This window comes from Camellia sinensis, chromosome 6 (assembly GCF_055761805.1).
Source record: "Camellia sinensis isolate YWXY chromosome 6, ASM5576180v1, whole genome shotgun sequence".
In the NCBI taxonomy this organism is placed as follows: Eukaryota; Viridiplantae; Streptophyta; class Magnoliopsida; order Ericales; family Theaceae; genus Camellia; species Camellia sinensis.
Window position 1 is genome coordinate 83117245 of NC_138966.1, and position 72089 is coordinate 83189333.

At 36.0% G+C, this 72089-nt stretch overlaps 2 long non-coding RNA genes and 1 other non-coding gene across 3 annotated transcripts; 1 reads left to right on the forward strand and 2 right to left on the reverse strand.

The window, feature by feature from the left end:
* Nucleotides 1-23305: 23305 nt before the first annotated feature.
* On the reverse strand, nucleotides 23306-34004 carry LOC114257479 (uncharacterized). Its single transcript, XR_014332528.1, has 16 exons — nucleotides 31569-34004; nucleotides 31271-31346; nucleotides 31097-31189; nucleotides 30647-30745; nucleotides 30199-30411; nucleotides 29958-30097; nucleotides 28947-29010; nucleotides 28169-28341; nucleotides 26897-27876; nucleotides 26753-26810; nucleotides 26628-26653; nucleotides 26292-26527; nucleotides 25957-26215; nucleotides 24134-24311; nucleotides 23893-24048; nucleotides 23306-23780 (listed from the first exon to the last, which is right to left on the reverse strand). It is a non-coding gene; the product is annotated as an uncharacterized LOC114257479 (transcript).
* Nucleotides 34005-51628: 17624 nt separating this feature from the next.
* On the reverse strand, nucleotides 51629-52499 carry LOC145792315 (uncharacterized). The gene is made up of 2 exons (XR_014331700.1): nucleotides 52421-52499; nucleotides 51629-51896 (listed from the first exon to the last, which is right to left on the reverse strand). It is a non-coding gene; the product is annotated as an uncharacterized LOC145792315 (long non-coding RNA).
* Nucleotides 52500-58318: 5819 nt separating this feature from the next.
* LOC145792316 (uncharacterized) lies at nucleotides 58319-58995 on the forward strand. Its single transcript, XR_014331701.1, has 2 exons — nucleotides 58319-58613; nucleotides 58752-58995. It is a non-coding gene; the product is annotated as an uncharacterized LOC145792316 (long non-coding RNA).
* The last annotated feature ends 13094 nt before the right edge of the window (nucleotides 58996-72089 follow it).

Here is a 72089-nt window from a genome sequence, read left to right on the forward strand (position 1 = left end):
TTTCAACCATTTCGAACATGGAAAAGGATGGAAACATTCTTATTCCATAACATGAAGCGGAGCCTTCAATAAATTTGATGAATCCCTTGCTTTCAAAGCAAAGCTTTCACTAAGAAATGATGTGCACTAATCTACACTCTCCAATTAATAGTATGGATTTCAGTATTAATTTGCCTTTATTCACAAAGATATTGATGTAGGTTCCTATATATTTCTTAGGCTTGAATTTATTCTTGTTTTAATTTTTTTAATTTGAAAAATTATTATAAATATCGTGTTGTATATAATTTTTTGTGAGTTGAGGAGGTTGTTGGTTTTCATCTTGTTGATATTTTGTTTTTGGAAGTAAAGTAAGAGATTTTTGGTCAAAGATATTGAACATTCTCTTCTCAACCATTATTAACATGGAAAGGGATAGAAACATTCTTATTCCGTGAGATGAAGAGGAATCTTTAATAAATTTGAAGAATCTCTTACTTTTGTAGCAAAGCTTCCACTAAGAAATAATGTGTACTAATCTACGCTCTCCAATTAATAGAATGGGGTTAGGTATTAATTTGCCTTTATTCACAAAGAGATTGATGTAGGTTCCATCTATTTCTTAGGCTTGAATTTATTCTTGAGTTTCCTTTTATTTGATAAATTGTAATAAACATCATGTTGAGTTTCCTTTTATTTCTTTGATTTGATGTTTCCTAACTTTAATTCCCATATTTGTTAGCTTTTCCATTTAGTAGCTTTTTGTACATATGATGTAGCATCTCTTGGAAAGGTTTTGTTTATTTGTTTTGGTTTTGCTACATAAAAAAATAGGAATTCCGAGATAAACAAAACAGAGTAGTTTTCAAGCAACAAACAAGGCAATTTCCGGCAGACGATAATCATTTCTATATATTCTTATGATTTTGTTGTAATAATTTCTAACCCCTTGTCTTTTATTTGGCTTCGGTGTTGTAATAATTTCCCCTCCCTACTTCTTGCTATCCCTTTCTATGTATATCTTCCAACCCCACTTCTTTCTATCCTTTTTATTTACTTGCTTTCTATATCTATAAATAAGCATCATATTTTATTTTTCATCATATCCATGTTGTACATCTATATTTCATGCATTAAAATTCAACTCATTTGCATTTGTGGATTTAATTAATTTTTTTGTGATTATGTGCGCTATTCCATATTCTTGAGATGATTCACATGTCATGTATTAGTAGCCGAATTTTTAGTTGCATTTCTGTGAATGTGTTGCTTTAGATTATTACATCTAGGATCATGCATATTTTCTAACTTTGTTTTGCAGTTTTCTATGGGATGCCAGTAAAAATTATGTAAATGTTTATGCTTTAGCATCTTGCTTGTGTGTGTTATTTTTTCTTACTATGTCTAGCATCCTACCATGTGGCTACATGCTTAATTGATATATCTCTACGATTGCCAGTGGATAGAGGTTATGTTGTTTAATTTGAAACAATGTTGATTATCATGTTTGTGGGCTCAATTTAATTGTGAGCTATTCAAAACCCTTTCAAAATACATGAACTCAAATCATTCCAAAATGAATGACACGGTCTATATTTTTTTATTATTATTTCACATAGTAATTTCTAGATTTATTTAATAAGTCAGAATAAATAAAGTAAATAAAATTCATATCATGGTTTAGTAGAGGCCGATCTTTTGATCGGGTGAGTAGGGGTGCTCAATTAATGACATTCCCCCCTCATACCTAAGGTTCTGAGCCAAGTATCCTTGGTTATGACGAGCAGTAGCCTTGGCACGAGTCATGGGTTTTCTAATTTTCCCAAAATATTAGGTGGCGACTCTAAGATATGATGACGCAGTCCATTTCTGGCAAATGATGTGTAATAAAATGGATTTCCTATAAAAGTTGTCAAATCTAGACTCTCATCTATGTTCCACATTGCACTTGTGAGGCTAGATCAAAGAAATCGAGAGTCTGAACTGTTTAGCACACGGGTAACCCTCAAGCATGCAACATTTTCTAGCGACACTACTGGGGATATTAAGAAACCTTGACTCGAGTTCCATGATATGATTTTTGTTTACATTTATATGTTCATTGAATTTCATGCATTGGTGTGCTTAAGGTCCCTGTGTTGCCCAGTTATTGGTGGGAACACTAGCAATCTTTTTGTGATACTATATCAATTTCTGTGTTACTTTTGAGACCTTGTGTTAATACCATCACAAATAATATATAATATAATATATAATTTATACCAATTTATATAAAAACACCCAAAATATGTACAAACACATAGAATTATGTAAAATAATAAAATATTATGAATTAACAAACTGATAAAATATATTTTACCGGTCTAAATTAATTTGGCCAAAACGGGTGAGAGTTGGGATTAAAGTTTAAATCTAATTTTTCTGTTGAGAAATTCATAAAATAACATATTTCAATTTTCATCATTGGGTGTTCAGAAGAAAGCGCCCAAGTCTAAGGGGCTGTCAAAATGGGGTGTCTACAGGGACATGATGCAAAGATGGCATAAATAGTGAAAAAATGTAGAAAATGGGACAAAAAGCTCATGTGTTTGTGTATTTATGGACTATACAAAGCAATGATGGCAATGGGATGACATGGGTAAACATTCATATACACAAAGGAAACCTGTGGAAAAACTCTTGGTGTAGCTCGACTTTCTTCGCGCTCCCTTTCGGAGAGCTCGAATTGGTCCTACAATTCGGACTCCTGTCACGGTTCTGAATCTAATCTCACAAAGTACAATGTGAGATTGATAAACACCAAAGAGTCCAATCCGGCAAATCATTTTAGAAATTCGATTTTAAATCAAATAATGCCAAAATTAGACTACTTTGACAGATTACAGAGTTGCCACCTAAATATTTTATTTTGAAAAATTTAGGAAACCCTGACTCGTGCCAAAGGTCACGTATCCGTCATCACCAAAGTTGCCTCAGCTCGGGAACTTGGGTACGAGAGGGAAAGGTCCTGAAATGAGCACCCCCGCTCGCCCGATCAAAGATCGGCCTCTACTAGTGATGATATGTTGTTTTATGAACCTCATGTGTTCTTGTTTCGGTTTATTAGCTAACATTACTATGTGACGCACACAAGCAAGTATAGACTAAGTCACAAGACTTGGAATGGATTTAACTCATGTTTGCTTTTGAAAATGGTTTGAATTTGCCACCCTCAAGTGGGCTAAAACGCGAATTTGCCATCAAACATGATGGGCTTAAAAATATGATTTGCCACTTCGCAAAGTGGGCTTAAAACACACATTCGTTGAATTATTCGAATTCAAGCAACAAAACCATCATCCACAAGCATTCATGCAATTTATCAAGTAAGCACATAGCCTCATGGCAAGCATGTGAAACATGGCAACACTCACACTTATGAAAGTATGCTAAAGCATAAAACTCACCAAGTACTCCAAGCCAAGACAAAAACTAGTTAGAAATATGCATGATCCTAACTATACAAAATGCCTAATGCAACACATGCAATATGCAATTAATAGGCTCGGCTACTAATATGGAATTTGATACAATTTGATAACATGCTTTGAAACACGTATTCAAATAAGTGTATTGAAATTGTGATGCAGTTTGAATGATGCGTCGAGCCTTGATGCATGCAAGACAAATGAATGGATGCAAACATGCAAGTATAAGGTATGCTAATCAAAACGTGCCATAATCTAACCATCAAAAGCGGATAAATAAAAGGGAGAAAGACGTGGGGTTGGAAGACATGCACACACACACACACACACTTATTACAATATTGCGCCCTCTCGAAGGAGAGTCTGAATAAATAAGCTAAGCTACGCTAAGCTAAGCTAATTATTACAAAACGAAACTAATTAACTATTCTAGCTAATTAATTATTATAACACACTTGAATAACTTGCTATGCTAAGCTAATTAAAATATTACAAAACAGATTAAACTAATTAATTACAACTAGCTAATGAAGCAAAAAAGTGGCCTCGCGAGCGAGGGAGCTATGCATGCTCGGTTGTTTCCTCCCGAAAATCTATCGTCTTGCCACCGGTTGCCTCTGTTTGCACTCGCTTTGATCTCTGAACATTGCACCAACTTCCAGATTGCTTCTGCTCCAACACAGGAACATTTTTGCAAAAAAATTGACTGGTGGCCGGTCGGCCACAAAAGGTGGTTGTCGGCCACCCTAACTGGCCGGCCAGCTAGTTTAGGTGGCCGGTTGACTACCTCAAATGGCCGGTCGGCCACCCCTTTTTTTGGACTTCTATTTTTGCTACAACAGAGGCAAAGCAATACATTTTTCAAGGAATGTGTGTACTGCCACCCTCCTTATCATTTCTTAAGCTCAAAGGAGTATAGCACTTGGCTCTCAAGCCACTAATCAAGCATGTTCAATGCATGATGGCCAAAGAGTCAAGCTTGTACAAGCTTAATGAATGCACAAATAAGACTCAAAGGACCACCACCCTATCATGCATGATCAAGGGTGACGGGGACCAAGAAACATGACACATTTCATCACTTTGAGTATGAAACGTCCAATATTTCTTGTGTTTGGATTAACGTCCGATCTAAACACATGCAATGCAACACAAATATGCTTATCTTGCTCAAGTTTTACTTGGTTCATTTTGTTTACACATTTTACATTACTGATTAATCATTTAACCAATTAAGTCCAATGTGAAAGTCCTTTAATTGGAAAGATGGCCTAAGCCACAAGTGCCTTGAGCATGAAAAAGGTCTCATGTTGTTGGTTAGGAGGAATCCTCAAGAGAGGGTTAAAATCATTAGGCATGAGAGCCTCAAGTTCATACTCAAGCCAACAAGGGGCTCAAGACCCCTTTCAAAGCAAATTAAAAAGTGAAGAATAGAGGGAGGTTGCAGACTTTTCAATGCTGAAATGGCATGAAAAATGGCACTAAATCATGCAAGCAACACATGCAAGACATGTTCAAAAGCCAAAAACATTAAACTAGTGAAGAGCACTATACTAGAGGCATGTAATACCAAGCTCAAATGACTAAACCAGCTCAAAACAGAGTTAAAACATGTCAAAACAGTGGCTAAAACATGCTTTGAAGCACAACACTAAAACAACAACAATTCTAAGCTAAAACCACTCTTAGAAACTCAAACAAGGCCTCAAAGAACCTCAGCTCCAAGATGATGGTGTTTGGTCAAGGGTCTCTTTCCAAAAGTGCAGGGAATTCTCACTTTCAAGCACAATATAAGGAGATAGAGAATTCTAGAGAGAGAGAGAGGAAAATTTTGCTCACAAAATTGTGTAACCTCTCGAATGGGGGAGAGACCTCCCCTTATATAGAAATGCAAGCCAAAATCCCTCCATACACATGTATGGAGATGGCATTCAGTGATCAACAGCTGGCACAGCAAGCAAAGAAAATATCTAAAAAAGGAGAAAAATGGCCGTCGGCCACCTCCCCTAGCCGACTGACCACTTCAAGTAGCCAACAATGAGGAAAAGTGGCCAACAAGGCCCTTCCCCCCTCTGGGCAAGAGGCACCAAGGTTTGGTCCAAAAACAAGCACAAAACAAAGAGAGTTTAGAGGCTCAAAGACAATGCGTTCCGCCGAGAGCTTCATGCACTCAAAACGAGCACAAATATGTACAATCATCGAGCGCACAAACGATGACGTCTAAGTCTTGAGGTCGGTAAAAAATGGAGTGTCTACACTTGGCTTTCGTAGAAATAATCGAAAAGTCACTCGAAAAGCTCGTATAAAGTTGTAAAAACATGCAACAATGGAAGAAAAACCAGAAATAGTGGAGAGGAAAGGGAAATACCTAAAAATTAGCAAGAAGTGACCGGAACTCGGAACTAATTGATAGAAACGGAGATTGCAGTGTGAGGAATTTGAAGGGACATGTGGAAAACCTAACCACAAGATAATCGGGAGGCACTGAAGTGAAAAAAAAAAGAAAAAAAAAAGAAAAAAAAGAGGAAGCTAGAGAGGAAGATGAGGGATTTTTGAACTAGATGGAGTGGGAAATGAAGCCCAAAAGTGAATTTAAACCCTCTAGGTCTTGATAGAACTGCGCACCAAGGCTGTGTGCATGTGCATGTGGTTTGTATGTGCGTACGTCAGATAGATATGCGCATGCACATTTTTATGGTGGCACATATGTGACTCTCATGCATAGCCAACCTATGGCACCCTTTGGACATCCTCAAGGCATATTTATATTCTAAACTCAAACTTAGGCATTGGCACGCCTTTCAAGGAACATCATTTTATCATTTTAGACACCGATACACCTTTCAGGCACATTATTGGCACATTATCTTCTCATCTCAGACCTTGGCATGCTTTACGAAGCACAATCATTTCTATCATCTATGGTAATTAGCACTGGTACACAAATTACTTGGCATGGCACAAATATTCCTCAAAACCACATTTGGCATCATGACAATCAAACTAGCAAATTTTGGTACCCACTTGGCAAACATCTGGTAAACCTTGTCAAATTTTGACACATTTTGGCAAAACACTTGGTACCACTTAATACATCTCGACAAAATTAGAACCATTTGGTATCACTTGGCACCCATTAAATCCCATGTCTTGCTGATGCGAGCATGGAAAAGCACTACTTGGCATTTAAAATTCCCATGTCTTGTTGATGCGAGCATGGAATAGAATTTAAACCCCTATGTCTTGCCGATGCGAGCATAGAAAAGCACTTGGCATTTAAAATTCCCACGTCTTGCCGATGCGAGCGTGGAATAGCATTTAAACCTTCATGTCTTGCCGATACGAACATGGAAAGGCATTACTTGGCATTTAAAATTGCCATGTCTTGCTAGTGCAAACGTGGAATAGCATTTAAACCTTCGTGTTTTACGGATGCGAGCATGAAAAAGGCACTGCTTGGCATTTAAATCCCCATGTCTTGCCGATGTGAGCATAGAAAAGGCACCATGTGGCAATTAAACCACCACGTTTTGCTGATGCGAGCATAGAAATGACATTAAACAAATCTCCATGTCTTGTCGCTGCGGGCATGGAACGACACCTAATAAATTCAGCGTCTTGCTGATTCAAGCGTAGAATGGCATTCATTAAACCCTATGACTCGTTGATACGAGCATGAGATGACACCATTTGGCATTTAAATACCTCCATGACTCGTTGATACAGGCATGAAAAATCATCATTTGACTCTTAATGAAACCATGACTCATCGATACGAGCACGGAATGGAATACAATGACACACGCTTGTGTCACGACCCAAACCTGCCCCTATAGGTTTAGCTTCATGACCGACCAGTAATTGTAGATTACCTACGGCCTCCATACAGATAAACTTCTTATTTGTTGAGTATAGGGCTTAGCGGAAGTCTAAAATGACATAGAAATTATCTATTGAGCCGTGCATATATGAAAAGAACTAGTATAATACGCAAAAATTCGTTCCAAAAGTACATTCATCACAGTTGTACAAATTCTTGCCTTGTAATATACAAACCCCAACTATACACAAATACAAAACCTTTGAACAAACAAAAAGAAGGGGTTTCAACAAACATGGCTCCACCTGAGCCTGATTACTTTACTTGGAAGCCTCTCAAAAGGCTGACCCGGGGTAGACTCAAGGCTTTCTTAACTCTGATGTTTAGCTTGCCCACCTACATATATATAAATAAGTAGTGAGCTAGGGCCCAATGAGTAATAACAGAATAAAAAGGTTATATGAATGAAGTTCAATAACATAGGTCAATCAAATTTCAATAATCATCTCTCATTAATCAATAAATTTCATCATCGATATCTTTCAATATTAAATTGAGTGGCACATCCAAGAAGTAATCATATTTCAATAACTATGGACCACGGAGGATCAAGCCAATGGACCACGAAGGGTCAAACCAATGGACCACAGAATGTCAAACCAATAGATCACGGAGGGTCAAACCAATAGACCACAGAGGGTCAAACATTAAAGATCTCTGTGTTTCAACCAATCCAATAGCCATGGTATTGTCGCCCCCAGGCAAGGGTCTATGCTCAATGGATGCCACATTACAGTTTCATAAGTGAACTTCATTCATCGAAGGAAAGTGACATTATAATCAATCAATCAATCAAACAAGTAACAATTTTGGAAACAGTAATCATTCAAAAATAAATATACTTTGCACATATCTTTATAAGGTTACTATTCACAGTGGCTTGTGTTGTCACTAAACCTCGGACGTCCACCTAAACAAAACACATGAAAGAAGCAAAATTGAAACACCAATTCATTTTAATTCAACTCTCCTCATGCATTTCTAACTCATTCTATGATTATATGAGTCCATTTGGTATTTAAGGATGCTAGAAATGATATAAGAATGCAATTATGAACTTAAAAGAGTTAGTCAAACTTTGTTAAAAACAGGGTCTCCACTCGAGTGCATCTTCCTTCGCTTGAGCGGGCATCCAAAATATAGGTAGTCGCTTGAGCTCAACTTCTGTTGCTCGAGCGGTCTGCAAACTTGACAAAAGTACTGGTTGCATGAAACTTTCGCTCGACGATCGCTCGAGCGGAAGACTGAGTAAAAGTGGTCCTCGCTCGAGCGCCACTTTGGTCGCTCGAGCCGTTTGTAAAATTTTGTAAAACTTTTAGAAGCTCGATTTTCACGCTCAAGTAACACTTTCTTCGTTCGAGCGGACTGTGCGAATTCTAGAATTTCCAGAACTGTGTTTGAACTTCAAATTTGGTATTCAAAGGTTCCAAACTCATGTTTTAGGTACAAAATCATGGGAAAAACATTTGAAAACATAGAAACATAGTTAATTTGAAATCAAGTGCTCAAAACCATGATCCTTTTGACAACCCAAAGCTTGAAACTCTATATTATGAACCATGCATGCCTCACGTTGAATTTTATTTTTCCAAAACTTGATCAACCTTCATGATAAGTATGAAACCATGGAAAAACCCTCAAATTAAGTTACAAAAGTGCCATGCAAGAAAGAACTTCATGGTTCTAACTCAATTTGTGCATGCATGTACATAGTTTAACCCAATTCTTCCAATTCAAGCTAATTCATGCCTCTATTATATAGGCGTTGTTTGAGAAGCATAGGTTGGGGCTATTATAGCCTCAAAATGGAAATAAGCCAAAAAGGCTACTGTAGCAACCCTTTTGATTAAAAAAAAAAAAAATAGCCTCAGCTGCCGTGACAGTGTAGGGCCAGCCTACATTGTCAAAGTGTCAAATTTCTACATCACTTAGGAAATTACATTTTTGCCCCTTCACGTCAATTTAAAAAATTATAATTTTAGGGACAAATTTGTCATTTTAACTTCAAACATCATTTCAACACACTTTTCAATACAACAACTCAAATAAAAATCCATCTCATCTTCCCAAACACAAAAACTAAAATAGCCTACTAAAATAGCCAAAAAGCCTCTAAAATAGTCACTTCCCAAACGAGACCATAATTTCTTGCAAATAAACTCAAAACTTGGATGAATTCAACTTGTACATGTTTTATTTTCAAAGATTAAGGTTGAAGACCATACCTAAAGCTTGAATTCAAGTGTCTTATAGCTTAATTCTCTAATCTCTACAATTTCCTTTAGGTTCTCCTTCTCTATCTCTAAATGTTGAGTTCCCTCTTGTTCTCTCTCTCTAATCTCAACCAAAGGATGCATATATGAGCATATAAGCTTAATTAGAGCCTTATATAGGGTACAATTGAATTAGCCTAATCAAGGTTAATTATTGTTAACTAAGTAGGTTCAATTCTAATTAATACAACCAGTTTATTCTAATTATTTTGATCCGAATCACTTTTCAATTAAAGTTGCTATAAAATTCTGAATATTCTAATTAGTCCGTTAACCTAATCAATTTCAGTTTCTGAAGCTGTCTAGGCACTCAATTTTCATCTCCAAGTTGTCAGTTCGAATAGATATTCCATGTGATAATAGATAACTAGGAAATTAAGTATGTAATTACACAATTAAGCACACAATCATGCAATTAAACTTATCTATAAAAATATAATATAATATTTTAGAGGTCGGGCCGCCACAACTTGCCTCGTCGATACGTATATAGAATGGCATACCTTGGCATCATTGGCATCATAATGGTATCACTCTAACCACATTGCGGTGCGTTTTATTATTTGGAATAGTTTTCTTTGGAAAAATTTACAAGGTTGGCACAAACTTGGAAAAGAATGGAAAGGAACTTGGCATAGGAATGGTAAAGTGAGTATGGCAGGTATCGTCCGCTCTCTTTCCTTTTGATGCATGGTTGGATGAATGCTTGAGTGCTTGTTACACACACCCATCCATGTGTGGATTGTTGCACAATCACTTTCAAACTACACTAATCTAATTCCTTGCAATCAAGGATATGTAGGCAGCCTGTGGGTTTGATCACTTGCATGAATGTATGGCACTACTTTAAGCCTTAGGGTCATGTCAATTGGGATGGTCTCTGATCTTTGTCATTCGTTTCTCATCATTTCATGATTGTTTGAGCTCTATCAAAGAAAGGCAACTGTAGGCACCCCATTTTGATTAACCCTAAGATTTTGTGTGCTTGCAAGCCTCCTGATGATAAAATGGTTCTTACTTCATCCTTAGAAAGTTTAAAGCTGTTTAAAGATGCTATAATAAACCTGTTTTGGCAAAAATTCAACTTTTTACAAAAATGACCATTTTACCCCTAGACCCGTTTTTAGCCAAAACCAACTTCTTAACCCTAGAAAGCCCAATTGTGCTTTGATTGATCATATTTTTTAAAATTAGTGACTCATTTTATCAAAAAAAAAACATTGATCAGAATGCAATTCGGGCTTACTTGTGTCGTAAGCAAGCTAAGAGCATAGGACCTTGTACCTGTGCATGTATGCATGGCACATGTACCAAGGCAAAATGAATGTGTGCATGTTAGATGTGAGTGCGCTCATTGTTTGTACATGTGCACAATCGTTGTGCTTGCGCACTTGGTCTGTACGTGTGCACATTGAAGCATCGCAGAGTTATTTTTGATAGCTCAATTTTGGTGCATTTTTTGTGGGAACAGCGGAGGGGGAAGTAATGAAAGCTTAGAAGGGTTCCAGAATCTTCCCTCAGCTCTAAAAATAGAGCTCCTCCACCTCTCTTTGAAAGGGTTAAGGAATTGAACCATTTTTAGAGTTTTTGAGAGCAAAACACTATTCTTTTCTCTCTTTTTGCCTTAGCTCCAAAATACACACCACCTATAGCATCTCTAAACCTCTAAGAGCCTCTAAGGAATAAAGAACTTCAACCCTAACTTGGAACCCAAGCTTGAGGGAGACTTGCAAATATGGAACTCGGTTTTTCTTGCTCTTTTTTGCGTTTGCTTTTCGATTTCTCAAAACCAATAGGTAAATCTTTGTTTCTTCTTATTTTAGTACCTCTTCTTTTCCATTTTTCAGTATATAATCATGTAGGGGTGTTAGAATGGCATGATCATCATGTAGTTAACAATCTTTACAAAGTTTTTCACTTATTCTCGCATGCTTTCTCTCTTTCAATCAAAATATCATGTTTTTAGGCTTTATTGAATCATATAATCAGCACACATGGCTTGGTTTAAGCATCATGTAGATTAGTTTTGCATTCTTTTATGTGTTACTTGTCATTTATGCATCAAATCATGTTAGAGCCCTTAAACCGAGCCTAGGGACATATTTTGTATGATTAGTTGCATGTCTAAGTGTCATAACCCAAACCCGGCCCTATAGGTTTAGCACCGTAACCGGCCAGTAATCCGAGATTACCGAAGGCCTGCTTAACAGTAGTACAGTAAAACAGAGTACAGGGCTTGGCGGAAGCCAATACAGTAATTAAACAATGCCCAATGAGCTGTGACAGTCTGCATGCAAAAAGACTTTCCAAACATATTTACATTCCGTGGAAAGGTATATACAATATATACAATCATTCAGAATAGGGACTCAATCCCTATGTAACAGTACAGAAAACATTCAGTCTATGCAATCCACTCGGTTATTACAAAACAGCAAGACAATACAGAAGGGGGAGTCCTAAAACACCCCTAAGCCTTAGCACGATAGGCTTGGAACCTCGCAGTGAGGCACGATAGTTGGCTTGACAAAACTGGAGTAACCCTGACGCTCCTAGCTGCGGTCTGGTGCCTGTACACCTACATATATATATGAGCAGTGAGCTAAAGCCCAGTGAATAACATAATGCGTAAAGAGGTTAAGAATGAATGTCCTTACAGTATGAAAACAGTTCATTTAAACAGTATTTCAGTTGTTCAGTGTCAGTACAGTCATATGTGGTACACCAATTAGCATAACAATACAGTAAACAGTAGGTCTTAAAAGACCGAGCAGTAATGATGGCCATCAGTCAGTAAATAGTAGTGGTTCCAACAAGGGAACCGACAGAGATTTCTGTCATAGTAACAGTAAACAGTAGGTGCTAAGGATGCCACAATACAGTTCAGAATATAGGACATACATTCAATCAGTTAACAGTAATCAGTTTAGAACAGTACAGTTCAGTTGTTCAGAAAATAATCATTTGTGAATATATCTTTACACAATCGTTACTCACAGAGTTCGGGCTACAGTAAGCTAGAGCGTGCCTCCCCAGTCGCCAACCCTACACAGTTAACAGATTGAACACACACTAAGCTACACAGTTGGGGAAGATAATAACTTAATCCCTAATTTGCCTCGGTGTGTTCTTCATCTAAGCCCTCAATAAGATGTCTTAAACTAGGCCTAAGAATGCCTAGGATGAGATGAGGATGCAAAGATGTGATCAGAAAACAGTTTCAGGAGTTTCAGAAAAACAGACTCCTGCTTGAGCTCAGGTTTCCCCGCTCGAGCGGTCATGCAACAAAGGTACACGCTCGAGCGTCAAATATCCCGCTCGAGCGTACTGTAAAAGTACTGGATGGGTGAAATCTCCGCTCGACGGACGCTCGATACCCGCTCGAGCTTGAGACACATGACTCCGCTCGAGCGCCCAATCCTCTGCTCGAGCGGACTGTGAAACAGTGTAGAGATACTGGATGCTCGGATTCCACGCTCGAGCGTTACTTCCCCCGCTCGAGCGGGAGTGCAAAATCTGGAAAACCCAGATTGCACCTCCAAGCCAAAAACCAAGTTTTAACAACTCAAAACTCGACCTCTTGGGCTGAATTTCCAGAAAACATTTGTAAACACATAGGATAACATGGTTGAAAGCTCAATTTTGAGAAATCAAAGCCCAAGGGTGTTTAATTCAAACCCAATTTCAAACCATTTTCAAGAACAATCCTCAAACATGACATGCATGATCTTCAAATAACTTTCAAGCTTCAAAACATGCTCTAAAGAGTCAATTGATTCACAAATATGATGAAAACATGGCCTACACTCAAAACATGGACATGCATGTGACAATTTGCCATGAACTCAACTCAAAATCCAACAATACTAACATGCATGCATGAATTATGTTCTATTTCAACATATAAAGCTATTTCATGACTCAACCCACTAAATTTGACATGAATCATGTAAGAACAAGCTCAATTCATAAACAAGAGGGTAATTACTCTACCTTAGGTCTCCAATGCAAGACGAGAAGCTCACTTAAGCAATCTACCCTTCAATTCTCCAAGTTGTCTAAGCCAAACCCTCAAAGACAAATCAATTCTCTCCCTCTCACCTTCTAAGTCAGCAAAGCAATGCAAGAGCTGGTGAAATGTTTTGATTTAAGTGTATACAAGGCTCAACATGTGTGAAGTAGTGGCCACTAAGTGGTCTAATGGTAATTAAGTCCAAAACTTGCAATTAACCCAATATTTAATCTAATTTAATCACACTAAATCAAATTTCAGATAAATACACCATAAAATCACATTAATTATGAGGGTCGAGAAACATTAATCAATTCCCGGTTCGGCCGCCGATAAGGCCTTCAATTAGCAGTTTAAACATAAAACATGAACAGATCAAATAAACAATCAAACAGATAGAATACAGATTAATATACATACTCAGTCAATTCAGTTCCAGTTTTCAGTCAGTCAGTTCAATACTTTAATCAGTTCAATTATCAGTCATGATCAGTTCAATTTGACGGTAATCAATGTTTATCGGTAAGCAGTGGTGAGGGTTATTACACTAAGTCATATTTATTTTATGCATGCAAGATGCTGAAAGTGACAGTCAGGTAAGTCTTCTTAATTTCCTTAGCATGTGTGTATTTCTTGCATTGTCTTTTAAGTAATGCAAGTTTATATATTTTTATGCAAAATTGTTTGTCTTGAATGTTTTTTTGAATATTGTGTATTTTAGTTTATGTTTAAGGCTATGGATTATCAAAGATCCACTATTTCTAACATAAAGAAAAAAATCAATTTTATGTAAATATGGTTTTATTCATTTAATCCAAAATAAATGATATTTACTTTACTTCAAATCACGTAGTTTTAGGTTAATTAAGGGATTTAGGTCTAAAATGAATTTTTGTGAACAATTAACCACTAAAATCATAAAATAGAGAGTGCGTAGAGGCCAATCTTTAGATTGGGCATAAGGGGGGTGCTTCTATGTAAATAGCCTTCCCTTTTTGTACATAAACTCCTGAACCTGGAATATTCTTGGTTATGACGGACTAGGCCTTAACTTAGTTTTCATTTTTAAAGGTTTCTTAATTCCCCTTTAAAAATTAAGTGGTGACTTTATGTCAATAAAGCAAGTCGGTGTGGGATGCTTGCCTTAGGCTTGAAAAAGGCACGACACCCACATAACCTCTCTTAGACCTTGAATTTAAAGTCTAGCACATCTCAGATTTCTTTTGCAGTCTTAACTTCTTTATAAAAATTGTAGAAATGATCTAATAGTGCATTCATAATATATTCTCGACAGAGCAAAGCATCTTCAACGCGCTTCATCTTTTTTTCTTTAAACCCTATAACCTCTCCATTCTTAGGTTTTGGAATTGATTTGAGATTTGGATCTAGAAGGTAGTACACCTTCATTACAGTAAGTAGGAAAATCATTTATCTTTCCAGCGGGTGAAATTACTTCCATCGAATCGATCAAGGTGAACCAGATCTTGGTTCACCATTTTGGTTGAAGTTAAATTCTTTTCGGTCTCCACTGTTCAGTACAGATCAAATTATGTTCTAAAACTGTTGATATAGAAGAACAAGAAAACAAAATTGGTTCGCTTAAGGCGTATCTAAATACACTTTCTTTAGAACGTAATTTGCCCCCACTCGATTGAGTTTGCTGATGGGTTGCAGGCAAAGTCGTTCCTACGATACAACAAGCCTTGGATGAAAAACGACAACCAGCAAAGTTGGTGAATTTCCTATGAAATCTAATTAAACAGTTCTATTATGAGAGAGAGATTGAGATTGAGAGTTTCAAAGTGAATAAAAGTTGTTGCTTGCAAAAGTTTATATAGACACAGAGGTGTCTGGTCAAATGGCTACAAACATTCCAATAGGTGCCTTTGCATTCTAATAGGTACCTTTTAGTTTGTTGTCTATTCAAATAGATACAAACATTCCAATAGGTACCTTTTAGTTTGTAACTAACAGATCTATTGGCAACTTTAATCTAGACCCTCCATTTATAATATTTAATCTAGATAGTTGATTAGGTGTTCCAAATTCAAAAAATTAATCAAACTCAAAATAGGCACAAAAACTATTATGCTATTAAACATGTCTCAACAATCCTCCACTTTGATAGTATAATAAAATTAAATAAATAAATAAAACATCTTACATTCAGAATAGAAAAAATATCATTATGATTACAAGAAGGTGTTGCACAACCTAAACCTCCAATTAGCACAAATGCATCAAAGTTCTGAAACATCATTGATGTGCTAAGCAGTTAAACCAAGTAGTCGTTAAAGAATAAACGGGACATACAGTACACATAACAAAATTATATTTACAAGGATTTCAAAAAATTTAGCTCTAGCACGTAAATGGCCATCACTACACGAAATTACACTTTTAACTACCAAATTTTTAGCCTCCGAAGACTCTCTTTTAGTCGTCGAAAGTGAATGGTGACTAAATTTTTTTGTCGCACACTTTGTCGTTGTAGCCTTGTCGGCGATAGTTAATGGCGACTAAATTTACGTTGGTCGCTAATTATCTTATCTTCGGCTACCAAAACAAACTTAGTCGCCAATGTTCACTTTTTGGTGATTAAACGGTTTAGTCACAACAATAATACATTTAGCGACTAAATATTTTAGTCACCGTTTTATGTCACCATTAGCCACCAGATAGTTTAGTCGCTGTTGTTTTTCATGGCTAAACATTTTAGTCGCTAAAAGACTGCATATTTTCATTGCATTGTATTTTACGACCAAACATTTTAGTCGCCGAAGGTGTATTGTTCTTTCGTGACTAAAATATTTAGTTGGCAATATTGTTTTGGGTACTAACTATTTGGTCACCAAAAGTTTTTTATTTTTTGTTTAATAAATAATCCATATACTAATTATATTATTAATCATTCCACAACGTGCACATATTTCACTTTTAACCATCTAAAAAATTCATATTTAACGTTAAATTCCAATAAAAATTCCATACAAACCAAATGTAATAAAAATTTCACACATTTCACTTTCAACCATTCAAAAAAATTCATATTTAACGTTAAAAAATTCACATTTCACTAACTCCTGGTTTCATGAATGATCCGAAGGGCAAATCCAGACTCTCGTGAGAAGGACACCACTTCTATTTTCACAGAGGTGAAGTTCCAGTTGCGCCTCCATTACTAAATACTTAAAACTTTAAGAATGTAATTCAATCCTCTTTTACGTAACGACACTAATCCTCAGTATTTACCGCAACATCTATTCTATTACAACAATGATTCATCCCACTAAAAACACCACCACTAATAGCACTAATGCATTAAAAAAGTAAAAAAAAAAAAAAAAATACAACTCCAAGACCAAAACATCACATCATTAATGGCGGGACCCACTGCCACCTAATTAGTGGGAGCACTAATTAGTGCTCCCAAGCATTTTTCATTCTATTATGATAGAATTTGGTAATTGCTTAGTTTTCTTATTTTTATAGAATCTAAAAAATCTCAAATGTTTGGTAATTATTAAAAAAAAAAATTACTAGTGAAAAATTAGTTTTTTTAAAGATTTTTTTTTCAGTCGAAATTAGTTTAGATTTGTATTTTTTTGATTTAGCCAAAAGAAACTTTTTTAGCTCAATATAAAACACACAACTTAAAACATTTTTGTTTTTAAAATTTTCATATATTGTCTATATATATAATTCGTATAGAATTACTATCTAAATAAATAAATATGTTACATATAAATATTAATCAAATTTTCAAGTATTTAGATGTAAAATTAAGGGTAAATTACACTCACATTTCCTAAATTTTTTTTAAAAATACAATTAACTTCACACTTTTGATATAATTATATTGATTTTTGTTATAGTAAAATAAAAAAAGGAATAAAACTAATGGTGATATGGGTAAACTCTAAAATATACAAAGATAAATATATATATTAGTTAAAAATATATGACAACATTATTTTTTTCACTTCATACAACTAATAAATTACTAATAAAAATTAATCAAATGACCCAATTATTATGTAAGTTAAAACCTTAAAGAAAATCATTATAATTATATTAAAAGTGTATGAATAATTGTATCTTTTTAAACCTCAAGAAGAGGTGATATAATTTTTCATAAAATTAAGCATAACTTTATAATATCCATAAAATGTTAGAGAATTCAATTGAAAAAGAAAATTTAAAATTTTACACAATACTCAGATGGATGTGAGTTTATGTGATATAGGCTTGACACTTGTGAGCATTATGCAAAACTTTTGATAATTTTTTTGAGATCTGTAATATTGCTATAATAGATGAGATGGCATATAAATTTAGGAAGAAATTGCAAATAAGGAGAAATTATTTGGTGGTCCAGGAGATAACCAAGCGGTGTCTTAGGAGCATTATGATTAATGGAAAGAATGAAGTTCACAATTTGATGTTTTGTGATAAGAAAACATAAGGGTACATGGCATCTGGTGTTTGAAGGAAAGATTGCTACATAGTATCCCAAGGACTTGTTTGTTTTGAGAAATGAAGGAGATGATTGGATTAGTACTAAGGTTTGTTTTGAAAAATTACTATGAAATGAATAATCTTATGAAACTTCTTCAAAGAAGGGACTGTCAATCGCAAAAGGGCGGTGGGTCTATGCAGGGGCAGAGCTATCACGCGGGGGGGGGGGGGTGGGGACATAAAGAAAATACTTTAAATAAAAAAAATTATAAAAATATTATTATAAATGTTAATGATATTTTTAAAATAACAAAAATAATAATAGTTATTTTGATTGAAAATAAAGTGATTACGATATTATTATCTACGAAAATTTTAATATAATGGTGATGTCTATCACTATTAACATGCAAACATAATTAATCTCAATGAAAATATGAAATTTATTGAATTATTAGTTACATTTGACATGTAGCGTTCATTCTATGTATTTCTTTACTATTGGTTGGTGATATCACATGTTAATGATGACGTAGTATAACTATTATATTGAATTTTTACGCATATTTTGTATAAAAAAATTAGTTTATCATTATATAATTTATTTTAAAACTTTATATCCATGATTTTTTTTAATATTATCCATGATACACTAATTACAAATAATATTTTGCTTATTTGGTTCTAGTTTTCAGAAACAGTTTTCAAAAAATTATATATTTTTATTTTTCGTATTTTAATGTTTTCAATAATTTTTTTTTAATATTTTAAGCAATTTTTTAAAAAAACTTTTAGACACACCTAACATAAATATACAAAAAAGTATAATATTTGTGAAAAAAATCTTTAAAAAATACACTATACCAAAAAATATAAAAATAATATGAAAATTCAGTACATTTTTCATATTTTTGTGTATTTATTAATTTTTTAAAATATTTTTTATAAATATTTTACTATTTGGATACATATCTAAGTAATGTGTATCTAAAAAAGTAAAAAAAAAATTAAAATTTTAAAAATATTCACCAAAACCAAAAAAATACGAAAAATAAAAAACTTAGTTTTCATAAAACTAAATTCAAAAAACTAAAACCAAACACACTGATTAATTTTTTTTTTTATCTTTCTTGAAATTAATGGTAAAAATTTATGTTAAATATTTTTATAAAAAAATTTAATATTATAATTAATAAGTACTCCCTCTAATTTAATTTCTTGGCTCTGCCACTGAATCTAAAGAGATGGTATTAAAATGTAATCTCATGGAATTAGAGTTGAAAAAATGACGTTACCCATTACTTTACAAAAATAATAAAATCACTTGGTCTAGAATACAAGTTTTATGTAATTTCAAAATTTAATTACAACAAATTAATATTACTATATAAGACAAAAATAAATACAATTTATCTTATCAACAATATTACATCTACACAATTTTTTCTCCCAAAATTCTCCCAAATGATTACCGATAAGAGTCTCACTCTAGAGGATTCCGGGAGAAAAAATTATGTGAATAAATCATTACTCCTATCTTATGTCTTCAATTTAATATTACTACATTAGTAATTCCCCCACTCAATTCATTCAACCCCACAATACTTATTTGGTTGAATCTTCTCTTCTGAAAATCAATTTTTTTGTTTTTTATATTTTTTGTTTTTACTGAATTTTTTTAATATTTTAATTTTTAATATAAATATTTTTAAAAAATATTATATTTGTGAATTAATATAAAAAATACAAAAACAAAAAACAAAAAACAAAAACAAAAACTTAGCATATTTTTTATTTTATTTTTGTGTATTTATTAATTTTCTAAATATTCTTTTTATAAAATATTTTAATTTTTAGGCACATTTAGGTGAGGTACATCTAACAAGCAAAATAATTACTTGAAATATTAATAAAAATTCACTAAAATTATAAAAAAAAAAATTGTTTTTAAAAAAAATTTGAATTCAAAAATTGAAATCAAACAAGATGAATTTCCTTGGTTAGGCTCGGTTTGGGAACATAATATTTTAGTTAATTTTGTTTTTGACTGTTTTAAGTTACTTTTTGAATGAAAATTAACTTTATTTTGTAATTAATTTAATAATTATGATAAAAAAATAAAATAATTAGAATTTAAATATAATTTTTTATTTTACTAATTATTTTAATTTAATTTATTTTTATTAACTATTTTAACATAAACCAACTTTGGAAACACCTCCTACAACAAATGAGACCCAAGACCACTTCATCGAAAATTAGAGAGAGAGAGAGAGAGAGAGAGAGAGAGAGGCGGTGGTGATGGGGAACTGTAGTTTTGAGAGGAAAGACAGAGGGAGACAGAAGGTGGGACCCTAATAACACTCCCGGAAGTCCCGCGCTCCTCCGCAGAGTGGGGTTTACAGTTACAAAACAAATGCACACAGAGAACAGTGGGCCTTCCTTTTTCTTTTTGAATTATTTAAACAACAATGTTAGAGGGTCATAATTTTTGTGATCACAATGATTCAAAACTGTCAAAATAACGTCGTTTTGAGTGCAAAACATACTAAAACGACGTCGTTTTGACAGTTTTGAGCTATTGTGGCCCTCAAACATTTTCTTTATTTAAATTATTAAGTTATAGTATTTAGGTATTGTTTGGAAAGTGAATTTGAGTGGATTTGGAGTTAAAATAATTACAAAAAATAAAATAAAATTTTTAGTTCTAATAAGATAAAATATTACATTTAGTTCATAATCATTACATTCTTTCTCTCACAAAAAAAATAAAAAAATAAAAAATCCTTTCCATATTTTTTAGCCACACGCTAAAATAACAAAAAAAAAACTAAAAATTTAAAAAATCAATCCACTTCTTAGACGGTGTTTAGGATAAACTAAAAAAGTATATATTTTTTATTTACATATATTTATTTAAGTCACATCAATTAATATGTTCTCTTTACTTTTTTAACATTTTTTTTTTATTTTTTTACATATTTTTTTTATAAAAAATTAAAAAATATATTTATTTAAAATATTCTAAACTATTTTTAGTATTATTTTAGAGCTGAGAAGAGATTGGACGTGTCCGGGTACTGGGAGTTTCAGGTATTGCCATGTTCATTTGTCCACTCACTGTCTGCCTTTCTTGTGCTTTCTCTCTTCGCTTCTTCCCCATGCAACGGTGTAAATTACTAACACACCCCCTTGAATTTTACTTCAAATATAAATTATTTTTTATAATTTTAAAAATTATATTTTATTTTTTAGGGTAAATTACACTCACACTTGCTAAGATTTATATTTATTATAATTTTTTTCCTTACATTTGAGAAATTACACTGACCCCTTTGTTAATTTAATTTTATGTATGATGATCATTACAGTGAGGAGAGAAATTGTGATGAAACTTTAAACCTCAGGGAGAAATCTGTAATGAAACTTTAAATTTGAGGAAGGAGGATGTAATTTTCCAAAGATGAGGGGGAATCGTAATAAACATAAATCTCAGGGGGTGTCAATGTAATTTATCCTATTTTTTAAAATGATTAATAGTACAACAAATGATTAATTTCATTAATAAATTAGTAAGTCTATTAATTATTTTTAATAAAGTCAGAAATATATTTCAATTTACAATTTTAACAATTTTATTATTGTATAGAAGAATAGTAAGAATTTTTTTTTTAATTCTGTTACATAAATTTTTTTAACAAAAATATATTTATAATTTCTAAAATTACATGGAACAATATGAAGAAAATTAATATTGGCTGCATTAGAATAAGGTTTGAATTCTTTCAAGTTAACTATATCAATGTAAGAAATCACTTTAGAGTTGGTGGATCCATTTTGAGCCAACTTTGGTAATTCGAATTGTTCATTTTTTAAAATTCGTTGAATAGAATATTCATAATAAAATTTTAATAACCGGATATCGATAGCTATATATCTAAATTATATTTATATTACAAAAGATTTGATGACTATTCCTGAAATTATAATTGTAATTCAAATATATAATTATTTATGTTCAATCATATTGATTTTCTTTTTTAATATTAATTCTGTACTCAATAAGCCGTAAAAAGTAAATGCCTCGCATCATCAAGATTAATCTGAAAATAAGTCCACGAAACCTAAATCCTCCAAAATGTGTGATTATTGTTTGTACTTATTATTAAGGAATTTGGATCCTCTCTACCCAAAGCCCCTCCAGCCATCTCCAGCAGTATCAACAAGAAAGCGACACCTAGCGGTATAGAGATCCAATGGACTGGAAAATGCCACGTCGTAGAGAGAGAAAATGAATTGAAAAGAGACCAAGAACAATGTCATGTTGTTTTGTTTGAGTTGCTGTGTTTTTCACATAATTGAAGATCACTACTCGTTTGTAGATCCTAGTGAGTCGCCGACGCTGACGTACAGCGGCTGCAACGACATCTACGTTGCTAGAGTCTCCATCCCTAGCGCGGACGCCGGCATACATTGAGAGTCATTTTGTGACTTTGCTCTCTGTATATTTGGAATTCATTGTCATGTGTTGCAAGTTTCTCTAGTAATTCTTTGTTTTCAATCCCTTTATTTTAATAGCAGTATTGTTGGCCATATATTTTATATCAACTAATCACAATCTGACACGTGGTCTATCAGGGGTAACTTGAGGAATTAGTAAGGGTCTCCAGTCATCAGAGGACACGTAGCAAAATTGCATCAATGACAATGGATCTGTGAAGTATTGGAACAATCGAAAGGAGCAAGGTAACGTGGCTAAACGGTTCTTGGAGAGTTAAATTCAAATTCAGGAGGTAAGCCCAACTGCAACAAATGGTTTAGTGGCACTGCTGGAAAACAGATTTTTAGTGGCGTTTAAGAAACGCCGCTATATCTTTCAAAAACGCCGCTAATTCCTTTTGCGACGTTTAGTACCAAACGTCGAAGCTGCGGCCGTCGCTGTATCTTTACGACGTTTTAAAAACGTCGCGATATTAGAATAGGCGGCGTTTTTAGAAACGCCGTGAAATGTCCCTACCATGACGTCACTATGATTTTAGCGACGTTTTCAAAACGCCGTCATATCTTTTTAAAAAAAATTGGCCGTTGACCTTTTGGAGTTTAGGTGGCGTTTTAAAAACGCCATGAAATCCTCTTTTTTTTTTTTGAAATTATGCTAATTTTATGTGATTAAACTAAAAAAATACCTATAATAAAATTGAATAGCCGTAATATGAAATAATAACTCCCATTCAAATTATAAATGCAGCATTAATTCACTTTCCTATTCAATTTAATATCCAATCATCATTACCCACAAAATAACATATTCAAAAATTAAATTCATAATTCTCAACCAAAAAATCAGCAGTCCTATGGCAGCAAAAATCAACACCAGCCAAAAGTCACACATAGCCTTGTTCTTATCAACTAGACCAACTTGTATTACAAAAGCTTTTGTAAAATAATTTGCTTCCAAAAAATGAAAAAATGGATCATTATCCACATCCATACTAGATCTACCAGGTGTCTCTGGTGTCTCTGGGCGCACGCAAGTTTTACATGTTATAATCTGAATGGAGGAAGCTTTCATATGGCGTTCCGTAGAGTGCTCTCTGGATATCATCCCAGTTCTCAACGTGTTGGGACAATGAACCTTTGTGTATCTTCACTTGCTGACTCTTCAGATCCCTCTGTGGAACCCTCAGAAAATCTTGGACATCCTTCAATTTCTGCAAAATACATGGAAAACAGTACTTTTGTATGGAAACAGAAAGAAAAATAAAAATAAAAATTGGCATCTTTTTAGGATCAACTGTTTTATAAGACGATGAAATGTCTTACGGTGGAATTTTTTATTATGTCCTCGTAGCATAGGATAATGTGTTGGGTGCTCTTGAAGTATTCTAAAGCTTTGGCAGTCATTTCCTCTACTTGCCTCAGATTGCGGATCAGCAGTGTTGTATCGATTGTAGGTTTATAACTTGCAAGTATTTCTGCCTGAAACAGTATCACTTATTCATGACACAGAGAGAAGGAGAGGGAGAGAGAGGGGGAGAGAGAATGACTTGTGAGAGAGAGAGACCTCATGGGATGAATGCACATGAGATTTGTGTTCCGTTCAGTGGCTTAGCATTTTGATCGTAAGAGTTTGAAAGAATTGAAATCATCCTGCGCAGAAGATTTCTTCTGAAGAGAAAAATCAATGAAACGCCCTTGGTATTGAAATATTCTACAATTTCTTCATGATGCTGCATTAAACCCTGCATTTAAAATAAAAAAAATAAGGAAACCGTACTGTGGTTACATCAATTCAACATGCATGCAACAGAGGAAATTAACATTACAAAACTGAATTATAAGTTCATACACATTATTAATAACATCAGTAAGTAATGAGTGTGGTCAAATTGCATAATTTCAAGGTTGTCCGTGTCAGAAAGATGGAAAATTTAGCGGAAAACATGTTTTTTTAACAGGTAAAATTCTGCAAAATGAAAATTACAATGTTATCAATCTTCTGTTTAATCTGTTGCAAAATAACAGTTTAATCATTTGCCAAAAAGAAATTATGAAAGTTTGAAACTCATACTATATTCAGCACATTTAAAAGAAGACCATGGACCTCACAATTGAGTAGTAATAACTTGATCCACAAGAAGGTTTATCAACTCCAAGTCTGATTGCAGCATAAAATCAACACATCTGAAATGGGACAAGTATATGGGGGGTGTTTTAGCTAAATTGAGCTTAGCTTTTTCAATTTGGATGCAATGTATAGACTCCGTCAACCAATCCTAAAGTCAAGGCATTGAACTAACTGTCGCTATAAGTTGCACAAACAATTCTGGGGAGAGATTGTTGACAGCGATGTTTTAATAAGTTTAGAAAATACAGTTTTAGAGGAATAAGTCCACAGAATGATTTAGAACATACGTCATCGAGCAGAATTACAGAAATTTTGACTTTGCCAGAAAAATTAGATTGTATGTTTATTGGAACCAGGATTGGAAAATTTGGGGGCTAATTCTCGGTCAAGACACATGCGATTACTTTATTTTAGTACATCAGGTAAAATTTACTTTGTAATTAGAACATTTGAGAAGTGCCTCTGTTTGTTCATCCAGAGGAAGTCCTTTTCCCCATTACTTTCCTTCCTCCTACACTCTGTAGCTCTTTTATTTAAAACAAAGAAATAAGTAATATTAATAATTTGAAACCTCCCATGTCAATAGATGCGCATTGAATTAATTAGGATTTTATTCGATGGATCTATAACACCACCTCAATCTCTTTGGTCATTACGTTTAGAGTGGTGCAACTCCTGTCTTTCTCCTATTTGTCCTAGTCATTCATCTTGGAGGAAATATTAACCTCCATTATTGTCACAACCCTCTATTCATGTATAAGAGTGCATGAGGATTATATTTGTTTGTTCTCATAAAGAAACACCCTATTTACCAATAGTGTGTGGAATATCTGTGATTATACTCAACATTATGTAATTGTTCTATGCAATAATTAGAAGATTACAGCAGGTTGCCTAACAAACTCACACCTGAAAAGCTTAATTGCTTGTCAAGATAATTCAATCTTCCAATCTAAGCCTAGTTTGACATATATAAAAATATTTATATGATAATTAATCTAGGGTGCTTTTGTCAGTGTAGCGTGGAACAGTTGACAAAACTATAAAATCAAACAATCATCATGTTCAGAGTTTGTATCAACTCTTAAGCAACCCAAGAATGAGGAGAGATCTGATTATTGAGACTTACACACTTCAGCTATGGTAGACATACCTATAATAACTACTAAATTGATGGCAAGTTATCTCATATGGAAAAATTGATAAACTAATTTGTAAGACAGGAAAAAGTTGAATAATTCCACCAAGGCATCACTCACCTGATTAAGCATCCATTTCAAGCCAACTGCAGCGGTGCACTCATTCTTGGAAGCACTGGTCAACCAGTCAAGATTGTAGATTTTATCCAAAGTTTCGACTATTGTTGAGATATTACTCCTCCGGACTTTTACAGAGAAAATCTCTCCGTTGGAGCTTATGTTTATATGACTATTTAATAATGTCTCAAACCATCCACTCCCGGATCTCTGAGTAGAGATTATGGCAAAATATCTCACCGGGTTGCATTTACACTCATCCCTAATTATTCACATCACCATATATCAGTACATTGATATGAAATATAGACTCAGAATGACAATAATTAATGCCTTACCTGCTAAAAGTTTTGGGTTGCGGATAATGCACATAAAGTTTTTCCCATGTTTCTATAATAGGTGGCTCACACGGTCTTTGGATCACTTGAACATTTAGCAATCCAAAATTTGTGCGGGTACTGATTTGCTTTAGACAGATTGAGCAGATATAAAGACCACATAGCATTGCAAATGTCAAGACAATCATTCTCAACACCAACGAGGGTTTCTTTGGAGCCTTCGTAATTATAGTATCCTGAAATTGGATTTTATCTATCAGTTGTTAAACCGTAATTGATGTAGTACTTACAGATATTGTAATACTTCATTCCAATAGATTAACCTCGGTATCTCACCAATAAGCTGGTTACGAGCAAGGTCCCTACAGAATAAATTTACACAAAGACAAGGCATACATATATATTAGCCAAGACTGGAATTGAACTTTTGTGAGCATTCACAAGCTGTTCAAATGTTGTACCGATCATCAACAGTTCTTTATAGCTTCCGGATTGAGTAATTTCTCCACCTTCTATAACCTAGGGAAAAAAAACAATTTATTCTATGCAATGAATTGAAAGCTAGTATGTAAATACAAGAGTGGCAATTCAAAGTATTTCATTACCAGAATTTTGTTAACCTGGGAGAGAAATTCCACTTGATAAGTCACTAAAATGACAGTCTTCTTCTCTAGGGCAGTCATAACACAGTCCTGCAGCTACATCATTCAAAAGTTGGTGACAATGAGAGATCAACTACGTCATACATACCACATGCCTCAAAAGAGATCAACTTTGTCTCTGTTATATTATCTTTGGGTGCATCACCCGTGCTCAATGCACCTCCCATTGTCAATTACCAAAATAAAATGAGACATGAGATAATACCTGAGGTGTATCTGCCCAATTACATAAGTTGTTAGAAATAAGTATATATAAAAGCAATAGCATAGAGCAGATAATGAAGCCTGAGAAGTATTTGGAGATTCTGAGAGACACTCCAGGCAAGAAGTATTTGGAGATTCTGATAAACACATACATTTAACAAATTAGTTAATGAGAGTTCACATATATAATATTATGAGCAACACATAACTAAACAAACAATGGCCCTACCTTCTTCGGAAAGCACTAACATTTTGCACAGCACTAACATCTCACTAGATTTTTTCTATTACTGCTCAACTATCTACTAGAGTCAGATTTTGACATACTAGTGCATGTCAGTGCTCGATTTTACAAGCCATGTCATTAGTGGTGGATATGTAAAATGAAGTGATATGTGATGCACATAGTAATTACTATGATGCAGAAAGAACGACATCAAGCTTGAATTCTAGAAAAGAATTCAGTTGTACTTTCGTGTATCATCTATAATCCCTAGGGTTCTTCAGTTGCAAAAATTGTCAAATTTATTCTATTTAGGCTTAAATTATGACTCCTAAGCAAATGAAAATGAGATTTTCAAAGAAGGCCCAAGTTTCTAAAGTTATGAAGCACCTAGAATATAATCACTTTTGTCAAAATGTAAATTTAAATATAAAAGATACCTGCACTTGAAGTTGATCCTTTGCGCTCTTTAAAGTGGAATCATTTACTGAAGGCTCTTCATTAAAAGGAAGAAGATGATCATTAAGAGCACCCATCTGATGTAAGCAGAAAGTAGTGCAATACATAGAGATTACAGCAAGAGAGTAGATAATCTGGTAACACACTACTCAATGTCCAAAACCAAAGATTCTTTATTACATCTAGTGGAGCAATAATATGCATCATCAAAGCACATATTATATCAACGAGCCTGAATAGGAGGACATAAATTTTTCCAAATAACAAGTGCCTGGAAACATTTTAGTAGATGTGAGAGAAGGAAGATACTATAAAAGAGAGGAACATACTCTGAAGACAAAAAATTTTCGAATATAGCTCTGATGAGGTCGAGACCCTGCCTAACTCTGCGTAGATTACATGAAAGGCTTCCTTGTGTTCTCACTGTGTCATTTTTGACATCAACGTCAAGTACGTTATTTAAAGTGCCATACATATTTGACGCTTCCACAAGATCACGCACCTGGAAGTGTCAATCAAAGCATTAGATCCAACGAGCATTTTTAGATTGGAAATTAACAGGGAGAAGTAACAAACTTTGGATTGAAATACACAAGGAATCCATCTTTGCATTATATTTATGTAAATATGGCATTTCACCTTTAGAAGGCAAGATTTTATCATTGAATCAATGATCACTGCTTATGACTTTAAAAATATAAAAGCAAAAAAGAATATGAAAAAATATAAATTAAATTTTTGCTTAATTTACCTTACTACTTCATTTACAGATTTCTTTGTTCCACATATTATAGTGGTTGAATCATAATTTATATACATAATAAACAAAAAAGAAACATAAATTTTTTTTTTTTTAATAAAATAAGGGAGAAGATGAAGAAGACTGAATTGAAAAGTTGAGAGATATATATAGATCATCAGGGCTGCAATGCATCTCATCATTATTGAAGCAATCAGCTAGCCATCCCTCAGATGACTGATCCAGGCCCTCATGACCAGTTGCAGATGTTTCCTCTATTAAGCACATTATAACAAGCAAGACAAAAAAAAAACATGTATGAATGTTAAGAACCTATTCATCTCAGAACAGAACTTTACAGGACAAACCTTCAAAACCAGACACCCAATGCGACATATCAGATAAAGCCTCTTCAAGCGAATCTTCTCTCTCCTAATCAAAGAACCAAAAAAGAGTGATCCAATGGTTTTGTGCTAAGAAGCACGGACACTTCTAAAAAGGTGACGTATCCTTGTTGTGTCCGTGTCGGACACCGACACTCCTTGGACACTCTTAGGACACGTGTCCGATACTCTTCAAAACATGTCCTATTTTTTAAATATTTTTAAAGACCCGGACACTCTTTGGACACTTGGAGGACACACGTGTCAATTGTTTAAACACATATGTCTATTGATTATACATATGTGAAACTAATTATAAGTTTGAACAAAACAACTTAAGATACAATAATAAAACAAAAACCATATAAATTTATAGGAATTAGTGCTATATTGCATTTTTTATTATCTTTGAATGATATATTCATATATATAGCATATAATAAATATATAAAATTATATATTTCATGCGTGTCCTCTACGTGTCGTGTCCTGCATTTTTTTAAAATTAACGTGTCGGCGTGTCCTTGTCGTATTCGTGTCGTGTCACGTGTCCGTGTCCATGCTTCTTAGGTTTTGTGAAACTTGATTCAATCACACAAATTAATACTAAAACGTAATTTCAACTGAAACTTTGATTATAAATGCAAGTGTTTGAAACTTCCTTAATGAAGTGAGCAAGAACAAATTAATTAGGTGAAACCCAAATCTAAACTAGTTCAGAAGTTGCATTGACCAATAATGATCATTGACCAATAATGATCCCCTGACAAAATGTTGATATCATAAAATAATTTATCTTGATATGTGGTGGATGATAAATTTGTTTCCCTTCCAAAAGATAGAAGTCATATAATTGTCAATATACAACAGAACAGGTATCTCAACAATTATCTTTTGTGTGAAACCAAAATAAGACCACTATGTAGAATTTTTCCCCAAGAACAGCAAAAGATGTATCATGTAACATTTTCCACGAGGAAATAGGCTTGCACAAACCTTCGATTTTAAGAAGACAGATGATATCTCCTCATTGCAAAGAGGGGAACCCAAAATCTCATTGTCAAACTGCAGCATTCGACGTCTCTTTACTTGTGAAGACATCTCCGTGCATTGCTGTAATTCCTTGTCCATGTTTACTGCAATTCATTTTTTTCCAGATAAAAAACAGTGTCCTTCAAATCGAACAAGCATTAAAAGCTAGCAAATGTCGAAACATTTTAGTAAAGTATAAAACTACCATTGTCAGCAACATGGTAAGCCAAATCCCCACAGGCCTTAACAGGTGTTGTTTCGTCAAACATGTAGGACAGATCTTCTTCATTCTGGCTTACTCCATCCCAAAGGCATGGAGATGAATTATTGGATTTTAAGCAGCATAAGGGGTGGGCTCTTCTTCTTCTACAGCAGAATCTTTATCATCTTCTGCCACCATCCAGGGTTGTTTAGGCCCCTGAACTCCATTAACCAATCATCAAATTCAATACAGATGCAAGTGTCATTACATCACAAGAAGTATTGCCTCAATGGCTAAAAACACAATTGCTTCAATATATATATAGAGAGAGAGAGAGAGAACAAACTCATACTACCAAAACCAGCTCACATATAGACAAAAACAGTTACACGTCATATGCAATTAAACCATGCAATGTGAGACAAAATATGAATAGTACAGACTCAATTACCTTTCCTTGACGAATGATTCTTGGGAAACTCCCAATCATATCAACTACAGTGGACGGATCAGCCACTCTAACACCCGCATCAATGACAAAATCAAGACCCTGAGATGGATAAAATAGAGCAAGTCAAGTAAGACATATTAAGAATCTTACAGCTATATTCTCACCATCCTTGTTTTCCACCACATAAACCAAGCAACCAAGTTATTCAACACAAATTGCAGACTGCCATAAAAAAAATGCTAAAAAGGAATTCAATTTCATGACCAATTTGTTTTTCCACCAAATGACCAAATAAAGCTAACTGACGCTGAATTTCTCTTCCCAAAAGATAGCATAAAATAGGAATGATAGGTGCAAAACAGGTAACTCGAACATAAGTTAAAATTAATTCAGAACCTATACATGTAAAAAACAATGGTTAGTCTTTACATCATTGTAAAGAACGCCTACCTGCATTCTCAAGCAAATTGAACCCGCTGTTCCAGTCAGGGGGCAAATTCTGAGCATTAGCTTTCCAAGTCTCTTCAAATCCCGCAAGCTCATCTAAGAAAACACCACAACATCAGCTCTTTCCTTCACTCGTTCATTCAACATAATGCCTCAAATAGTCTCATGGAAACAAACCTTCATTCAAGTTGTGTAAAGTCTGCATTGTGTCCACTTTACCATCTGAAGTACGCTTCATCGTAACTGAATGGCCCTACAGAAGTAATACAACCATCAACTTCTCAATAAAATTGTATCCTCACCCAACCACCAATTACAGATGAGCTTTTAAACTAATCAGAACCAGGAATATTTAGTTGGCTTGTTTGGTTAAATATTGTTTCTCGAAATCACTTCAATACACATCCCAAATAAAATAATAAATGTGTAAAAACAAAGTCATGTGTAAATAAGGCTACAAAGAAGTATATAATACCTTATCGTGGACCCCTCTAGAAATTGTATTCAGCGCTTCCCCTACTGTCTTATCTTCCTCATTGATCTCCATCAGAACCACCTTTTTCACAAACAAATACAGACATAACAACCAATAAAAAAACATTACTAATTTCTGTTAGATAGCTTGATATATACTCTTAGGGCCCATTTACTAACAGTTTAAGCTTCTCAAAAAATTGATGATGCATCCCGGTATCACCAATGACCTAACATGGTATCAGAGCTTAAGTTGGAGGAAGTCCTGGGTTAAAAAATTTCTGTTTACATTTGGTCCCTGTTCAGATTCTTTGTTATCTATATATGAATGTTTGGATTTCCACGTGCAAGATAGGTTGCCCATGAGGGGGTTTTAGACAGCTTGATATACATTCTTTGGCCAATTTATGGGCCCATTTCCAAACAGCTCAAGTTCTTGAGAAAATTGGTGAGCTAATGGCATCTCCAACCCTTACTCAAATGTTGGCTCAAAACTTAAATTTGAGTGAAAACACTTCGAACACTTATTCACTCCTTGACTCAAAAGTCATACCAAATTGAGTTTTATCCATTTCTTTAGGCAAATGAAAGGTAGACTCAAATCTTGGCTCAAATGTTCATAGACTAGATTTGCTTCATTTAAAGTAATATTATGTACCAAACTGCCATTCTTGGGATATGATGGAAATTTTTAAAAATAATCTGAGTAAAAATTGGTGATTTCCATAGTGGTTCATATCAAATAAAGCTTTTACTCGAATTTGAGTCATGATTGGAGATGGCCTAATAATATCAACTTTCTCAACTTGAAAAACATGGACTGTGGCTGTGTTGTGGTGGAGATGTGGCTGTATGGTGGCGGCTAACTTAAAATAGCTTCAGCAGAAACCTTCCTCGCTTTGATGGCTCCACAAAATAGATCAAAACAATCATCCAACTGAAAAAACATTTAATGGGTAAGTTTTCTTGGGGAAAAGTAGTATGTATGTCAAATTGAATTTGTAATTTTCAAGTAAGAAAAGGAGTACTAGTGTATTATTACCAATGAAAAACATTCAATTTTTTATGATTATGATGATAAGTTTCATTGTATAGAAGAGATTTCGTAAGCCCTAACTCAGGCCTTCTATTATCATCTGGCATAATGCATTCTTTTTTCTATTCTTGAAAGGGGGAAAAAAAATTGAAACTGAAACGATATGGAATTTTTTTTTACGAAAACTATTTCTAATCGTTGTCTTTGGAAAAGCTTTTAAAAAACACTCCAGTAATAGGAAACACTTTCATATTGTTTTTAAAAAATTGCAAAATTTGTTCACACAAAAGAAACAAAAAGAAAAAGATATGAATGTTTCTCAACTTTTATTGTTTTTATTCCCAAAAACACGAAGAAAAAAAAAATGAAAATATTTTGAAAACAAGTCAATGCAATCAACTGGTTGAACTTTTTTTTCTCAATTGATCTGAATTTCACAGGACTGATTTCACCGAGAGAGAGAGCAGAGCAGAGCTCACCTCTCGGAATCGCTGAGATTAACTTCGATTTCGATTTCGAGAGAGAACTTCGAAATCACTCTGATGAATAACCGATGTGAATCGTTGAGACTGATCTGAATCTCTGAATCACCGAGCTGAATCTCTGCAATAATTAGGGTTTAGACAGCAGAGAGAGAGAGAGAGAGAGAGAGTGGAGCTCACCGATCTGAATAGCTGAGATGAACTTCGATTTCGATTTTGAGATATGAATCACCGATACCGATCTGAATAGCTGAGATCTGAATCGCGATCTGAATCGAAATCGAAGTGATATGAACTCAGATTTGAATCGAAATCGAAGCGATATGAACTTAGATCTGAATCGCAATATGAAATCGAAGTGATATGAACTTCGATTTCGAGATCTGAATCGCTGAGACAGATCTGAATCGCTGATATGAACTTCGAAATCGCTCTGATGAATCACTTCGATTTCGAGAGAGAACTTCGATTTATGACGATTCCATTGATAAGCAACTGAATCTCTGCGATAATTTGATAAGCTGTGCTCAAAATCGAACTTCGAAATCGCAATCCTGAGATGAATCACCGAACTGAAGAAGAATCGAAGAAGAATCACTGAGTAAAAGACTGAAGAAGAATCGAGAGAGAGAACTCATCTTTTTTTTTCAATCAAACAGATTCAATCCTCTGAGAGAGAGAGAGCAAGAGAGACAGGAGAGACGTGGGTTTTCAAAATAAAGGTTTAGAGAGACAGAAGAGGGTGTGAAGAGTGACAGGATTAGGAGGCGTTTTTCAAAGGTCTTCTATGCACAAAACGGTACCGTTTTGATTATTAACAAATGCGACGTTTAAAAAACGCCACTAATTATTAGAAAAAGTGACGTTTAATAAAACGTCGTTAATTAAACGCCACTAAATCTCTAATTTCCTGTAGTGTGGAGGCGAAATGCTTGAAACTATGTCCTATGATCATGGAGGTTGCTTTGACGGTTATGATTCACTTTGACATTTATCAGCCACTTCGACACTTACTACCAGGGCCAACAAATATAGGAGAAAGCTGATAATGGAGACACCAAAACCAAATTTAGAAACCAATTTATTTTACTTCATTTTCTAGTTCTTTATTTTCCTAGTTGTTTACTTTCTAGTTCTTTACATTCCAGTCCTTTACTTTCCCGCATTTCATTTCAATTTCTTAGGAGTAGTTCTAAGTTAGTCTATTCGTTGCTGTAATTCCCTTCGAAGCTGTGGAAGTGTGAAGGTACTCTTGTAATCATTTGTTTATTTAATGTAATTCAATTTCTGACACTGTTCTCTCCCTCCTTTTATTTTTGTTAATTAATTCTTTTGAATTTTCTCCTAAAACAAGCCACCAGTAAAAGTCCTCTTCATTGAGCTTAAAAGAACTTTGAAGCAATTGTCTGATTAATTGGTTAGCATTTATTATTCCTATAAGGACTTATTGATTTTTGTTGGTACGCTCTAATTACATTTTTAACTTTCAAAAGTCAAAAAAAACAAACATATATTTTTGGTACGCCCAGTGGGACCACTATTATAATGGCTAGACGTAGGAGATAAGGAGAAAATGAACGCCTAGAAGAAGGTGTAGAAAGAGATCTAGAAGCACATAACCCAAAGGATAATATTGTGTCACATCCCATGGATGTGCAGTGATCCTACACAATTGGTCGAAGAGACCAACACTTAAAGATATGCAACGCACGTCCAAAATGTTGGACAGGGCCATGAAACTGGACCTTCAATTGTTCCATGTACCCAATCAGTGAATCCATGGAGAGGATTGGTTGATGTTATGGGACAACAATTAATACATACAATGGAAAGATGGACAACATCCTCTTTGGACCGAATGAACTCCTATCAACCACCTGTCATAAGACAAACTGAGGAAAATACAAACATACTTCAGCAAAGATTGGCTCGAGATAAACAAGCTATGCAAAGACAAAATAATGAGCAAACTAGTGGTCAAACTAATAATCAAAATCATGAGAGACCATCACCTATATACCTCGATAATGGTACGAAGCTCCTCCTAGACCACTGATGAGTCAAAGCATACCTTCTCCTACCAGTGAAACCATACACATTATTGGGTCCGAGCTGACATAAGGAAATTGCATTCAATTGTTTTCAAATCCTGTGTTTGAACCTATGCCTGGCACTTGAGTGTTCACTAATCCTGTGTTCGAACTTACACCCCGGGGATTGGAAGGAATTCCTGCAGTTGGAAGAGAAACAACACATGTTCATCCTCTAATAGTTCTTTTCGCAGCACCTTTTGTGGGACAAATGCCTGCCCCAAGGGGATAGCCATACCTTCAACATCAACCAGCACAACAAGGACAACCCATTCCCCAGGGACAACCAATCCCAAATGTGCTTTTATATGGACCAAGAGGGCCTCAAGTACAAGGAGTTCCTCCAAACCCTGTGTTTGCTCCTTCAATAGTGGCCCAACCAACACAAAATGTTGTACTTAGTAACCAAATTGCTGACATTGTTAAAGAAATTTATAGACCTAAAGCTCGCGGGGTCTAAATCCCTGTCTACAGAAAGCCTTATCCAGAATGGATAGATAGGTTACATGAATACCCAAGGGGGTATAAGATACTAGACTTTGCCCTCTTCTATGGAAATGGAAACCAATCAACTGTTGAACATATTGTCAAATTTACAGGGCAATGTGGTGAGTTCACAAACAATGACTACATGAAGTTGAGGCTTTTACCAAATTCTTTAACTGGGGCAGTCTTTGTATGGTATACAAACTTTACACCTGGTTCGATCCAGACCTAGCAACAAATGGAAGAAGTGTTTTATGCCTAACTTTTCCAAATAGAGCCTGAAGTATCTATGACAGACCTAGCAAGGTTAAGCCAAATGCCTGATGAGAAGGATGCTCAATTCATTACCAGATTCAAAAGAGCATGAAACAAATGTAGGGTCATATTACCTGAACCTGAATTTGTGAAGCTGACCCAAAATGGGCTAAAGATTAGGCTTTGAAAGAAGTTTGACTCAACAGAGTTTCGAGACCCAATAGAACTAACTTATAAGGTCATTAGATACGACTCTCCTTGAAGAAGAACAGGATCATGGTAATGTATCTTATAGGACCTATTACAGGGACCCTAACTTTGAAATTGATGCAACGAAGATCATATGAAAGGAACCTGTGACTTGTGAAGCATTAATTCAAAAAGATACCAATATTGATCATTAATTTAAAAACAAAGACCTACATAGGAAATATTCTTTTGATATATCAAAAGCATATGAAATATTTGACAATTTACTAGCAGTACAGTTTCTAAAATTGCCTAAGGGAGTTAAAATCCCAACTTCAGAAGAAATTAAAGGCAAAGTGTACTATAAATGACATAACTCTTGGTCTCACTCAACTAAAACCTGTATTATTTTTTGAGACATGATTCAAGAGCAAATTCGGAAAGGAAGGTTAAAGTTTCAGGCCAAAGTAGAAAAGGCAATGGAGATTGATGCAGTTCCACTTCCTGAGATTAGAGAAACAGCAGCCAATGTTGGTGTGCCAAACTTCCTTGCCCATGTTGTGGAAATGAGCTGTTCCTTGAATGAGTTGGATGAAGTCGATGTGCAGATGCATGTTGCTAGTCAAACAACCTTCAGGAAGACTACACAAGGCTTACCAGCAAGTGGAAAAAGCTTCGTAGTCCAAAGAGGATGGCTCTAGGGAAGAAACCAACACTCTTGATAATGATTCACTCGAAGCAATAGTGACACAGCGGATGTGCCCAAGGTGCATGTTGAGCTACAAATGGCTGAAAGGGCTTCCAATTGATGAGAAGCAGCATTACAAGGACATACAGGAGAAACATAGAGCAGACGGTACCTACAAAAGGATATACCCAAGTGGTCCTAGGCAACAACCACCTTTGGCTGTGCCACCAGAAGCCAGGAATCAGTCAAGAGGTAAGAGACCTTTATATAAAACAAGGCCACCAAACTACTACAAGATGATCAACAAACTTGTAAGTAAGCTTGAGTTAGGCTCAAGACAGGGCTCCAAGGCCAATGATTGGCCTTTGAAGAGGAGAACAACAGACACAAATACTGGCATGGTGGGTTCATGGGTTCCAGGAGTACTAGACTGGTTTGTCATGCAAAACAAACCTAAACATGATACCAACCCAGGGAAAAACCTTTGCGGGTAAGGACATAATGATCAAGCCTCCTTTGGTGGCTCTAAACAATTGGGTTTTTCTAAAAAAACCCAAAGACAAAAGAGCCAGACATGGTTCCTATGATCTCTAGATCCTAGAGGAGAAAAATCCAAGGAAGGTTTACACGATATCAGAAGGATCGAAAAGAAACTGGTTAATGTATTTCTTTGGTACAACCAGGAAGGCAATTCATAGAAGAGAGATGTTTAAGGCCTACTCCCAAGGCTAACAGGGATCAAACCAGTAGAGAAAAATTGGTTGAGGTTCACGCTGAACTGAAAGCCAAAGAGAAATCAAGTTTGGTAGGCCTTGAAAAAGGCCTTATTAAGGTGCGATGATGAGATTGAGACGGATGAAATAACTGAACCTGGCCAGGATAGGATATTGGCAGAGGAGGAGATGTTTGAGGCCTTCATGGCTGAGCACACAGAGTCTGTGTCCATGACAGACCAACAACAGATTGCTACACAAGATCATGCTCGCTTGAAGGTTCCAGAGTGTAGCATGGAAAATGCATCGCAGGCATTAGGACAGACCAACATAGAAGGGGAGCAAATCCAGCCAGTGGTACAGTTCCACTCATTTTCTCCAATGCTAATCAATATGGTCTATGTGTTGCCACAGGAGTTTCAAGTTGAAGAGGGGAATCAGGAAGGTCAGGAAAATGATCCCATAGAAGTCTCCAGTGGAGGCTCACAGACCAACATAATCCAGGATGAGTTTAAAGTGGCCAAAACCCATGGAAAGTGATAAAGAGAATGAAGAGGTAAGCATAGTGACCATGTCATATCCTTTAGAATATCCCACAGTATCTATGACTCAGCATGTTAAGTTGTTGTATGTCAATGCATATTTTGATGGGATAGAAATGAATAGGGTATTGGTGGATAAGAGAGCAGCATTATATTTACTTCCTCACTCATCCTTGAGGAAGTTGGGTAAGAGGAACCCTAGGTTAATCCTAACAAGTACAACCATTGCTGGTTTTGTTAGGGATAAGCAAATGGCTCAAGGCATTCTGCCAATCAATCTGAGTGTAGGAACGAGAGACTGCATGACTACCTTCTTTGTCATAGACAATAATGCCAAGAACAATGCCTTACTTGGTAAAGATTGGATCCACACCAACAAATGTTTGCCTTCCTCTTTGCATCAGAAGGTGATGATAGCCCTAAGTAATGGGGAGACAGAAGAGATAAATACAGACCTCCAGCCCTTCATTGCATGTGCGGATTTCGCAAAAACAAAACTGTACACTGAGGGGGTGGTTTCACTTAGTGTGCTAAGGAGGCCTAATGAAATAGCCAAAGTCATGGCTGATAAGAAAGTGGCACACCTAAAACACTTGGTGCAAGAAAGTGCTGATGATGAGTATATCATCAAAGACACCAACAATGCCTGGTTGTAAGCAGGAGAATGAAGAAGCTAGACCATTGGCTTTAGTCAAGTTCTTCATGTTGGACATTGATGCTATAGTCTAGAAATTCTAGAAAGAAAGGAGGGAAGCCATGATGCTTGGCTGAGGACATAAACAACATAAATCCAAATCATTGGTTCTAAGTAAATACTGTGCATTGGACATTGAGGCTAAAGTCTAGGAAATCTAAGAAGAAAAGGCTTTATGGACAGACTTTGTCTACGAAGAGGAAAATAAAGATGTTGAGCCAGGATGGGTTATGGTAGAACAAGAGGAAATGGTTATTTTAAAGCAAGAGAAGCTGAAGGGGAAGCATTAGAAAGTGCTTAGATGCAAGACCCTTTGGAAGAAGTTAATCTAGGAGAAGCTTCAGTATAACAACCTACCTACATTAGTGCTTGGTTGGATCTCATTGCCAGGGACCAATTATTGGTTGTCTTGAAACAATATAAGGACTACTTTTCTTGTTCATAAAATGATCTACCTAGGTTGGACAGGTCATTGGTGGAGCATAGACTTCCAGTCAAGCCAAACTTTAAGCCATACAAACAAAAACCTAGACGAATGAGTCCTAAGGTGGTTCAGAAGGTAAAAAAAAGAGATTGATAGGCTCTTCAAAGCAGGTTTTATTAGAACAACCAGATATGTTGAGTGGCTATCCAATATTGTACCTGTGATCAAGAAGAATGACAAATTGAGGGTATACATTGACTTCCAAAATCTGAATTTGGCAACCCTAAAGGATGAGTACCCATGGCTGTCGTTGATTTGCTAGTGGATAATTCAGCAGGACATAGAATCTTGTCTATGATGGATGGATACTCTGGCTACAACCAAATATGCATAGCAGAAAAGGATGTTCACAAGACAACTTTTAAGTGTTTTGGTAATATTGGAACCTTTGAATGGGTTAAGATGCTATTTGGGTTGAAGAATGTTGAAGCAATATATCAGAGGAGAATGAACACCATCTTACATGATCTCATTAGAGGATACCTGGAATGTTACATTGATGATATTGTTGTCAAATCTCAGTCTATGAAGGAGCATCTAGTCCATCTAACAGCAGCCTTCGAAAGGATGAGGAAATTCAAGCTAAAGCTCAATCCATTCAAATGTGTTTTTGGTGTATCAATTAGAAACTTCTTGGAATACGTAGTGTACAAGAAATGAATACAGATTGATCAAAACAAAGCTAAAGCCATCATTGAAGCTAAACGTCCATCAAGTAAGAAAGAATTGCAAAATTTTCTTTGTCAGGTTAGCTTCCTTTGAAGGTTTATTTCTAATACTGCTAGGACTAAAGTTTTTTCTTCTTTGTTGAAGTTAAAAATCGAAGAAGAGTTAAGGTGAAAGTAGAACATCAAGCCGCTCTAGAGGGAATATTAGCCTATTTGGCCAAGCCTCCAGTACTGATGCCACCAAAGAAGGATAGACCCTTGAAGTTATACATTGCTACTACTAAAGAATCATTAGAAGTCTTCTTGGCCTAGGACAATGAAGAAGGCAGGGACCAAGTAGTCTATTACCTTAGTAGGTTTTTAAACTCTTGTGAATATAAATACTTAGTTGTAGAAAAGTTATGTTTAGCCTTGTACTTTGCAGTAATGAAATTAAGATATTATCCGTTGCCTACTATTGTCTTGGTAATTGCAACCATGGATTTGGTTAAATATATGTTATTTAAACCTATATTGAGAGGAAGAATTGGCAAATGGATTATAGCTTTGTTAGAATTTCATTTTGAATATGTCTCCCAAAAGGCAGTAAAAGGTCAGGTATTGGCCAGCTTCCTAGTTGATCATCCATGTCAAACAGAAAGTTAAGAAATAATAGAACTTGACACAGCTAATTTAGAACCATGGCATATATGGTTTGATGGATCAAAAGCTAATGGTCTCGTGGGATTGGTGTTGTAATTAAGTCACCACAAGGGGCAGAAAACACACATGGTTTCAGAATTGATGAGACCACTTGTTCTAATAATCAAGTTGAGTACAAAGCTTTGGTTATGGGACTTGGGTTACTTATTGGTTTACAGGCTAATGTAGTTGACATATTTGGAGATTCTCAATTGGTAATTAATCAAGTCTTTAAATGTCAAAGAAAAAGTCTATTACCATACTATGTTGCTGTTGTATATTTGTTTTCCCAATTCCAAGTGGCAAATGTAACTTACATCCCAAGATTCATGAATCACAAAGACAACTATGTGGCCTAGAAGGCTTCGAATTTCAAAAAAAGGGATTGCATCCAAATAGATATGGGTCAAGCAACATATCAAAAGCTAGTTCCACCTTTAGCAAAGCGAGGAATATTGATAGAAGTTAATCAAAATGACTTGGAAGAACTGGATTGGATACATCCAATCATTCAATATTTAACTGGTCCTTCTTTGAAGGCTAATAGAAAGCTTAAACAATAATCAATTCAATTCATAGTGTATGGTAATGCTCTTTATAAAAGAGGAGCAGATGGTCTTCTGTTAGAATGCCTAGGACCAAAAGAGGTATTGACTGCCATAGCTAAGATGCATGAAGGTATTTGTGGTGCTTATCAGCCTGGTGTTAAGATGAGGTGGTTGCTTCGAAGGCATTCCTATTATTGGCCAACTATCCTCAAGGATTGTATAGAGTATGCAGATGGTTGCCAGGCATGTCAAAAGCATGGCATGATAAGGCATGTTCCAATAATTGATCTATATACAGTAGTGAAGCCTTGGCCATTTAGAGGGTGAGCAATAGACATGATAGAGAAAATTTACCCACCTTCTTCGAAGCAACATTGTTTCATTTTAGTGGGCACAGACTATTTTACTAAGTGGGTTAAAGCTAAGCCTTCTAAGACTGTAGATCAAACATAGGTAATTGACTTTATCAAGGAGCTAATATACAGGTTTGGTATTCCACGAACCATAACTATGGACAATGGGACTGTGTTTGATAGAAAGCTAGTAAAAGTTTTCGCAGTAGAATATGGAATTAGCCTTGTCAATTCCACCCCTTATTATGTACAAGTAAATGGTCAAGCAGAGTCATCTAACAAGTCCTTGAAGAAGGGGATACAAAAGGTTGTGGAGGGCAATCCTAAGGATTGACACAACTTGTTAGATGTGCTGTGGGCCTATAGGATTTCGCAGAGATCAAGTACAGGAGTTACTCCCTATGCCGTAGTATATGGGCATGATGCAGTGCTGCCTGTGGAGATCAATATCAAGTCCTTGAGGGTAAAATGCTGAGACCATCTAAGTACTGATCAATATCATCAAAGCATGCACTTAGAGTTAAAAGGTATTGATGAAGCCAGAATTTTGACATTAAATAATATCCTTTTACAAAAGAAAAAAGGCAGTCACAAGCTATAATAAAAAGGTTCAACACATCAGCTTTGATGAAAGAGACTTGGTTTGGAAAACAATACTTCCAATAGGAATTAAAAGCCATAAGTTTGGCAAATGGTCTTGCCTGGAGGAGCCTACCATTTAAAAATTTTAAATGGATATGTGCATCTCAAGAAAATTAATGACAAATATTTGAAACCTTATTACCCAACTGTATGGGAGTCACAAGGAGTTTAGAGATACTGCATGAAAATATTGAGTAAAAACAATAAACACTTGTGTAAAATAATGATATTTTCATTTCACAAAAATTGTAGTACATTGTGACACATATTGGCCCAAAATTCATTACAATGTTTTAATTGTTCCCTTACAATAAGCTCCCTACTCTTGAGTGATGGGAACAGTTGAATGGCAGTGTTCGTCTCCTGCCTACAGGTTGAAAAGCTCTTAGTTTGTAGTATGCAGTTTCTCTGCATCTACTCCAAGGCCAGATTGACTGTTGCTAGTTTTTTTCCAAATCTACCTTCCTATGCAATAGTTGTGCTTGAAGTTGTGAGGTAGATGAGCGTTGTGCCTTGAGCACTGAGACTTCAGAGTGGATATGAGATACAAACTCCTTGTCTTTTAACAGCTCATTCTCTGCAACCTTAGCCATTTGATAGATGTTAACATAGAAGTCAATGGTTGTTGCTGCTTGGATTAAATGGCATTGAAAGGCAACATTGGACTATTCGAGGAGCTGTTAGCATTTGAGGAATCCATTCTTGATGATTGGTTTCTGTAAAGCCTTGAATGGAATCCTTGAAAAGGTCATCATTAGCTCTAAACAAGTGCCCAAGTTCACTTGAGGAAGGGAGATGGATTCAGCAACGTATGAGATTTTTATTATCTCCAACAAGGAGTCAGCTAAATCCAATGGCTCAGTGTCACTGCCAATTGAGAGAGCTAGTGTAGACTTATCAAATAAGCTCGCCAGCTGCTTTGAAAATATCCATCTCCTTTTCTGATAGAAACATTGTGGAGGGGTCACTTGTGGAAGATAGTGCTGGAAGTATTGATATGGGAGCAGGGGACGAAGATCCCTCAGCAGCATCCATGGTTCTGGCCACCAACAAGTCTAAGGAAGTGGGACTGGAGCTGGGTGGCAGGGGAAGTATTGGTGTGCCACCAGTGTCATCCCTAGAAGTACTAGCTGCCACTAGAAGTACTAGTTGCCACTAGAACATGAGAGGCAACAGGGGTACTCTCAGAAGGCAAAGAGGTGACGAGGACTCTGGAAGATAAGGAAGCATGCAAAGGTGAGACAGTGGACACTAAGGGCAGATTAAGAAACTCAACAATACTAGGAGATGTGGAGGCGAGAATGTTGGGCACATCAAGCCTTGAAAGTATTAAGGAAAAAGCTATAGGGAGTGTAGAGGCATGGATTAGAAGTATTGTTTGCAGGGGCTTTACACTCATTGGGAAGTTAATGTTTGCTTTTTCCTTTCCCCTTCAAGGTTTCCAATTCCATGGCGTTCAGAGGTGGCTTTTTAGTTTTTCCTAGAGGAAAAAAAGCTGGCATTAAGTAGGAGAGGGGTAGGCTAGTTACTACTGCACTTCAAAAGAGAGAAGTGTAAGGACACTACTAACATAGAGGATATAAAAAACAAAGAGCATCATAAAGGGCTGAAGGGAATTGCCAACAGTTGCAGTGGTGGTAGTTAGAGAACTACGAAGGGTATGATAGCAGCCTTGCTTTTCCTTGTAGCCTTTTTTTTGTGTTGCCTCAACAGTAGCAACCTCTTCATTTGAGATTCTCTATTGCCTCTTTTTCTCTGACCTCTGAAACATAATGACCTCCTTGGCCTGTTTTTTCTCTACTACCTTGGCTGCTGATTCTTGAGCAAAATCCTTAACAAGTTTAGTAGTGGGTGAGATTGGCCTCTTCCTTCTTTTTCGGGGAGACTCTTTTATCTCTTCTTCCTCTTCCCCTAAAGGGACCCCAGGTGCTTCTTCTATAGGGTTAAGCTTGAGTGGGGCCTTTTTTTTCTTTAATTCTTGCTATTTGCCCTTCAAATTGACGAGGGCTTGTGCCCGCTGAGGTGAGACCTTCTGCGAAGCCCCTGTACTAGTAAAAGAAAGCACTGAGGTTAAGGAAAATATAAAATGAAGAAAGAAAAGGCTAAGGAAGAGATAAATCATATACCCTTCTTGGTGACAACACTAGTAATTCTGAGTGAATGGACTGAAACAATAGGAGTGGAAGTAATGGTGATGCCAACCTCTTTAGTTTTGGCGTACCCACCCTGGGATGGCACATCCAACTCTTTTAACAAATCCAGGTTAGGGGTAGCAAGCTGCACTTCCATGTTGGTTTTCCACTAGTTCTGAAATCTTTTCATAACCTTATTATGGCCATTGAAGGACACAAAGCTAGAAAAATCCTTTGCAAACTTGGTCATTGCTTTGTCTAGCATGGATTTTGGCACCTTCAAGTTTCTGGCATCAAGATCCGAGTTAGAGTGGCTACTGAGAGGGACTGGGATCCCCTGAGTAAGCCCAAATTGCCTTGTAAATTAGGTAAGACAGTAAGCCTCAACAATACACTTGTAGGCTCTAGGGTTTAGAGTGCCAATGAAAAGCTCGCTTGGTATCAAGATAGAGGCCCACGTTTCCTTGTGAATAGGCTTGAAACAAGTCACATAAGCCAAAAAGGCCCTCAACCATGTTGGCCTCACATTAGCATCGAAAGGACAAAAGAATTAAGGACGAATGGAGGCTGGTAGGTACAAGGAGACTTTGGCATGCTTCTCTCCGTAGGTGGTGGTTTCTTGCACCAAAAATTTTAAGCAGCGGGAATGAAAGTCAGTAAGTAAGCAAAAAACCAGAGTTGGAGAACCCAAATAGAGCCTCATTGATTGGGTTCTAGAGGCCTTTCACAAAACTGGGAACAAACCCTATATATATGGCCTAGAACATAAGGAGCCAAGGCTATCATCTTCTTCGAAGCCAGAGCCTTGGTAAGATGAATGAACTTAGGTATTATTTTTTGGGACGAAGTACCAAAAAAAAAAATTTGCAAAGCCAATAAAGAATAAGAGAAAAATTCACGGTTGGTCACAGGACTTTCCTTATTATTCTCAGCTTCTATGAACTCACTATAAGAAGAATTCGAAGTAGGAGTACAGAAGGAAACTATAAGGTCTGGGTAATCAGAACTAAAGGGTTCACTAATAGGTGAGGGCCCTAGCAGATGGCACATATCAAGAATAGTGGGAGCCATCACGCCACACCGAAATTAAAAGAAATTAAAAGCAGAATTCCGAAAGTAAAGTGCAGTTGTGATAAGGAAGGGATCCTTAGGAAATATAAACCTGGAAAGTCAAAGGGCATCAAGGGTGCAAAGATCCTCTAGCTCTTGTTCTCTGGCCCCAACGACTCTATCATACCATTCCTCCCATTCTGTTTTCAATGTGGGCCAGTAGCGATGAGGTTGAGTGGCCCTCTAACACCCTCAGTTGAATTTTCCTTCGTAAAAAAAGTAGTGATCCTCCAAGCATAGGTACAAAGGGGGAAGTGCAGTGGGAGCCTCAGTAAAAATAGGGCCAAGGATATACTCCCCTTTTGTATGATGGCGAGGGATGGAGTACCTCTCATAGATTGCACTGTGGCCTTCTGGTCTATTAGATTTGGCTATTTCTTTGTTTATGCATCTTCTCAAGGCCACTGAGGGACGAAGACGTTCGACGATTGGTAGGTTTGTAGAGGAAGAAGTAGCCATTGGTGAGAGTTGAATGAAGGATTAAAGTAGGAACAAGGGTAGGAGAAGCAAGAGCTAAATTAAGCACAAAGGTAAGTAAGAATGAGAGTAAAAAAATGGACAAGTGACTAGGTAAGAGCGCGATAATTACGGTTTTATACCTTCTTGTGTAAGTTGCTCATTTAACCTAACAGGTCAAGTAGTTCCAAGCTATTTGGGTTTCATTTGACCCATGTGGAGTTAGAGCCCATATTTTAATTCCAAAGGTCCTGAAAGCACATTTTTGGGTTTTCTACCATGAAAACTTCCTTCAAAGGAATATTTTACTACCCTTTGACAAAGGAAAGTGTGCTTCCATGTGCTTGACTTGGCTTCGAAATGAATGGGTTACATTGAAGCTAGTATTTGCTAATATGTTAACTAGTTTTGAGATTAAAGGCCTTCATATTAGCAAATTCAAACCATGAAATTGGAAAAGATATACCCATATTTTAATTTCAAAGGTTTTGAAGGTACATTTTTGGGCTTTCTACCAAGAAAATTTCCTTTGAATGAATATTTTGCTACCTTTGGAGGAAGAAAGTGTGCTTCGAAGTGCATGACTTGGCTTCAAAATGAATGGGTTACTTTGAAGCCATTATTTGCTAATATGTTAATGAGTTTTTGAGATTAAAGGCCTGCATATTAGCAAATACAAACCATAAAATTGGCAAAGAAGAAACCCATATTTTAATTTCAAACGTTTTGAAAGCACATTTTTGGACTTTTTACGAGGGAAATTTCCTTTGAAGGAATATGTTATTATCTTTTGAGGAAGGAAAGTCTACTTCGAAACACTTGACTATGCTTCGAAACAAATGGTTTACTTCGAAACTAGTATATGCTAGTATATGAACGAGTTTGAGGTCAAAGACATGCATATTGACAAATACAAACCATGTAATTGGAAGCAAGAAACCCATAATTTTATTGAATAAATAAATGATTACATTAAGGGGCCTATTTGATTATATTCTTAATTTTATAAAAATAAGGAATGGAAAAGGTTACGAGGTCATGGAACTTAGTCCAACAGAATTCAATGAACACATGCTCTCTCTAACCTTTCCTCTATCCCATATAATTGGGATCGCTCTAGCTGGTGTGCCTTTACTTGGTGGAAAAGATGTTGGGCCTTCTTATCAAATTCTACTTGCCTCAGTGCCTTCTCCACCTCATCCATCCCATCCATATTAGCATCCTCTCCATATATTGAGTCATGGTTCTTGAAGTCTTCATATTCTTCAAGGAGATTATCTACTTCATATTGGGTTTGAATACGAGCAGTACAGATCTCTTCCAATGATTCACTGGTGGCCAAGGCATTTTTATGCTAGTTGAGCAGGAGAGAGAGTTAGTCCAGGAAAGTATGGAGTTCTGTTTGGGCCACTAGGTTGAGGGTATGTCTTTGAGAGACTATATTACAAGCCCATAGAAGGTTCTTGTGAGGGGTGTCATCTCGAAGCACTTCGAAGAATAGGTGGAAGAAGGCAGGAAGCAAAGTTTGGGCTTTATATTGTTGGTAGGTAGTGGGAAGAGCTAGGGCTTGATATGGGGCAAAATGCCGGTCCTCGAAGAGGGTGAGCTTCAATTCCTTAATCCAGTTAGGATTATGAGGAAAGGGAGGTGCAGCTAGGTCCACTTCAAAGAAATGTGGAAATTAGGGTTCATTCACACACTCTAGCTAGCCAGAAGAGCAAAGTTTTGCCTTCGTGGGCAAGTGTGCAGGACTCAGTCCTAGAGCTTTGATTAGATGGGAAGTCTTCGACACTATTTTGGCTGGCAAAGTGGAGGTATACCATGCCGAAAGTAAATTGTCTTCCAGGCAAAGGAGGCGATCAAATGGTACATAAAGGTATACCACTGAGCTGTGAGAAGAAGGAAGAACCAAAGTAGGGTCATGGAATTCAACAAATCTATGGTGATTTCGCTCATTTGTCTAAGGTTGGGTTGGTTTTGGCTAGGCATTCCAACCAGTAGTTTTGGTAGAGGAGAAGGCAGCCTCATCCCAAGCAGAGACCTTTGGGGCAGATGAAGAGCCTTCAAGGTCCATATGAGTAAGTTTTGTTCTAAAGGTGTATATTTTACAAAATCCTCCATAACTTGTATAAATAGAGGAGAGTAAGTATGGCTAATAAATGCATGAGAGTTCTTTTGAGGTCGGCCATCATTGTCTAAAACCTCTTCATATGCTTGATCAATGAAGGAGAAGGTTTGATTAGCCATCAAGGATGTACCAGTCTCTTCGGTTGCACAGATAGTGGAAGTAAGGTTCAAGCACAAGGGGAAGTTCAGTGTTTTAAACGTTGTTTGAAGACGGTTATATTTGCAATACAATTAATTACCATGCACGTCCTAGAACATGGATAGCAGTGCATCAATCCACTAATATTACCAAGTCTTGGTTATATTAGTGTGGGGAGTAATGTTGGCCATATATTTTGTATCAGCCAATCACAACCTAACACATGGTCCATCAGGGGTAACTTGAGGAATTAGTAAAGGTCTCCAGTCATCAGAGGAGACGTGGTAAAATTACATCAATGACAATGGATCTGCGAAGTACTGGAACAATAGAAATAAGCAAGGTGACGTGGCTAAATGGTTCTTGAAGATTTAAATTCGAATTTAGAAGGAAAGCCCAACTGCAAGAAATGGTTTAGTGGAGGCGAAATGCTTGAAACCATGTTTCATGATCATAGAGGTTACTTCGACGATTATGTTTCACCTTAACAGCTATCAGCCACTTCGACGATTACTACCAGGGCCTATAAATAGAGGAGAAAGCTGATAGTGGAGACAGCAGAACTAGATCCAGAAAGCAATTTATTTTACTTCATTTTTCCAGTTCTTTATTTTCCCAATTGTTTACTTTCCAGTCCTATACATCCCGGTCCTTCACTTTCCCGCACTCCATTTCAATTTATTAGGAGTAGTTCTAAGTTAGTCTGTTCGTTGCTGTAATTTCCTTCAAAGCTGTGGAAGTGTGAAGGTACTCTTGTAAACATTTGTTTAATTAATGAAATTCAATTTCTGACACTGTTCTCTCCCTTATCATTTTATTTTGTTGATTAATTCTTCTGAACTTTCTCCCAAAATAAGCCACCAGTAAAAGTCCTCTTCATTGAGGCTAAAAGTACTTCAAAGCAATTGCCTAATTAATTGGCTGGCATGTACTATTTCTGTAAGGACTTATTGATCTTTGCTAGCACGCTCTAATTACATTTTTAACCTTCGAAAGCCAAACAAGCCAACAAGTATATATGTTACCATTAGATTATCACAATGTTTTCAGTATCTTTTTTAGAAATTGATCTTCACTATTTGGAAATATGTATTCTTATAACAAAATTAAGAGTCGGGCTACTATGAAGGACAATGAAGGGTGGTCGGCGCTTCCGTGAGAATGAAACTGAAGGTTGTTGGGGCTATTGAGTGTTGTGGTTGCATTAGGCAAAGACGATTGAGGATGAGAGGGAAAATGAGAATGAAAGGGAGATGAGAGAGAAGAAAAGAGGTGTTAGATTTAGGGCTGCAAATGAACATAACCATTTGTGAACAGGGTCGAGTTCGGTTCGGTAAGAGCTCATTCGAACTCGGTTTGTTAAATCTTTTTTGCATTCAAGCTTGAGCTTGAACTCATTAAATTTTTAATAAACAACTCCAAATATTCTAAAGCTTGGCTCATTAGCTGGCTCGTTTAATATTTATTATTTATATATTAAATCATATAAAAATAAGTATAAAAAATAAGATAAATATGTTATTTATATATTTAAAAAATATAAATGTAAATAATAGTTAACTATAGATAGTACATTTATATAATAGTGGTAGTAGATATTATTATTTTGGTGAAATATTGACTTTTTTTAATATGTTTATATATATTGTATATATAATTGTATAATCAAAAGTTTTAATTATAACTTTAGTCTCATACGTAAGTATGAATTTATAAATTTTTTGGCTCGTTAAGGCTAGTGAACAGGCTTAAGCTCGAGTTAGGTCTAAGTCAACTCGGCTCAAGCTCGATTCATTAAATTTTTATTGAACTTTAGCTCGAACTCGAACTCGTTAAAATCTTAATAAACAAGTCTAAACATATTAAAGCTCAGCTTGATTCGGCTCGTTTACCGCCCTAGTTAGGGCCAAAATTCATATCTCCTTTATTATAGTTGGTAACCCAAACATGTTTGGAGGAATGTTTGTCCCAAAGTTCAAAACCACGTCGTTCTGCTTAAGCCTCAAAGATTGTGACATGGCAATTTATGGTCTTTTGGATCTTCCAAAAGACACGTGGTGCACTGTAAACAAAACTGCTAGAGATGGTTGGATTTTGGTTGGAGAAGATCCTTATCCCTTATTAACTTTTATTGATTTTATGTTTTGTTAGAATGTTGAAAGCTTTTTTATTCTATTCATTTCTTGTTGATTTATTTTTTGTAAAACATTTTTCGATGATGCAAGATTGCATTGGATGTTATATGTTTAGAATTTGTTAATATGTATTTTAGGATGTATGTTAGGAAATTTAAAAGAGTTATAAATGTTACACAAAATTGATTATAATAAAAAAAAAAATACTAATTAAGAGCACACGTTAATAAGATCTTATTTTTTTAATAAATGATTTACCCTTTGTTCTATTTTTAATAGTACATATTACACGTAATGTAATCTTCACGTTTCCTTTTTCTATTTTAACAGCTTTGGTAATCACTGATTATGGAGAAATTAGTAGAATACGTTCTTATACATTTTGGTAGGTTTTCAAAATTTTGTTTTACACATTGATGATGAGAAAATATTGTGTCTTTTTATTGTTACAGTTCGAAATTCTATATTCTTCCATTGTTATGATGTTCTTTCATTGTTGTAGGTCGAATATATGTTTTCTTTCATTCAGATATCGTAGGGGCAAGATTAACACCGTTTTTGTTTTGTAACTACATGTAGGTATTCGTTTGGTAGGGATTTATGTTAATAATATTTGGTATGGATGTATGTAATGCCTCGAAATAATTACTATAAACCATACTCAACATCAATAAGTGATTACAATGATAAAGTAATTATCTTTAATTGATTTACAATTAAACTTTACAAAAGAGTGATATAATAGAAAGACAAGATGAAAGTTAGACAAATAAGAATTGCCCTAAAGGCTTACATTTTTCTAAGACGATGCTTGGCTACAACTAAAGTGAACTTAAGTCCAATATAGTTAAAGCCTTTGGCTTGTACAAAAATAAATATAGCAAAGACACAAAATAACCTCTCGCTCCAAGTCCTCCCAAGCTATTGCCTTGGCGGAGGCATATCATCAGTACTTGAAATGTTTTTCCCACACAGGGTGAGCCAAAGCCCAGTAAAAATAATTCATCACAGTGTATAAATCTTAACAAAGATATAAGGTGAATGCATATGTAATGCTCATGCCAAAACATTTTTATATCTTTTTCCAAAACTATGTAATGCCATAATAATATCATAAATCACTTCCTTCAGAATAAAAAGATAGGGCAGTGAATCAAGCTTTGGGAATTTCAAAACAATACAACCTTTCCCGAAAATTTTGTCTGGAGGAAATCGTAAACTGGGACCCATGTAAACGTAGGCTATACAAGCACTATGTCACGACCCAAACCCGCCTCTATAGGTTTAGCATCGTAACCGGCCAGTAATCCTACGATTATCGAAGGCCTTTGAGACAGATTAACATAATATTAGGAGCTAGCGGAAGCAAATAACAATATGCAACGTCCGTTGAGCTGTGCAGACTTATATGAGACAGAAAAATTTTAAAATTTTTATATACACCTATACACATTATCTTTAAGTCATCATATATATATACAGATTAGACAAAAAGGAACTTAGCCCCTTTTTCAAAATACATAAGACTTGTTTAACCAAACAAGAAAACAGAACTTAAACTTTAAATCACATGGCAATAATCATTTGACATATCCAGAACCTCCACGAAAGGCACATAGGTTGGCCAACAAAACAGATTCTGGGCAGGTGCCTCTAAGCCTGGTCACGCGCCTGATCACCTACATACATAAATAATACAGTGAGCCAGAGCCCAGTGAATAATAACAAAGTAAAGGGTTTTAATGAATGAGTCCGTACAGATTCAAAATTCATAATTCAGTTTCGTATCAAATTCATAATTTGTCCAGAGCATATACAGAAATCATAAGTCATGCTTAAGTATACATGATACATCCATTAGCATTAACAGAGCAGATACAGAACAGATGCAGACACGTGAGGGTTACGAATAACCAGTTCTATAAAGGAACCTCCGGATCTGGGTAACAGAACAGAAGCTGAGCCCCCATAACGGGGCCTCCGGTATGGGTAACAGAGTGCTGACAGATTAAGTTCCATAAAGGAACCTCCGATACCAGGTAACAGCCAACAGATATCACATGATGCTAAGGATGTCACGAGTACATATCAGAAATTGGACAGTCATTCATTGTACAGAACATAGCACTTTAGAAAACAGATCTCATTTTATCACACAGAAAATAAATACAGTTGAACATAACTTTACTAAGTTATTACTCACAGATAGCCGCAGAAGCAAATCAGACAGACCGGACATATCAGATAAATCAGGCAGACAATGGCGCGTGACCTACACAAACACATAACATATACACATTGAAATACAATATTACTCCATTGATCAAACTTGACTTTCTTAGTGTTTTTCCGTCTAAACAGTTCGAAATTCTACCATGCTTATTCTTTCTCATTCAAATAAACCGGGTTCTTATTTCACATATTCTTTCATTACTAAGCCCTTCTTTTCCAAATAGATTGATCTTTTACTTGGCTTTTTAAACAATTACCACTAGATCAATGATTCATTTTTCAAGTAACTAATCCATGTTGATTGGTAGCTTATTAATCTTTATTGAGTCATAAATCATGTTTAGAATGCCTTGGAAAGAGATGAGAACAAAAATGTGAACTAAATGCAATTTTCCAAAATATGCTGAAAATGGGTCTTCGCTCGAGCGCCACTTTGGTCGCTTGAGCGGACTACAAAATTTGAAAAATTACTGGGAGCTTGATTTTCACGCTCGAGCGAGACTTCCCTCACTCGAGCGGACAACGCAAATTCTGAAATTCCAAAATTGCAATTGAAGTTCAAATTTGGTATTCAAAGCCTCAAAACATGTAGTTTTGGTACACAAAAGCGGAAAACCATTGTATAATTAAATAAACACTTTCAATTAGAAATCATTCATTCAAAATCATGCTTCAATTGTCCAAATTTAGTTTAAACTCATCTTCTCCATATCAAACCCAATTTCAAGCCCACAATTTTTAAAACACGAATTAAACTCTCAAAACTCCTGAAAAATTCATAATGTACGTACAATTGGAACTCAATTTCATGTTAGGACAAATAACTCAACCCAAAGTAATTAATTTCTAAGTTAGTTTTCATACATTTGATCATAGCGTCAATTTCTCATTTTCTCTTTAATTACATAAAATTGGCGTCAAGTTCTTTCTATTTTCCTTGAAATCATGGAATTGGAGTTATGAAACTTCTTATAAATTTTCCAACTAATTTCCATAGTCTTAAACTCAACTTAATTTGTAACCTCAACGTAATTCATAATTAAAATATGTTTAAATTTAAATAAAATCTTAAATCACACTACATGAATGGATTAAAAATCTAATTATAAAATCAAAGCTTTAGCTAGCATTGGGATTAATTCTAATTTTGCATAAACTTGACGTTCATAAAATATTTTCTTTTTCCTTCAAAATATGAGATTGAATTAATCCAAATCCTTCAAAATCCATGATATATGCATCATTAGAGTATTAAACTTGTAAAATTTATTCATGCATGTAACAATGAAGCTTAATTTCATGCAAGATTACAAAATTAAAGTCAAAATAATTGATTTCCAATTTAATTTCCATAAATTGAACATAACTCCATTTATTCATCATCTTGCTAACTTCATCTATTTATATGAAATTGAACCCAAAGTTTAACAAATTTAAGAAATCATAATTCATACTCTTGGTCCTAACTTGATTTTACATGCAAACCCAAATTTAATCTCATAAATCCTTTTACACATGAATTAAATCTAAAACTTTGAAATTCTAACATGCATGTGAGGATGAACCTCAAATTTATGAAGAATAATAAAAATCAAACTCAAACTAATTAGTTTCTAAATTAATTTCCATAATCATGAATCTAATTTAATTTCTTGTTCAAAACCCAATTTCCTACAAACCCATGGAATTGGTTTCGTAACTTTCTTAATTTCAAATGTAAAATGAAGATTCTATATAAATTGAGTGCTAATTTTCTTACATTCGGTTTTAACTTCAAAAGTTATGGTTGATTTCCCTTGGGTCTTCTCATTCTCTCCGAATTTCTTGAGTTTTCCTTTGATTTCTCTACTTCTTCAATCCTTTGGGTCTTTCATTCTCTCTCTCTAGACTCTCAAAGTCTTCCAGCACAACAAATGAATAACACTCTTGAACCCATCAGAATAAACACACTCACACACACCTCACTTCTTCACCATGTAACACGTGTGCACACTAGTACAATTCTTTGAGCTCCACCTTAACACTTACATGCACACCCACTCACATAATCTGCTCCATAATTTAATTTATGTTTAGAAATAATTTAATTAAGCATCACTTAATCTTAATTAATTTTAATTAACACAAAATTAATTAATTATAACTAATCTCAAATCTCACATAATTTAATTAGTCTAATTGACTTCTATTAAAGCCTAATTAAATATATTTAAATTTAACAATCCGCATTAAATTTTTAATCAAACTCCCAAAAGGCTCCAAATATTAAATTAAACTCATTTCCATCCTCAATTTTGATTTCTTAGATCATTTAATCCTTCAATTTCTGATCAGACTCAAAATTTTCATCAATAAAATACATATTCAAATTGGGCACATCATAATTAAATTTAATTTATAGTAACCACAATCCTCAATCCTCATGACTTAATCAACTGCAATCAGGACCTAATTAATCGAATCTCAATTTCACTAAACTGAATCGAATATTTAATTAAATTCCCAAATGGGTCCGTAATTAAGATTAAATTGATTCAACTTCTTAACTTCACTTCCTTAAGCCATTTGGACCCTTAATTTCTAATTCCAAAATAAATCTTTAATAGAATCATATACGAGTCAGATCCCACAATTCCCATAAATCTCAAATTAAATTATAATACTCGACAATTAATTTCAAATTCTCTTAATTAATCAAGTACTAATCATTATACGTGGTGGCGTCGTCACACATTACTATTGCCATTTCACAGAAATTTCGTCTGCGGGATCGGTACCCATGGATACGTACGGTTTTTAGGACTTTCATCATAGACACTCAGGTCAACTTATTTCAACATTATATTACATGTTTCCCAGATTCACCCATTTTCTCAAAACAACAAACATTTCCAATGTATAAGCGTAAGATAATGCTTAATGCAAATGAATAACAAAATAGTTTCAATTCTCCTAATGCACATGCAATTTTTACACTACTCATAGCTATCCTCCACCGATAGCCCAAAATAAATATTTCTAAATAAATAAACAATTATCAATAAAAATAAACTTTTCACATTTTCAAGAGGTGAGTGACAATGCATATCTAACTCCACTATCCTTATCAACCTCAATCCAATTTCACAATTTTAATATCAATCTCATAATTTATATAACATCAACATTTGAAGGATTTAGGGAAAAATCCATTTTTTCTCCAAAATCAATCCCAAATATAAAAATCAACCATTTATTCCCAACTCAACATTATTTTCCATGTCAAAATCACTTTTAAGGATCCATTTGAAAAGCCCCTTCTTGTGATTTTTAACTCAAACCCTAGATTCGTTCCAAATCTTCCAAAATCGCAATATGGTTTAGAAATAACAAATAAGTAAGTTAAAAATCATAAAAAGTGTGGAAAGTATCCCTACCTTAGGCTTAGAAGACGCGAGAGAGAGACAGTGTAGGAAACTCAAGGACACCAAAAATCGACATTGCTCTAATTAGAACGAAGCCATCGCCAAACTCTACCTTTTTAACAAAGTCACACGGGTGAAAAGATCGACAGATCTAGGTGGATTTGTAGAGAGAATGTGAGATTTAGAGAAAGAGTCTCAACTTAGGGTTTTGAAATGTTTAGAGAGAAAGATGAAAAAGTGATGTAAAAAATGACTTTTATGAACTGATATATGCGCAGACCACTCGAGCGTGAGAAACTTCACTCGAGTGTCCAGACATAAAAGATGCGATTGCTCGAGCGCAAGATGTTTTGCTTAAGTGTAAAATACAAACTCCCAGTTGTTTTGCAGACAGAGAACCATCGCTTGAGCACAAGAAGTCTTGTTCAAGCGTGATACCGCTCGAGCGAAGAATGCACACTCCCAATAGTTTTGCAAGTCTACAAAAGTATTTAGAGTTCACAAAGACCGCTCAAGCGCAAGAAGCTTCGCTCGAGCGTAAGAGTCAAAATCTGGGCAACAATAGTTTTGAAAAACTAACTCTTGACTGGTTCCAAACACAACCCTGACACTCCAATGACCAAACTCAATAAGGAAAAAGGAGAAACAAGACATGAATCACATGTAAGACGATGAAACCCAGATTCAGAACATCAAATGGGTCGGGCCTAGATTTAGAATATCAAATGGGTCGGGTCTAAACCAGAATCGCTATAATGTATGTTCAGAATTGTTCAATAATTAATTAAAGTTGGATTTGACTTTTTGTTTCGAGATGGATTGATATGGTATTATGTATCAGTGTGTGTATGTTTATTGGTTGGATATTTCAGTGAATATATAATTGTTTTTATTTGACTTTTTGTTTCAAGATTGCGACCGTTTTTGTTTTGCAACTACATGTAGGTATGTATTTGGTAGGAATTCATGTTAATAATATTTGGTATGGATGTATGTTTAGAATTGTTCAATAATTGATTAAAGTTGGATTCGATTTTTTGTTTCGAGATGGATTGATAAGGTATTATATATCAGTGTGTGTATGTTTATTGGTTGGGTATTGCAGTGAATATATCAGTGTTTTTATTCGACTTTTTGTTTTAAGATTAACACCGTTTTTGTTTTGCAACTACATGTAGGTATGCGCTTTAATAATATTTAGTATGGATGTATGTTCACAATTGTTTAATAATTGATTAAAGTTGGATTCGACTTTTTATTTCGAGATGGATTGATATGGTATTATATATCAGTGTGTGTATGTTTATTGGTAGGGTATTTCAGTGAATATGAACAGTCACATCCACTAAAGTTATTATTGTTGTGGATTATCATATTTTAATATATTGTAATTGGTATTGTGATCATCAAATTATTAATCAATGTTAATATTCACATTCATGAATAGTCATGCAAACACAAACAACAATGTGTTATTTTATTCACAACATATTGTGCATCTTAATAGTACAACATAGGCATGTAAATGTTCACATCGACATTGCATTTACCAAATATGTACTAAGTCAATGGTTATGTGTACACAATAACAAGCAACTATAAATAATATGGATGTTCACAATGTCTCTATAATACCAAAATAATATGACAACATCAACAATGAATTACTCACAAATCACAATCAATGTTAATATTCACATTAAAAAACAGTCATACTAGCACAAATAAATGTGTTATTTTGGTCACAAACATAGTGTGTAGAAAGAGATATAAATGTTTATGTAATACAAATAGGTGGTTGCACCTAATGTAAATGATCACACACTCACGAAACATTGAGTGTGTGTCTGGTTTCCAGCATGCATTTGTAATGTAAAAGTTTACATCAACATTTATTTGAGAGATATACGATCTAAAAGGTAAACAATTTAGGGTTATGTGAGAGATTTTCTTCATGGAATAAATGAGAGATTTTCTCTCTAGAATGAGGGAGAACGGATGAGAAATTTTCTCCATGGAATGATGGCTTGCTGTTATTTTTTTATTGTGTATTAGTTTCAAAATAAAAACAAACACAAAAAGTTTGGAAGGGTGTTTTGGTCATATTACCATAAACATGACCTAATAGACTATTAAAAAGGAATATAGATTAAATGAAATATAATACTTAGAAATAGGACTTTTTGAAAAATGACTCACATATATATATATATATATATATATATTTCTAGATCCACTTAATCTTGATATACTTAAAAAGTATAAAATTTTACAAAAATCTTTAAAAATCTCATTGAATAAAACAAAATATAAAAGAGCACTTAGTCCATAAATTCAATTTTCAATTTTCTTTGCCCACAAGTCCACACTCTAAAATACTTTGTTTTTAAGGACAAACTTTTGCAAAATAACGAAACTACCCATGTATATATACATATATATTGTTTCCCAAACCAACCCTAACCAAGGCAAACCATTCCATCGTTTCTCTTTTTCTGTGTGTGTGCTCCAACTCCCTCCTTCAGCTTCGCCTCTCGCTATCTTGTCATCGCCTCCTCACTGGTGTCGTCACCTCATCGTCGTTATCTCGTCATTGTCACTGTCGCCTCTTCGCCTTCTCTCAAGTTTCGATTGGTTGGCCTCTATTAAGATCCAAATCGGATTAGTTGTCGCTGCTCAGATCTAGATCTAGATCCATAATGCTCTGGATAGTTCATTACTTTCTTCTTCGATCCCATTTGGCTGCATACACCACATTAGGTGAGTCATATCTCTTTCTATTTCTTCATCGCATTTCAATGGAAGATTCTTTGTCCGAGTTTCTATAATTTCTTTACTGTAATTAGTTTTGGAAGTTTTCACCCTAATTTACATCTCTGTTTGTATTATCACTTGTAGCTCTCTCGTCATCTCTTTTGTGTTTGTGCACGATCATCACCATAACGGAGATGAAGAAACTCAATTGTCCCACTGAATGTTTATGCTCAGGTTGTATTTCAGCGCATGCTCTATATTCTAGGGTTTAAATCTTAGTTTGTTTCTCATTTTTTTTTTTTTTGGCAGAACAATAATTTCGCAGTTGGTGAAACACAAAAGAATTGAAACTACTGTTCCAATATATATATATATATATATATATTTTGTAGCTGTTGTGGATGATGATGATGGTGATAATAAAACATATAAATTTTTGTTTTTGTGTTGAACAGACAAGGATACGAAGGTAGAGAGAGAGAGAGAGAGAGAGAGAGAGAGAGAGAGAGAGAGAGAGAGAGAGAGAGAGAGAGAGATAATAAATATTTGAATAGATTAATTTTTTTTTTAGAAAATATAAGGTTTGGTTTGGTTTGGTTTGCTATTGCAATAGATATGGATTGGTTTGGCTTTATATTTCAACAGATAGAATTGATTTGGCTTGATATTTCAACAGGTAGAAAAAAAGAAAAATAATATTGAACATGTATAATTTTGACACATAGAATTTAGGAGAAAAAAATTGAACAAATAATAAATTTTGGACATATATTTAAACAGATAAGGGGAAAAATAAAACAGATAGTCAAAACAATGAAATAAATAAATAAAAAATTGAATAGATAGTCAAAAAATTGAACAAATAGTCAAAAAAATTTAACAGGAAGATATAAATTTGAACAGATAAATTGATGGATACAATTGAAAACAAAATGTCCTCTAAAATAATAAAAATGACTTCTCACTAAACTATTTCATAACAGTAATGATTTAGAGCTCTAAATAGGGAGCTCTAAATCTATCACTAGTGAGGTGAAAATTGAAAAAAAAAAAAAAAAAAAAAAAAAAAAAAGAAGGCATAGCACACCATGTGGCAGTGGGTGGGATCCACTGTCATATCATTAGAGCCACCACTAATTAGTGATCTTAAGCATTTTTGTATTTCATAGATAGTGGATCTCTCACCAACAAAAAATATTCATTGGATCTAATGCCTTAGACACTCTTCAAATTGGATTTATTCTGTACATAAAAATATACTAAATTTTCATTTTTTTTTGTGAGGGGGGGGGTTTGTATTTGATGAATTTTTAAAGTTTTTATTTTTTCACAAAAATTATACTTTTTAATGTATCCACATTAGATGTATTTAAAAATATATATATATATATATATATTAAAAATTCACGAAAATAAAAAAATTCGATTAAAAAAATCAAAAATAACTAAATAAAGTGATTAGTATTATTTATTTTTTAAATTTATATATTTTGGTGATCACATTTTGGTGGAATTAATCTACCTTACAAACTAGTATTCATGATCAACATTCTCCAACACCTTTAAAAAGGAAACTGACTTGACGATCGAAATGGCCTCCAGAATATAAACATCAATGACGTATCACTAATGAGCTGTGTTCTTGCAAGAAAACGAGGCTTGCGTGGCGTCATCTTGCCTTTCAAATAGTGCGAAGAAGTTTGTTCTTACTCAACATCGTAGACACAGACAATGAACTTCTTGATGCAGATCAATGAGTATCCTTTGTGAATTGTTCGTCAATTAGTAGACACAAAAAGGTACAAATATTTGTATTTTTTATTTTATTTTTTTATATAGAAAACGTGGAAGTTTCTTAGGAAATATGATTTGGAATTCCATACGAAAAATGTTAAAAATTCATTTTTATGGATCTTGAATTTATTTCGAATGTGTTTGTGATAAAGATGGAATTGATGAAATGTGGGGTTCACATATGAAATGAATGTGAGCCATTATTTTTTTTTTTAAAGATAAATTCTACATTCATAAGGATTAGTTTATAGTATTGTTAATTCTATGCACTTGCAAAGCAAGAATACACCTTGTTTGTGATGTCCTAAATAAGTACACTTTTTAACTTTTTATGAAATATGGGTTGGGTATTGGTTGGGTTTGAAGTGATGTGATAGAGAGGTGATGTGACTTAAATAAGATGATGTGACTTAAATAGAATAGTGACTTTTTGACTTTTTGGAATTGACCTGTTGTCTGAAAAATCGAGCATTTGTACTGTAATGATCAGATAACCAAACGGCCTCATAGCAAAACAGCCCAAGTAACACACTGCTCAAACTGAACGCACAGCCCATACTCTGTTGGGGATTAGTCTGCATACAACCCCTAACACCACACTCGGTTCATTCTGCACACAGCAAATCCTGAACAAACGGCCCAATCTGACAAGACGGAACACAAAGATGGAACCAGTTGAAGTTGAAGCACGCTCAGATGCCCCGATTTTTTTTTTTCTTCTTTTGCTTCGCACAGATGTAGAGAATGGCACAGCACTCTGAGCATAAACGATTTTCGAAATAAAAAAGGATTTTCAACCGGGGTATCGAGCCTACAACTGAACACAGCGGGAAGGACTCAAACAAAAGGGTACACGACCTAAACACAACGAGACACGCTCGGAAAAGACCCAAAACAAAAGTTGAGGTGAACAAAACGAAAGACACGACACGCGGACATGTTCAACAAAAGACCTCAAATCTCGAGGAGCCAGTTCCTTCGGGTATGTTTCCCACCCTTTCTGATTTGTGATTCTCACATCACTCGGCCCTCAGGCTCAGTTTTTTCCTCTCAAAACCCTTTTTCTTACTTTTCTCTCAACTTACACCTCTTTATTCTTTATTCTCTCATTTTTCGTCCCTCCCCAAGGTGATTGATGAATGAATAGGAAGTTGCGGGTTCATGCCCAACGTCGTTAGCTCACAGCTATTTCTTCTGGTGGGTAGAGTGCCCTTCTGGCAAGTATGTTGACGACGGGGGAAAGACAGAACGCCTAACTCAACTGTGCCCCTAGTTCATCATTTTGACCATTTTTTGTTTTGGTTTTCTACTAAAACAGTTTTGATCAAGATGAGAGTCGGATTAACGTACTTGTTCGATTTTTGATTTGAAAATCACGCAAGTCAGGCTATAAGCACTAAAAATTTTCCTTTTTTGGGTCCAAGAAAAGGTCGGGTTTTGGAAAATGGAATAGTTTTCGAGAAAATAGTCAACCTCAGTAAAAAACTATTTTTGCAAACGGCCAATGCTAAACGAGCACGGAACTTACCCTTGAGATACGCAACCTCGGATCGGAGGCAATGGAAAATTGCCCCTTGCTTGAAGGGGCTGCATGGCAACGGAAAGTTGCCCCTGGTTTGAACGGCGACTCGCGACGACTTGTGGCAACGGAAAGTTGCCCCTTGTTTGGATGATGCCGCAGCAGTCCGCAAACAGTCTTCATTGGTGGTGGTCGAACTCTTGGACACGGAGATGACGAAGACGGTCATAATCAATATATGGACACAGTCACTTTGGAAGTGTTGGCGACTGGACTTTGGGATGAAATCGAAACCATTGTATGGACTGAGATGCTATGAAAGCGTTGGGGGCTGGACTTCAGAATGAAGTTGCCTACGTATCCCAAACATGGGAATCAAGCCTTACGTAGTTCTGGTTAAGGTACACTCGGGTATTTTAACCTTCACTTTTCAGGCTTTAACTTTTGCCAAGGTGCCCGATGCGGGTTTTCGACCTTGCGAGCTTCTTTTCATTTTCTTTTTTTTTTTCTTCTTTTTTTTCTTCTTTTTTTTTCTTTCTTTTTTTTTTATTTTATTTCTTCTCTTTTTTTTTTTTTTCATTTTTTGTATTTTTCTCTTGCTCTAACTTTTGCCTGGGTCACCTTTCCGGGTTTTCGGCCCAGCGAGCCTCTCAAAAGGGTAAAAGTGTAACAAGTCCATGCCAAATGATTTTTGAAGTTGAAGCCTCTCTGTATCTAGGAGAACGGCTGTTGCAATGATTTGCAGAAGAATCCATCATGGCTGCTCCACGAGCTTCTTCTGGTGAGATCTAATCTTTTTTATTCGACTTTGGTGCCTCTTGTTCAAGGGCTGCTTCAAAACTGGCCACACGGGCCTCCTCTGACAATTGACCGTTGAATGTTCCGAATGAGTTCGAGGTTCAAAACAAACAGGTCGAATCTTGAGGTCAAGAGCGATCCTAGGCTGCACCATCTCAGGAGTGATTCCACACAGGTCTTCGCAGGATCGCGCAAAATATTTTGTTTTTGAATTTTTTTTTTTTTAAAGAAAGCGACAAATCGCTCGCGCTGAAGATGGTGTGGAACCGGTCTGGATCAAGCCAGGGTCCTTCCCAGTACTCACGCTGACAAGCATGATTTCATTCATTAAGGGCTTAGCATGCCTCTCTTTCTCTCAATTGATCAAATTTTTGCAAAACCGGAGGAATTCCTTCCTCTTCGTTTTTATCACAATGTTTCGAAAAAAGTTTTAAAGAACTTAGGTCAATGCAATAATTCTCAAGGCATAGAAGAGCAGGTAGAATGCAGGCCCGTTCCATTCAAAACCTCTGGCACAACTAGCCCAAAACAAACAATAAGCACGGAAACATGATAGCCGCAGCTGTTTCATTCAGGTTTCTCGGATGTAACTGGCTCCACAGCAGAGACAGACTCAAAAAGAAAGAAAAAAGGTTAAATACAAAAACGGTGTTTGAGGCAACAACCCCGGAATCACTCGACATCCTATACAACGGGACTGACTCGGTACCACAAGACAGACCCAAAAACAAAAAGACTGACTCAAAGCAAAGAGGCAGACTCAAAAACAAAACAGAGAACTGACTCAAAACCCAAGCCAGAAGCTACAAAACTGCATTTACAAATGCTCAAAAAGTGCGTGCCAGACGCCACATCTGAAATACACCGAGCGCCGCCCGCAGGTGGTCCAACCCCTGATCGCATACTCGCAGTATCCTCAAAGTCCAACAGCTCGGTGGTAACAGACTTCGCTGAGGTAGGTGGAAGAATGACCTCATTATCGATCAGATCCTGCACTTCATGGCGAAGGCGGAAACAGTTATCGGTGGCGTGACCGGTCTGTTGGTGGTACGCGCAGTACAAAGCAGCATCATGTGTGAGAGGGAGATTCTTCGGGAGAGGCCGAGGTTCAAGGGGTTTGAGGTGCCCCCTTCCGGCAAGAATCTGAAGTGCCTTAGACAGAGGCATGTAGAGAGCATGAAAGATCCTGCGCCCTCGGGGCAGGTACTTTGAAGTCTGAGTATTCTTACTAGACACACTAGCAAAAGGAAGGCACTGCCTTGGTTTTCTGATCTTTCCCAGGTGCAGGGTTGGGAATAGGAGGAACTGTTCTGGCATAACGGGGCCTATCCCGATTTTTTGACTGACTTGAACTACTCTCAGGTGGAGTGGGGAAAGCATCCTCTACAGTTTTTGCCACAACTGCGGATATCTGTTGCTTGTTCATCCCCCCGGCTTTCAAAGCCCCGACTACCCGCATCAGTTGTTCAATGGGATCGGCATCTGCCTTCATTTTGTTCTTGCCTCTGGCCTCAGCCTGATCGGGGGTTTGGGTTACTGCATCAGAGCGAAGCCCGGTTGTTGCTGACACGTCGTTGCTGTAGCTGGAGGCAACCTCTGGTTGGCTGAGCTCTATCACAATCCGCCCCAGTAGCGGGGGCTCCTGTGGTATGAAATTCTCGGCATACGGTGCCGCTGGCGGCGAATCCGACATTCCATAGGCCAGATCGGCCACGGATCTCTGGAGGTCGCCTATCATTCTCATCAATTCAAATGTGGTGTGCTCACGAGCCTGATACAACTGGGGGGTCCAGACTGGGTGCGCGACAGGCGACCTAGGCGGATGCGATACATCAATATTTGTTTCATCCCGCAGGGTGATCCCTTGATCTAGCGTAGCTGTCATAACCACAATCTCTTCTGAATTCTGCGTCATCATAAGTCCGCTGTACTGAACGGTGACTGACGGATCAAATATCAGTCTTGCCTCAACAAGGGGGAACACTAGCTACTCTGTATCAACTCTCTGAACCTCTGAACTGAAAGGAAAAACAAACAGCATTTCAGCCTAAACAGATCAAACACGGGTGTAGCCGAATAACTGCACTCTATTACTGATCACTGTTCCCCAGAATCACTGTTCCCAAAATACTGAATCGAATACCCACAGATATAACTGATTCTCATAAACTAACACTGATGCCCTCAGGTCTGATACTCAAACATGCGAACTGATATGTGTGTTCCCCTGCATAGATACACTCTAAAACACATAGCAAGTAAAGAGAGCCAAAACACCCCTATAGAGGGGTAGGGTTTCCCTGTCCTATTTTGTCAGGAGCTAGGGTTCCACTATGCACGTAGTAGCAAACAACCTAACATCGGGTAAGCAACCTGTCCTAATTTGGAATGGTCACTATGGATTTCGATATGCACTAGGTCGAATGGTCGAAAAGGGTGCCCTGGTAAAACCAGGGTTTGTGTTCCCATACTGTCAGAGCCCACAACCGGTCAGCCTTATGGCGTGCTTTGACAAAGTCAATGTGACACCCCGATTCTACACTATAGGTTGTAGTCAAGGGAAGTCACTAGTGAGTCCTATGGTCAATAACCAAGTAAGATCCCAGATTGCTGGAGGAGTCAAAATAGCCTCCCTTTTAAGTCCAGCTTTCTTAGGCAGCGCACTACCTTTTTGACAGATCTTACAAGGCATTGGCACAAGGTCTCATAAGCAACGATAAGGTACATACATAGGATATAAATACATACCAGCCACAATTATACTTGCTTCAAAAGATGGTTCCATTACATTACATCCCAAAAAGAAAGTTTTAAACTTCATATGAGTCTTACAAAATAACAAAAAGGAAATTTCTAGTATTCCTAAGATTGCCAAAAGTCTTCAAAGGTTTCCAGCTCGTCGTCTTCCGCTATGAGTTCCACTTCGTCACCTGGCATGATACGCCATGAGCTTTGAATGCCCAGTAAACACACACATACCCCACTCCTTTTTCCCAGTCCAATACACAATCACATTTATAGCACCAAGTAGTAAAGCATGATACTCCAATAAACAAATAAATACATTAAGAGTTGAGTCAGATGTTAGTAACTAGAAATCCCCCAAAGAGATTCCGCCCTCCCGACCACAAGAATCGGATGCGGATTATTCGGTATGCCCCCTCTTTTGCTGCTTTGTTGCAGAACTAACCTCGGATGCCTACCAACGGTTATATACCGTGTAGCGCCAACCGCAGGGCCTCAAAAGAGACGGTAAAAATAGGGCCTTGCCCGAATCCCTCCTTACACCAAACCACCTAGGGTCCGAATATAACTGCTCCGTTCAAGGGTCCCGAAAACCACTTGCGCAAGTTTTAACCTCGAATAGGGAACGTATCCCAACAAATCATATATCACATTTTCTCATCTTTTCATTACTCAAGTGTTCGAAAACCCAATACCCACCCAATTAGGTTTCCCGTTGAATTAAGTGTTTTAAGTCAAGGTTAGTCCAACTAAACAATAAAATAAAATTCACATAAGCATGCCTCCTCAAGAAGATAAATAATATAACATACCCATACAACATTATGCCAAGATATGATAATAGGCCATTAAACATTTTCATGAATACAAGGGTATAAAACATCCAAACATAACAAATTTCTAGATTTAACATCACATCAAGGTTAATATGGAAGGACTACTTAGGTTCATCCACCGGACTCGGTTTTCATATGGTTCGTAGAGAATTTCATCTAGTTCCTAGAACATTTTTCAAAAATGGGATTGCTTTTTCCGATTTTAAGTTATTTAGAAAATAGTCCAGCACTGTTCCAGAATCTGTCCAGAATCTGCCCAGATCTGTCGACTGTTACGAAAACTTGATTTTCTTGCAAACCACTCAATGGTTTTCGATGAAACCAATTTTAGTTGAAAGATAACTCCTTAAGGAAGGTTTTGACATAAAATAAAGGTTCAGCATATTTTTGTACATGTTTCAGGAATTTTTGAAAGTTGACTGCAAAAACTGGTTTTAAGGTAGAATGCCCGAAACAAGAAAATTTATAAAAAGGGGGTTCCATCATGGGAAAGTTTCATTTCTTTTGTGAGGAAAATATGCTAACTATCACATGTTTAACTCATAAAATTTTTTTGAAGGAGTGCCCTTGAAAAATTGAGAGATTCGTACAAAAAGAAGATGGTTTGTGCCAAAATGGGGAAAATACAAGAGAGATGGACTCCATACTCAAATCTTAGTATTTTTAACATAAAAACTTGATAATAACAGATCTGGAAAACATTATTTAGGATCTTCAAAAACATGCATTAGAAAAGGAAATGAAGAGAAGGTTGTGTTTGTGGCTTACCTTCCAACTTTGCACAAGAAACTCTTTTCTTCCTCCCTCTTCTTCTCTAGACTTCTCTTCCTTGCTCTCTCCCCCCTCTTTCCAACCAAAATGTGTGTGAGTGAGTGTGTTGTGTGTATGTTTGCAAGCTAGGGAGGGTGTGGTATATATATATAGGCAATTTTTGATGTAAAATGTCCTAAAAGCCCATTAGTTGGAAATGGATGGAAAGGTTAGGATTTGTTTGGATTCTAAGGAAATGGAAGGGGTTTGGGAGGCTTGGTCAATGATTTAGGCAACACTAGTTAGAAAGGAACTAGTTTTGGAATTAACAACCTAGGTCTAGGGTACTAGGTTTGGGTTTCCTAGAATATCATGATGATATATATTGAAAATTGGCTCATCTCTTCTCCCTAGGATGATGGGGTTATTTTTTATTAATTTTAGGTACAAGGGCACATCCCTCAAGGTGTATACATATATATATATATATATTGCAAGATTGATGGTATACCAAGGTACAAGGTACAAGTACTAGTTTGGGGTAAATTTAGAATTTAAATAAAGAAGTGAGGGCTTGGAATTAAACTCATGTATTGGAACCTTACTTATGTAGAATTAAATTAAATTAAGTTAGGGAACCTAATCCGGCTAGTGTAATTGAAATAATTTAAGAAACTAAGGGGTTTTAAGGAAATAATTCAAATACATTTTTCCGGGGCTTCACATTAAATGTAATGAAATGAGGAGGATTAGAACCTTAATGATGTATTTAATTATGATCTAGTTAGGTCTAGGACTAATGTAAATATCTTAGAAGTTCACACAAAAATATAGCAAATCTTTATAGGTACCAAAGTCATTATTGCTCCAAGATTTCAAGAGATTTTAAAGTACAATGATTATAGTCTAGGGGGGGTATGATGGCTAGCCATGTGATGGTGAATTGATGGACATGTTATATATATATATATATATATATTCTACAAATCTTGGAAATTGTAAAATATATTATTAAAAAAAGATTTTTGGGTAAAAGTGTATATATGTAAATATATAATAGTACTTGTTTGGGGTCAATTTGTGATTTAATAAAAATGTGCGGGCTTGGGTTCAATTAAAGTATCTATTTCAAGTGTAAAATAATTCAGTTTGTATTATCTTGCTTTGAATTTAAAGGTAAATAACCGAACGATGACTGCAAAAATTGAAAGTTAAGGTTTAAAGCGATTAATCTAAAATTTGAGAGTTAAGTAATTAATATTAGAGTGTTAGAAGTGATTTCTAAGCTTCCAGGATCGATTAGGGTTTGTATGGATTCGCCCGTGATTCATTTTCAGTCATAGGGCTTAATTTGCGATTAATCGACGAACTAAGGGTTTTATTATAATAATTTAAAATTTAGGGACCTAATAAGGTTTACAAAAAAAAGTCAGGGGCCTCAGAACCTATCCCCCTTAAATAAATTTCGTCCTCGAAATTGTTGTGGGAAATTACGTCCTAGTGCTGGCAACATGTTTTTAAATCATTCAGATCATCTTCTCTTTATATGTTATTCTTCGTTCTGTCTAGAGTCGCCATTGGTCTTTCTAATAATAGCATCTTGAATCGAATTCCTCCCTGATTAATGACTAAGGAGATAAGCTAATCTTCGAGCTTCTTGAATTGTTGACTACAAGGGTGATGACGCTGCTGCTTCCGCGTGAGGGCTTGTTTTGCCAATTTCTTGATGTGGCGATCTACACTTCCCATTGTGTTGGTTGATTTGTTGCATCATTAGTCTATCCCCCTTAAATAATAAAAGCATTCTGTTGGATGGGTAAGAAATGTGCTGACTTGGTGAAGCGGTCCACCATTACCCATATAGCATCACGCCCTCTAGGTGACTTAGGCAACCCTGTCACAAAATCCATCGTCATGTATTCCCACTTCCATTCGGCTATTGGTAGAGGTTGCAACATTCCTCCTGGTTTTTGATGTTCCGCCTTTATTTGTTGGCATGTCAGACATCATGCTACAAATTTAGTCACTTCCATCTTCATCCATTCCACCAATATTGCCTCTTCAAATCTTGGTTCATTTTAGTCCCTTCTGGATGTACCGCAAATGCAAAATGATGGCATTCCTTCAGTACCTTTTCTCTAAGTAACTGGTCGCTTGGTACAAGCAATCTACCTTGGTATCTTAAACTCCCATCGGGGTGAATTACCCAACCGGGCATGGGTTCTCCTGACTCCAGACGTCCCTTGATGTAGGCTACCTCTTGATCATGCTTCTGGGCCTCCACGACCTCATTCATCAACTTAGGCATCACCTTCGTATCAAGACATGCTTTTGTAATTTGGGATTCCACTTGGATCCTAAACTCATTGAGTGTCTTAACCATATCCCATTCCTTGACGGAGATCTTAGCCAACGTCCCTCTGCTCTTACGACTTAGAGCATCTGGTACTACATTGGCCTTACCGGGGTGATATGAGAGAGCGAACTGGAAATCCTCAAATACTCCATTCATCGTCTCTGTCTCAAGTTAAGGTCCTTCTGTGTGAATAGATACTTCAGACTCTTGTGATCGGTGAAAATCTCAAATTGTTCCCCATACAGGTAATGTCGCCATTGCTTTAGGGCAAAAACTACGGCTGCTAGCTCCAAGTTGTGTGTGGGGTAGTTGCGCTCGTGAGGTTTTAACTGCCTGGATCCATACGCGACCACCTTTCCATTTTGCATGAGCGCACAACCTAATCCTTCTTTAGACGCATCGCAATACACAGTGTAACCCTCTTCTGGGGTGGTCAAAATTGGTGCACTAGTCAACCTCTTCTTTAGTTCTTGGAAGGATTTTTTGTCCCACTCACACTTTACTCATTTTTGTGTCAAACGAGTCATTGGTTTAGCTAGTTTGCAGAAATCTTGGATGAACCTCCGGTAATAACCGGCCAATCTTAAGAAGTTGTGGATTTCTGACACGGTTTTTAGCTGTCTCCAAGCTAATACTGCCTCCACCTTGGTTGGATCTACCGCAATCCCATTCCTTGATACCACGTGTCCTAAGAATTTTACTTCATTTAACCATGATTCACATTTACTCGCCTTGGCATATAGTCGATTATCCCTAAGAACTTGGAGGATAGTCCTTAAATGTTGCTCATGCTCTTCTTCAGACCAAGATGTCATCAATGAATACTACTACAAACTGGTCAAGGTATGGTCTAAAGATCTTATTCATCAAACACATGAATACTGCCGGTGCATTAGTTAGTCCGAAGGGCATTACTACAAACTCATAGTGGCCACATCTAGTACGAAAGGCAGTTTTTGGTATATCCTCCTCCTTGACTCGTAGTTGATGGTAACCTGACCTGAGATCGATCTTTGAATAGCACCTTGAGCCTCTAAGTTGGTCAAAAGATCATCAATTCTCGGGAATGGGTATCGGTTTTTAATTGTGACTCGATTGAGTTGACGATAATCGATGCATAGCCTCAACAACCCATCTTTCTTTTTAGCAAACAACACGAGTGCTCCTTATGGCAAAGCACTTGGCCTAACGAATCCTTTCTTGAGCAATTCATGTAGTTGTGTCTTCAATTCTCGTAGTTCTGCTGGTGCCATGCGATACGGAGCCATGGATATTGGGGTAGTTCCAGGTTGTAGCTCAATGCCAAAGTCTACTTCTCGGGTTGGTGGCAATCTTGGTAACTCCATAGGAAATACATCTGCATAATCGCATACTACGCGCGGAAGTTCTATTTCCCCTCAACCTTCCTCATTTAAAATCAGGCTTGCTATCCTACCGGCAAGTTGATCGCGCCACTGCGCCCGATGTTTTGTTGAAACCATGGGGTCTTGTCTATCCCCTTTAAACTGGAAACGTGTTCCGTCTTATGTATGAGCTACCACTTTCTTCTGCCGACAGTCGATCACGGCTCGGTGGGCGGACAACCAGTCCATGCCCAAGATGATATCGAAGTCCGACATTCCCATGACACGAAGGTCGCAAGTTAAGCGTAGGTTCGACATTCCTATTTTACAATCTTTACAGATCAATCCTACCCGAGTGCATCCTCCCATAGGTGACATTACACTTAAGGCAGTTTCTAAAGGTTCACATTCAAGTTCTAATGACTTAGCACAAGCAGAGGATATGAAAGAATGTGATGCACTAGTATCAAATAAAACATGCACCAAAGAATTGTGTAGTACTAAATTACAGACGGGTCCGCTTCTTCTTCTTGCAAGGCGAAGATTCTGCCGATTGCTCCTTTCTGGTCCCTTATGAAGTTGGGTCTCCTTTCCACAAGCTCCAAGTCCTCTTGGATTCTACCTCCCCTCATTTTGAGGTCAATGTTGTGCCGATTATTTCCACAAAGATGGTAAGACTCTTCCAAAATTTGATTCTTGATAGGGTTCGGGGTTTTAGCCACGCTTGCTAGTCCATTCTTAAGGGTTCAATTTCCTGGTACCGCATTTCTATTATTGCTTGCAAGCTTATGCTATTACTTGTCTCGAAGTATGGTCCACCATTTGTTTTTTTTCTATGAATGGAGTGAGGTGTAAGCCAAATTCTAACTACAGAGGCAATTCCTTCTAGGTAAGCAACTAATCTTAAGTTAGAGTTTGATTATCCTAGGGTGTTCACACAGCACAACTTCATGTACATAATAAGATCCTTAAAATTGGGTTGAAGTGGAGATGAAGAATACGAAGCAGTTATGGTGATAACATCAGGATTGTCTGAAATATGGATGAATGGTATGATGTTATGGTTTCAAACTTCAATGTGATCAAGGTTATAGATGTAGTGACTAAACTTGATATTTAACTTGAAACTGCGTTGGCCATCCGTGTTTCAAACTGAATATCCAAGATTCATCACTGAGCAAAGAAAATGAAATTATTTACAAGAAGCCTGGAGCTAAACAAAATATTCAAGGGTCAAGGAGGTCAAATTTACAAGTAGTGGTATATAAAACAAGACTAGATGGACAAGACTAAGTTTCGGGAAAGGGTGACATTGAATAAAGGCTACGAATACAAGATGAG